At 34.4% G+C, this 71,474-nt stretch overlaps 1 protein-coding gene and 1 pseudogene across 13 annotated transcripts; both read right to left on the minus strand.

The window, feature by feature from the left end:
• Positions 1–15,472: 15,472 nt before the first annotated feature.
• LOC149578668 (protein NRT1/ PTR FAMILY 5.6-like) lies at positions 15,473–26,440 on the minus strand (annotated as a pseudogene).
• A 1,993-nt stretch (positions 26,441–28,433) lies between these two features.
• LOC149578669 (uncharacterized) lies at positions 28,434–56,566 on the minus strand. Of its 13 annotated transcripts, none has more exons than XM_089830956.1 (6): positions 56,408–56,528; positions 35,547–35,569; positions 33,781–34,601; positions 33,422–33,622; positions 33,038–33,233; positions 28,434–29,015 (listed from the first exon to the last, which is right to left on the minus strand). In XM_089830956.1, exons 3-6 carry the CDS (start codon positions 34,540–34,542, stop codon positions 28,813–28,815), a joined length of 1,362 nt encoding a protein of 453 aa, XP_089687082.1. In that variant the 5' UTR covers positions 34,543–34,601; positions 35,547–35,569; positions 56,408–56,528; the 3' UTR covers positions 28,434–28,812. The 13 variants fall into 13 exon arrangements, 10 of the variants coding, with proteins under 10 accessions (XP_089687082.1, XP_089687066.1, XP_089687074.1 ...); XM_089830929.1 differs by lacking the exon at positions 28,434–29,015 and adding an exon at positions 29,134–29,404 and having other exon boundaries at positions 56,408–56,495; XR_016364722.1 differs by lacking the exons at positions 28,434–29,015; positions 35,547–35,569 and adding exons at positions 32,178–32,569; positions 32,748–32,867 and having other exon boundaries at positions 56,408–56,565.
• Between the last annotated feature and the right edge of the window lie 14,908 nt (positions 56,567–71,474).

Genomic DNA, 71,474 nt, shown 5'->3' on the forward strand with positions numbered 1-71,474 from the left:
ATGAAATGGTACCACAACTATATGTGTTTGGTCTTAGAATGCAGAGCTGAATTCTTTGCAAGATGAATAGCACTCTGACTATCTGTGAACAAATAAATATCCTTCTGAGGATGTCCCAATTCTTCCAAGAAGAACTAAAGCCATATCATCTCCTTGGTTGCCTCTGTAGCAGCAACATACTCTACCTCTATAGTGGATAGAGCATTAATCTTCTGTAACCTAGAAACCCAGCTCACGACTGCCCCATCAATAGTAAAGACATAACCTGTAGTACTCTGCCTGGTATCAATATCCCCTACCAAATCTAAGTCAACATAGCCCTATAAATTAGTAGTAGAGCCCCTAAAGTGTAAATAGTTATTGGATGTTCCTCTCAAATATCTGGGAATCCACTTGACAGCATTCCAGTGCTCAAATCTTGGATGACTCATATATCTGCTAACAACTCCCACTGCATGTGAAATATCTAGCCTAGTGCATACAATAGCATACATCAAGCTTCCTAAAACTGAAGCATAGGGTACCTCGGACATCTTATCCTCCTCTTCTTGTGTCTTGGGACACATCTCCTTAGTCAACTTCAAATGACTAGGTAAAGGTGTGCTGACAGCTTTAGCATTCTCCATAGAGAAACATTGCAACACCTTCTCAACATAATCAGCTTGAGATAGCGTCAATGTTTTGTTCTTCTTATCTCTTCAAATCTTCATACCAAGGATTTGTTTTGCTGCCACCAAATCCTTCATAGAAAATGCATGTGCTAACTAGCATTTTAGCCCCTTAAAATGATCCATGTTAGACCCAGCTACAAGCATATCATCAACATATAAACATGAAATAGTGTAGCTATCATCATCCAACCTCTTAAAATAAACACAGTAATCTGAATGAGACCTATTATATCCATGCTTATGCATAAAATTGTCAAATTTTAGATACCATTGCCGAGGTGCTTGCTTCAAGCCATATAAACTTTTCTTCAATTCGCACACTAAGTTCTCCTTACCTTTGACCTCAAAACCCTGTGGTTGAGCCATATATATTTCTTCATCTAAATCACCATGAAGAAATGCTATTTTAACATCCAACTCCTCTAAATACAAATCTTCAGTAGCCACAAGACTTAAAATAGTACAAATAGAAGTCATTTTAACAACAGGAGAAAATATCTCATTAAAATCAATTCCCTTTTTTCTGTGCAAATCCTTTTACAACTAACCTAGCCTTAAATCTTTTCTGACCTCCTTCCTCTTATTTCAAGTTGTAAACCCACTTATTCTATAAAGCCTTTTTACCTGTAGGCAACTTGTGCAAATCCCATGTTTTATTCTTTAGCAAAGAGTCCATTTCATCTTTCATTGCAGACTCCCACTAAATCTTAGTATCCACCTGCACAGCTCCATCATAACTTTTAGGTTCACCAACATCAATAAGTAAAATAGAATACAAAGAGGGAGAAAATCTTTGTGGAGGTCTAATTTACCTCATTGACCGTCTAACATTCACTGGTGTGTGTGGTATTTTTTGTTGTAGTTGTTGCACGTCATGAGAAATGGCTAGAAACATCAACTTTTGGAGTATCATTCAGCACTACATAATCATCTTCTTTCTTCTCATGTTGCTGCAACAGATCTTTGTACAACACTTTCTCATTGAATATGACATCCCAGCTTCTAACAATTTTATGATTTTCAAAATCTCAAAGCCTATAACCAAATTCATTAATGCCATATCCAAAAAGGACACATTTATTTGATTTAGCTTCTAGCTTGGTTCTATTTTCAAAGTCTATATGAGCAAAAGCTTCACAACCGAAGGTACACATTTTAGACCTGGTAAAACTTTCTTTGAATGAATTAATTTCATACCTTTCTCACTCATGTGTCCAAGTCTATTATGTCATAGCATTGTATCAGAATCTATAGCAACTATTTGTTCTCCCTGCTCAACTATAGCAATTGTCCCTGAACATTCATTTTTCTCTGAAATAATCAAAGTACAAGGAATAATATGACTTGTACAAAGATATAAGGTGCCTACTTTCACACCTTTTGCTACTACAAGGGAACCTTTTGAAACCTTCCAATTTTTATCATTAAAAGTAACTACATAATCCTCATCACCGAGTTGCCCTGCTGAAATTAAATTCCTACTTAGCCTTGGAACATGTCTTACCTCATGTAGTAGCCAATAATTCCCATTCTACAACTTAATCTTAATTTTTCCCTTTCCAACAATTTGACAGGGTTCATTATCCCCCAAATAAACAAGCCCAAAATCCCCTTGGACATAATCAATGAAATAACCTCTATCAGGTGTAGCATGAAATGAAGCACCAGAATCTAAAACCCATGAATCATCAACACTTTCTAAAGACAGAAGCAAAGCATCCTTCTTGGATTTGTTACTTACCACATTTTCCTCCTTGTCTCCATCTAATTTATCTCCTTCATTTTTCTTTTGATTCCAGCAATCTTTCTTTTTATCACCTAGTTTGCCACAATACCAAAAGTCGTTTGGTCCTCTTGATTGAGACCTCTTCCCCTTTGACTTTCCTCTTGATTTCCCACAATTTCCAGAGTCATTTCCTCTCTTAGTCGTTCTGCCCCTGCTTTGTGCATTCAAAGCACTTCCTGATGTAGATCCACCTGAGGATTTCCTACGAGTTTCCTCACTCAAAACAACACTGATCACATCTTCACACTTTAGGGTACTAGATCCGGGAATAGAATTACTCATAGCCATTACCAAGCCATTCCATCTTTCATGCAAAGAACACAAAATCAAGAGAGCCTTAATTTCTTCATCAAAATTGATACCCACAGAAGATAATTGACTAGTAATAGCATTAAACTCATTTAAATGATCTACAACAGATCCACCTTCTGCCATTTTCAAATTAAATAAACGCTTCATGAGAAATACCTTGTTTGAAGCGAAGCACTTTTCATACAGTGTCGCTAGGGTTTTCATCAACTCTTCTATCATCTTTTCTTTTATAATATTAAATGTCACCGATGGTGCCAAGCATAACCGAATGCTTCCAAGTGCCTTTCTATCCAAAAGATCCCATTCATCATTTGACATATTTCCCTGATTCTTGGCTTTGCCTTCCAATGGCTTCCATAAATCCTTCTAATATAGATAGTCTTCCATTTGCATCTTCCATAACTGGAAGTTTTGCAAATAAAAACTACATGCAAATATAACCAATAACAAAAAATAATAGATCACATAGAAATGAACACAAGGCACCAAGATTTAATGTGGTTCACCCAATCCCTAGGCTACATCCACCAAACTGCAAGTCCAATATTATTACAATCCAGTGATTACAACCTGATTACAATCTGTAATCCCTTACAGCTCAATACCACTGCAAGAAGTAATTTCGCATCACAACATAATGAAAATACCTAACCCTAAACCCTTTTATACAAGTATTTTATGTTGTTTTAGGGTTACAACATGTCGGCCATATGTCGGCTACAACTTCAGCTACAACGTCGGCCACAACCCAAAAAAAAAGAATTTATGAAGTATGTACAGTACTTTCCTGATCAATCACCACAATCTAACCAAAAATATATTTTTTTGTAAAGACCTACATAAATCATTAGTAATAAGGTTTTGAAATTAAATCAAAAAAAGGAGGAATACATACAGATGCCTCTCTTTAATTAATTTTACCCTTAAAAACACAAACTACAACTTGTAGGTAGACTTACTTTCCTACACCCAGGTGCTAAAATGAGATGAACTAATAAGGAACAATAATAGCTCACAAATTACTTCATCAAATCATTTTGATACACACACAAAACTGAAAGAAGAAAGAAGGCTTAACAACTAACACCAAAATAACATGAACACAAATGTTGTCATCTGTATTGAATTTCCCAAGATGAATTACAAATTCTGCAAAAAAGGTTAAGGACTCAAAAAAATAGTCACATCCACTTCTCTGCATAATTAGAACTACTAAAAAATGAGTTGCAAAACTCATTAAGTACAATCTCAACCCCTTGGGTTGAATGCAGAAAGATAGCCCTGAAAAAAGAACTTAGAAACTTCTAAAATAATGACATGTCCTTAAAAAAATTCCACTAAGTCATTAGGAACCCTATGACTCACATAAAACCACCTCCAAAAGTCTCCAACAGTCAATAAAGACCTCTCAACTGCCTTAGCAAAATCAAATTTGACCCCAAACAAACCTATGTTCCATCCACATGTTTCTAAACCAATTTCTCCCATAAAGACCATGACATATGAATAGAATGACTCATTGTCTTTTTGAATTTTAAAATAGGAAAATACTTTAAATGATTTATAGTTTCACCATTTAAAGATCCCTTTTACAATGTTAGACTATTGCAAAAAGAAAATAAAACAAAAAACCTTCTTATATTTGCATTTAAATTAACAAAACATTAAAATAGTTAATCATTTCAATATTTTTTTTTTTAAATAAAACCATATGAAAATAATACAAAACCCTTAAAAGAACCTAGAATCCAATCATAAAACTCCATCCACTCCATATTCATTACAGAACAAATGAAAAGGATTAAAATCTCATTATGTGACCCACAAACTCTAAATTTTATACAATATGGAAAAGGGCATACAAAGGCTTGAATAACCTAAAGTTCTTTTATTTTATCATTTTACATTTACAATTTGTGGTGGAGGAAAATGAGGGTTTGGGATCTTTGCAGCCGCCACTATGAAAGATTCACTGGTTTTGCCATGAAATACATTTGTTGGAGCTTCAAAATCAAGGATTTCTCTAGCTTTTTGATTTGGTCACCATGAATATGGAAGGTATTTCAAAAGATTTGGTTTGCCATTTTTGTGTTTTCCATACATGCCGCCATGAAATTATTTGCTGAATTTGTTGGCATTGTTTTTTTATTTCGCTACTATTGTATTATTTGTTGGAAGTTCTTGTGAATGGCACTTGCATTTGAAAGGAAATATGTCACTGTTGTGAATATGAAGCTTAATCTATTGTTCATGATAATGAAGTTTGAAACAAACAAAAAACTAGTTATTTTTCCTTTGAAAACTAAAACTTCATAAATTCAATTGCTCAAGGATTTTCTATTAAGCATTAACCATTTCCTTTCTTCCATTCTCACATTCTTTTGTTGAGCCGCCATGAGGATTTGCTATATGTATACCCCATATGTTTTAGCATTTACCATTTTTCATAAAGGTTGTGTTGAAAGATCGATTCTAAAAGTGATATCTTTGTTCCCATAAAAAAAAAATGGGGTTTCTCCTGTATATTCCACAAAGTATTTCTTTTCAAAGCTTCAGCTAGATTAATACTTTCCTCACTTTTTTTCTTCTTTCTCTTCCATATTCAGCAATGTAGTTGGCTGGAAAATTTAACAACACATAAAGACTTATCCATCTTTTACAGCATCAAATAGTCCTTCAAATTCTTTTGCATCATCTTTTTAAAAAGAAATTGCCACTCCATATTCTACCATTTGAATGAATATCTACCGCTGATTTTGAATTTGCAAGTTTCTTTTTTTCTTTTGAAAATTTCTTGAAGTGGGATTACTATGAAGGCAAGAGGGTCATTGAAAAAGCTTTACTTGACATATTTCCAAGTAAAGAGATGTTACTCTAAGGCATCAATAGCAGTTAGTTGACTTCTCAGGGTGTTGTAAAATTTATTACAGCAAGATTGATTATCATATGTGAAAAATTCTTGGAAAATTCATTTACCCAAGCTTTATCAAGCTCATGTTGATGCAAATTGTAAGCATCTTGCCTATAGCGTTTGAAGTTAAGTCTGTGCTGGAAAGTCAGTTTTGCTTAACTTGTGGTGCTAAACCTTGACACATTTCTTTGGTTTATTGTCTTGAAATGTTGAACTGAATCTTTATATGTTCCACTAATATGATAATAAAACTATTCAGCCCAAAATTAGAAATCTTACAAAACTATAATCCCCCTATTTCCAAACTGTACATGACCTTTGCAAAGCATGTGTATCTCTTCACTAGTTGTTGATGAATCTTACAGATTTCTTTGTTCATAAGAGGTTTTACATTGGTCCAATGCTCCATCTGTATAGTAATTCATTGAGATATTTTTTTGGTCATTTTCAAACTTGCTTTTCTTTCACTATTCACATCTCTATGCTCTGTATAAGGTACATGATTAGATGAGTCAGATTTTAGTTACCTGGGTGGAGATAACCAATCTTGAATAATCAAAAATCCACTATCATTTAAACTTTTTGGTTAACCAACTCATATTGTAATGCAGCTAATGAATCGGTAAAATGATTTCTTTGCAAGAATTCAAAAATATCTGGAGTAAATTCTACCATTGATAGAACCCAATGATCATAACAAAGTCAAATTCTTGAGCCCATATATCCTTCAGCAATTGTCCAGAGGGAATGAATCATGTAGGAATTTCACACCATAGAGCTTCCATTGTCAATTGATTTTAAGAGAGTGTTTTCTTGCCAAATTTAAAACAGTTGATGGTAGCCTATTTTGTAGACTTTTTCTACAAAACTTACAACATCTATAAGAAGATTTTGTACAAAAGACCCCCCCCCCCCCCCCCCCTCTTTCATTTCTCTTTGCTCTATTTGAATGCATTGTGAGCTATAGCAGTGATAATGATGATTATTTCATCAGATTCGAGCATGGGCTCGTGACACTTATGAAACTTCCTTTATTTCTTTGAAAAGCTTACTGCAAAATATCTTTCAGCATTGTCTTTAATATAGCTTACTTTCTTTTGTAACAAAATGCATCAACAGATGGAATATGTGTAGTAGTAGAGACATACAATCATTGCTTAGATCCTTCGGGATCTAATATCATCTCTCTTTCATTTTTGGCAGTTGCTGAAGAATTCAGAGCTTGGAGCTAGATGAAGAATGCCATGGAATCCATAACCAATCAAAGCAAAAGGCAATGATTGGTTATCTCTACCCTCACTTCTTTCTTTTATATATATCTTATGTGTTTATGTATTCCTTTATGCATATGAAAGTTAGTAAGCTATACTCACAGCTTGTGTAAGATATTTTCCTTTCAGCATATCAATTCATTTCACTTTCTTGTAAATATCAGTTGATTATTTGGAAATGAATAATACAAGGACATTTTTATTTTTTGTGAAATAAATGGAATTCGTGTACTTTCCTTGTTTGAATACTTAAATTTTACACGTGCAAAATTGTAGTAACATTTTTGGTGACCTCTACTATATGTCTGCCTACTTGACATTTGACTAGTTTGCTCTTATTCATTGGGCATAGAGTTTGAATTATGCATTCCTAGCACCTAGACCTGACACAAAGTGACCTCTAAAGTTGTTGGTTCAGTTTTGGATGCATGCACATGAGTTTAGTAAGACTTGAAACTCTTATTAGATTGACAGGTATGTAGGGTCAGAACTCAAATATCAACTTTAGGAGTCAAAACCATCATAGATGACCATTTTATTTATGTATGGATGAATGTATGGGCTTGAATGGATGTATGTATGCAGTGGATGCATGAATATGCGTATATGTAAGGTTAGCAGTTGGACATTTTTTTTGCAATGGTATGTATATGCATATGTATGTGTGTACTGGATATGAATATGTGTTCAATCACATAAATTTATGCATGCATGAATGAAATGAGCAAAAATGACTACTTAACAACATAAACCAGCAACTTGACTAACCTAGACTATCAAACAAAATAGAAAACTAACCTAGAATAGAAAACAAAACTAACATGTGCTTGGACAGCACTTAGGTAAAAACTAAGCTAAACTCAAAAGCAGACGCACTTATGGAAAACCTAACCTAGTATATAAAAGTAGGATTGAAACTCATACCTCAAAACAAGGTTTGAGATGGATCCCATTCATAGGGATCAGTAGTATATCTCCTTCCATTGTGGCTAGTTGGTAAGCATTATGTTGTTTGCATTCAACAATTTGAAATGGCCCAACCCACATATGATCAAACTTATTGTGATGGCTTGGCCTACTCTTGAGAACATCCCACTTCAACACCATGTCACCTATGCTAAATTCTCTTGCTCGTGCTTTTCTATCTAAGCTCTTTTTAATATACATTTTTTGAAACTCCATAGTTTGTATAGCCTTTTTCCTATTTTCTTCCAACTCCATCAACTGGGCACACCGCACTAAAATAGGATCACCTTCCTCAAATAGAACTAGCTAAGTAGTAAGATCAAGAGCTGGCAACTCTATTTCAATTTATAACCGAGCTTCTGTACCATAGACGAGCCAGTAAGGTGGGTTTCCAATAACATATTTTGGGGTGATTCGATCAACCCATAAGGTAGCCTTCAATTTTGAATGCTAATCTCTCTGGTTTTCTTGCAAATTTTTCTTGATGATTCTTATTAGATTCTTGTTGGAAGATTCTACTAAACTATTACCATGTGGGTAATAATTAGAACTAGTGCTGAGCTATGTGTCATGTTTGAATTCCTAGTTAGTTACTTTGATCCCAATGAAAGCAAGTGCGTTATCAAAAATAATTGAATCAAGTATCCCAAACCTATTCACAATATCATCAAAGAAATTGATGACTGCTATTTCATTTGCATCCTTTAATGTTGTTGCCTCAGTCTAGCACATGAAATAATCTATAGCAGTGATTATCCACTTGTAACCTGCACTTGATGGAGGGTTAATAGGCCCTATAAAATCAACACTTCATTTTTGAAAAGGTTGTACTATCTTAATTGGTTGCAAAGGCATAGCTGGCAGCCTTTCTTTCCCGACAAACATAGCACATTTAACACATTTCCTAACATATGCATGACTTTCCTTCAAAATATTAGGCCAATAGTATCCAACTCAAAGAATCTTGTATGTTGTTGTTCTAAGAGAGAAGTTTCCTCCTAAATGACAATCATGAAATTCATGCAAGATATTTGCAACCTGATTTGAATCAACACATCTAAGAAGTACTCCATTGTAGGCTTTCCAACACAAAACATCATTAATCAGAACAAAGGGAATAGATTGCAAACAATAATACCTTTGTTTTTCTTTGTCCAAGGTGGTTGGACACTCACTAGTCCTCAAAAAGTGAACCATATCTTGTAACCAGCTTGTTGCTCCATCATTATTTCTTGTAGCACCAATCAGCAAAACGGTATTTGATTGTCCTTCAAGTTCTGAAATCTCTTTGTCTACAATCTGTTCACACAAGCCCTTTACCCTAACCAACTTGGTAACTTGGATTTCCACGTCATACTCCATGACTCGTGTTATCCAACCAGCTCGCTTCTCATTTAGATCCTTACTCAGGAGGAATTATTTGACACTTGGATGCACCACACGCAAAATCACCTTGTTATGTGTCAACAAGTGCCTAAACTTCTTAAGGCTTTTGACAACTGAAAGGACATGTTTCTCAACAAAACTATCCCTTTGCTCATATTCTTCAAGTCCTTTACTGAAAAATGTGATTGGTTGTTCCAATCCTTCTAAAAAAATTTGTACCAACATGGTTGAAATGACATCAAAACCACCATATGCATAAAGGATAAAATCCTACTAAAATTAGAATTTATTAGTACCGGGGCTGCTACTAATGCATCTTTGATGGCTTGAAATTTCTCATTTGCCTCTTTTGTCCATGCAAAGACTGTATTTTTCTTCAACATAGTCATTAATGGCTTAAGTAAGGCTGCAATATCAGGCAAAAATCTCCTCACAAAATTAATGCGGCCAATGAAACTTTCAAGACCTTTTTTGTGTTGTGGTAATGGCAGCTCCAGAATTGTTGCAACTCGCTCAGGATCTACTGTAATTCCTTCTTTTGATACAATATACCAAATTATTTTACCTTCATGTATGGAAAAAATACACTTCTTTGGGTTTAATGAGATGCCAAATTCTCTACAATGCTCAAAAATTTGCCTTAAATGATCAATATGATCGATTATTTTTTACGAATAAATAGTGACATCATCCAAATATACTAGAACAAACTTATACATTAGATTGTTGAAAGCCATTTTCATCGCTTTCTGAAAAGTTACTCTAGTGTTTGATAGTCCAAATGGCACTATTTTGTATGCCATTATTCCCCACTTCATTGTAAAGGTTGTCTTGAACTAATCTTCTTCCTTCACTAAAATTTGATTGTAACCCGAACATCCATCCAGCAAAGAGAACCATTTAGCTCCTGCCACACTCTATAATATTTGCTCCATGGATGGAAGTGGGTGTCTATCTTTTAATAAGAATCTATTCAAGTCTCTAAAATCCAAGCACAACCATAGCTCTCCATTTTTCTTTCTTACAGGGACCAAATTAGCAACCCAACTTGTGTGTTTGATAGGAAAAATTATCTTGCTCTCAATCAGCCTGAGAACTTCCTTTTGCATCAAAGGCTCCAACTTAGAATTAATTGGCCTTTGTTTTTGTCAAACTAGTTTAGCTATTGGTTCCAGTTCTATTGTGTGTTGTGCAAGCTTTGGGTCAAAATCTTTTAGATCACTATATTGCCATGCAAAAACATCAATAAATTCTTGAAATAAATGAAGAAAAGACTATTTTTCTTCAATAGAGTTCACTTTACCAAATTTAAGGTATTTACCAAGTGCAATTTCCAGATCTTCATACTGGTTTTCTTTGACCAGCAAGTTAGCTTTACCAAGTTTTAGCTAATCATCATAGTTAAAAACACTTTCTAGCATTGCTAACCCTTTAGGTAACTTGTTATTTTTTAGCTGTAACACCTGATATCCATACTGATCTTTGTTTCTTTGCTAGTTTGAATTGGTAAAAATGTCTTCTTCAAACAGAAATTGCAAAATATGTTCATCACTCTCAAAAACTTGCCAATTAACATTATTATTAGGTACTAAAGGCCTAGTAATAATCTTTATATGTTGCTGATAAGTTTGTGTTGTAATGTTGTTCAGAATATCATACTGAGCTCCTACAGTTGCTTATTTATCAGCATGTTGGTTCTTATTTCTAGTAACAGCAAGTATATTGAAAGCATCAAAATTTTCAAGGAGATCCCACATTGGATGTCTATAAGACTTAAGAATGTCATTTTTAATAGCATTCAAGCCTCTTACTTGATTTACTATCAGCTCACTATCACCAAATACCTTCAAACACTTGATACCACGTTTTCTTGCCCATTCTAATCCATGAATCAAACCTTCATATTCAGTTGTATTATTTGTGTAGGAAAAGATGAATCTAAAAGCGGCATAGTACTTTTCATTCTCAGGTGAAACTAACATAACACCCCCACCAGCACCTTGTTTACCCCTTGAACCATCAAAAAACATACTCCATATCTGATTTTGTAACTCTTTCAACTGATTGGCTAGCTTGACCAAATTAGGAATAACTACATCTTGCTTATGTATGATATAAGTCCTTAAATTAGCATTCTTCAAATCATAGAAATGATTTTCATAAGTTTGACTTAATGCCCATTCATCAAGAAGGATATCTAGAATGTTATCTAATTGGGTTCTAGCTTCAACAGGTATACCATGCTCTTCTTCATCAAATGCAAGCAAATTTGCATTCATAGCACTAGGTATATATGGCTCTATATGGTTTCTTGCAAGCAATTCTGACTTAATTGTTACTTTAGTACCATATCTAGTCCTAAAAAGCATGTGAGACCACTCAGATGATAAATAACCCCCAATTTTTGCAGTAAAATCTCTAAACAAACAGATGGCAAAATATGGAGGTAAGTCTATTGCATAGATATCTTGTTGAATGGAAAAGTTAGGATAGGCATAAAGAGTAGCACTTGCATCTTTAATCACACCTATAGTACCAACAGACATTCCATCAAGCTGAACAACACCTCTTTCCATGGGTTGATATTTTAATCCTAACTAGTCAGCTATATTTTTGGGCATGACTGTGCTTGTAGCTCCACTATCAACCATACAGTTGTGAACTAATTTGTCACCAATAATCAATGAAAGATAGAAAGGAGGAGGTTTAACTATCTTACTTGATTCCTTGGCAATCTTATCACTGTCCTCTTTCTTCTCATCAACATTTGTCAATACAGTTGTTGTTGGTTCCTCCACTACTTTCTTAGGATTTGCTTCATCAAGTAAAGCTTTCTTCAAAATATCCATTTGGCCAGGAATAGCCAACGTCTCCTACATTGACATAGACACATTCATCTTCTTCATATTTTCCACAATATTGAAAGGTGCAGCAATATGTGATTTCTGATGTACTTTAGTAGTAGCATGCTCTACTTGCTTGTGAATTTTTTTCTTGGTGACAGGGACATGAGTATCTTTCACACTATTTGTGGAACATGATGGTTTAGCAATATTGGGTGCTTTACTTTGCTCTGTTTCGAGAGCTCTCTTTTTGGCTCGAGTATTGGCTGATATTGGGGTATCATTATTTACTGCACAAAACTCATCTTTCTGCTAGTTGAGGAAGGTGATTTCAGGAGTATGTGAATCATGCTACTATTCAGGTGTGTCATTTGTTACATTTTGCTATCCCACAACTATATTCTATACCATTAATGCCTGATTAATCACCCGATTAGTACAAGTAGCCTGATTATGTGTTCATTGCAGGAATAACACCACTCAAAATCTGCTACAAGATTATTTTGCATGAGCACAATATCTCTTACTGGATTAGCAGCATTGAGAGGGGTCGAGTTATAAGGCCAAAAAGGTCTTTGGTTGATATTTTACGTATAACCCATTGCATTACCTTGATATGGTTGTCTATTCATTTGGGCTTGACTTTGGTTTTGTTGCTAATAAGGTGGATTTACAGCTGGATTTTATTGTTGGTAAGGTGGCCTAGCTTGAAATTGTTGCTTTTTAAGATTAACCAGCTCATTACTAAAAATTTGCATCATATTTTCAATCTTGAGCTGACTATTTTTTATCTCCTGCAGCTCTTGTGGAGGGCTTGAAGGGCCTACTATAGCAGCTTCTTGACTAGAAACAATAGGTAAAGGGTTAAAAGGTGGGATTGTCAAATTCATATTTGGTTCTATGTCTAGAAAAATAGGCATTGCCTAGGGGCTATTTTACCGACTTGGATAAGGCCATTTATGCTCATGAGAGATGGATTCATGTTGAATCACTACTCATGAAACATGGGCCAATGAGTTTGACTAAAAAATCACACGGTTAAATCCTGATAGCAATATCACAATTTGACTTGCTGTGGAAATTATCTCCTACTTATCAATTGATGATCTCAAGGGGCTTTCTAACGAATGGTTAAGAAGACACAACACTTGGTGAAGGTTTTGCAAATGGGGTTGCAAGCTTTGGGTTTAACAATGGAGGAAATTTTGTAGTTAAGCATGCTCAAGCTGGAGTAGTACTGAGATGGGTGACCTCTCAGGAAGTCTTGGTGCTTCACCCCTGTGAGCATCACCTAGATCCAATGAGTGCTAAGTGTTCCATTTATTCTCATGAGAGATGGATTCATATTGAATCACTACTCATGAAACATGGGTCAATGAGTTTGACTCAAAAATCACATGGTTAAATCTTGATAGCAATATCACAATTTGACTTGCTATGGAAATTATCTCCTACTTATCAAGTGATGAGCTCAAGGGGCTTTCTAATGAATGGTTCATAAGGCACAACACTTGGTGAAGGTTTTGCAAATGGGGTTGCAAGCTTTGGGTTTAACAATGGAAGAAACTTTGTAGTTAAGTGTGCTCAAGTTGGAGTAGTACTGGGATGGGTGACCTCCCGGGAAGCCTTGGTGCTTCACCCCTGTGAGCATCACCTAGATCCAATGAGTACTAAGTTAAGTGCACTCAAGCTAGAGTAGTACTGGGATGGGTGACCTCCCGGGAAGTCTTGGTGCTTCACCCCTATGAGCATCACCTAGATCCAATGAGTGCTAAGTGTTCCATTTATTCTCATGAGAGATGGATTCATGTTGAATCACTACTCATGAAACATGGGTCAATGAGTTTGACTCAAAAATCACACGGTTAAATCCTGATAGCAATATCACAATTTGACTTGCTGTGGAAATTATCTCCTACTTATCAATTGATGAGCTCAAGGGGCTTTCTAATGAATGGTTCATAAGGCACAACACTTGGTGAAGGTTTTGCAAATTGGTTTGCAAGCTTTGGGTTTAACAATGGAGAAAACTTTGTAGTTAAGCACGCTCAAGCTGGAGTAGTACTGGGATGGGTGACCTCCCGAGAAGTCCCAGTGCTTCACCCCTGTGAGCATCACCTAGATCCAATGAGTGTTAAGTGTTCCATTTATTCTCATGAGAGATGGATTCATTTTGAATCACTACTCATGAAACATGGGTCAATGAGTTTGACTAAAAAATCACACGGTTAAATCCTGATAGCAATATCACAATTTGACTTGTTGTGGAAATTATCTCCTACTTATCAACTGATGAGCTCAAAGGGCTTTCTAATGAATGGTTCATAAGGCACAACACTTGGTGAGGGTTTTTCACATGGGGTTGCAAGCTTTGGGTTTAACAATGGAGGAAACTCTATAGTTAAGCGCGCTCAGGCTAGAGTAGTACTGGGATGGGTGACCTCCCGGGAAGTCCTGGTGCTTCACCCCTATGAGCATCACCTAGATCCAATGAGTGCTAAGTGTTCCATTTATTCTCATGAGAGATGGATTCATGTTGAATCACTACTCATGAAACATGGGTCAATGAGTTTGACTCAAAAATCACACGGTTAAATCCTGATAGCAATATCACAATTTGACTTGTTGTGGAAATTATCTCCTACTTATCAATTGATGAGCTCAAGGGGTTTTCTAATGAATGGTTCATAAGGCACAACACTTGGTGAAGGTTTTGCACATGGGGTTGCAAGCTTTAGGTTTAACAATGGAGGAAACTCTATAGTTAAGTGCACTCAGGCTGGAGTAGTATTGGGATGGGTGACCTCCCGGGAAGTCTCGATGCTTCACCCCTGTGAGCATCACCTAGATCCAATGAGTGCTAAGTGTTCCATTTATTCTCATGAGAGATGGATTCATGTTGAATTGCTACTCATGAAACATGGGTCAATGATTTTGACTAAAAAATCACACAATTAAATCCTGATAGCAATATCACAATTTGACTTGCTGTGGAAATTATCTCCTACTTATCAATTGATGAGCTCAAGGAGCTTTCTAATGAATAGTTCATAAGGCACAACACTTGGTGAAGTTTTTTTCAATGTGGTTGCAAGCTTTGTGTTTAACAATGGAGGAAACTCTGTAGTTAAGCGCACTTAGGCTAGAGTAGTACTGGGATGGATGACTTCCCGGGAAGTCCCAGTGCTTCACCCTTGTGAGCATCACCTAGATCCAATGAGTGCTAAGTGTTCCATTTATTCTCATGAGAGATGGATTCATGTTGAATCACTACTCATGAAACATGGGTCACAATTTGACTCGCTGTGGAAATTATCTCCTACTTATCAACTGCACAATGTAGCAATGTCTCTCATGTGTTCATAAGCTATAGTTTGATTATCTCCAATGAAATCTAGTAAACTTTTTAAAGCAGCAAGGGGTATATCATGATGTTGGGCAAAATTTAAAGGACTCCCCTGATCAAATGGCACAAAAGTAAATGCTCTCGCCATTGGAGATGGTAATGGTACTTGTTGTTGTGCTGAAATCTGGACAGGAACAAGTTGTTGTAGAAAACCTGTATATACTGTAGTTGCTGGTATAAAACTGACACTTGCAGTAGAAGTAGTAGAAATATCGATTTCAAATGATTTAGTCCTCACTTTTGGACTTGCTGAATGCCTAACTTTTCTTTGACGTCTTCTACTATACACATGAATACCAGGGGCTGAAAGCTGCCTCCTTGATGATGGCTTTGTTCTTGCAAGAGTTCTTCCATGCCTTTTTGGAGTTTCTAACTGTAGATATTCAAAAGAAGTGGAACTCCTTGTTTGAACTTTTCTCATAAAATTAGTGTTGGTTGAAACATAACTATTTGTAGTACCAGCACAGTTGAAAAATGTGCTTGTGTCCCACCAGGCGTGTCAAAACTGTTAAGTATCAAAATTTGCACCCAATAATGAATTTTGAAAGTTCAGTAATTCTAACTTGACATGGGAATCACTTCACTTCATGGGACATGCAAATGAAATGAAACCTCCAGATTCTAGGCCGGCTCCTATTAGATATTCAGTGATATTTCCAAGATCCCTACTTAAACTCAAGGAGAAGGGAAGAAATTTTTGAAAATGAACTTAAATCTATAGCCTAAACTAGGAGATGGTGATACACCAAAATGATGATGAAAACTCCATGACATTTAACAGAGAAGGATGAGATAGCTACTTGGAGTACATGCAAAAAACACATCTTTTTGTAAAGACCTACATAAATAATTTGTAATAAGGTTTTGAAAATAAATCAACAAAAGGAGGAATACATACAAATGCCTCTCTTTAACTAATTTTACCCTTAAAAACACAAACTACAACCTACAAGTAGACTTACTTTCCTACGCCAAGGTGTTGAAATGAGACGAACTAATAAGGAACAATAAGAGCTCACAAATTACTTTATCAAATCATTCTAATACACACAGAGAACTACAAGAAGAAAGAAGGCTTAACAATTAACGCCAAAATAATATGAACACAAATGTTGTCATTTGTATTGAATTTCCCAAGATGAATTACAAATTCTGCAAAAAAGGTTAAGGACTCAAAACAGTAGTCAAATCCACCTTTTTGTATAATCAGAACTGTTGAAAAATGAGTTGCAAAACTCATTAAGTACAATCTCAACCCCTTGGGTCAAATGCAAAAAGATAGCCCCGAAAAGAGGACTTAGAAACTTCTAAAATAATGACCTATCCCTAGAAAAGTTCCACTAAGTCATTAGGAACCCTATAACTCACATAAAACCACCCCCAAAAGCCTCCAACAGTCAATAAAGACCTCTCAACTACCTTAGCAAAATCAAATTTGACCCCAAACAAGCCTATATTCCCTCCACATGTTTCTAAACTGGTTTCTCCCATAAAGATCATGACATTTGAATAGAATGACTCATTTTCTTTTTACATTTTAAAATAGGAAAATACTTTAAATGATTTATAGTTTCACCATTTAAAGATCTCTTTTACAATGTTAGACTATTGCAAAAAGAAAATAAAACAAAAAACCTTCTTATATTTGCATTTAAATTAACAAAACATTAAAATGGTTAATCATTTCAATATTTTATTTTTTTAAATAAAACCATATGCAAATAATATAAAACCCATAAAAGAACCTTAAAAGAACCTAGAATGCAAACATAAAACTCCCCCCACTCCATATTCATTATAGAACAAATGAAAAGGATTAAAATCTCATTATGTGACCCACGGACTCTAAATTTTATACAATATGAAAAAGGGCTTACAAAGGCTCGAATACCCTAAAGTTCTTTTATTTTATCATTTTGCATTTAGAATCTGTGGTGGAAGAAAATGAGGGTTTGGGTTCTCTACGGCCACCACTATGAAAGATTCACTAGTTTTGCCATGAAATACATCTACTGGAGCTTCGAAATCAAGGATTTCTCTAGTTTTTTGAGTTGGCCACCATGAATATGGAAGGTATTTCAAAAGATTTGGTTTGCCATTTCTGTGTTTTCCATACATGCCACCATGAAATTATTTGCTGAATTTTCTGGCATTTTTTTTTCATTTCGCTACTATTGTATTATTTGCTAGAAGTTTTTGTTGATGGCACTTTCATTTGGAAGGAAATATGTCGTTGTTGTGAATATGAAGCTTAATCTATTATGCATGATAATGAAGTTTGAAACAAACAGCAAACTAGTTATTTTTCCTTTGAAAACTTAAACTTCATAAATTCAATTGCTGAAGGATTTTCTATTAAGCATTAACTATTTCCTTTCTTCCATTCTCACATTCTTTTGTTGAGTTGCCATGAGGGTTTTCTGTACGTATACCCCATATGTTTCAGCATTTACCATTTTTCATAAAGGTTGTGTTGAAAGATCAATTCTAAAAGTGATATCTTTGTTCCCATAAAAAAAACCAAATGGGTTTTCTCCTGTATATTCCACGAAGTATTTCTTTTCAAAGCTTCAGCTAGATTAATATTTTCCTCACGTTTTTTTATTCTTTCTCTTCCATATTCGGCAATGTAGTTGGCTGAAAAATTTAACAGCATATAAAGACTTATCCATCTTTTACAGCCTCAAATAGTTCTTCAAATTATTTTGCATCATCTTTTTAAAAAGAAATTGCCACTCCATATTCTACCATTTGAATGAATATCTACCACTAATTTTGACTTTGCAGGTTTCTTTTTTTCTTTTGCAAATTTCTTGAAGCAGGATTACTATGAAGGCAAGAGGGCCACTGAAAAAGCTTTACTTGACATATTTCCAAGTAAAGAGATGTTCCTCCAAGGCATCAATAGCAGTTAGTTGACTTCTCAGGGTGTTGTAAAATTTATTACAGCAAGATTGATTATCATATGTGAAAAAATCTTGGAAAATTCATTTACTCAGGCTTAATCAAGCTCCTGTTGATGCAAATTGTAAGCATCTTGCCTATAGCATTTGAAGTTAAGTATGTGCCAGAAAATTTGTTTTGCTTAACTTGTGGTGCTAAACCTTGACACATTTCTTTGGTTTATTGTCTTGAATTGTTGAACTGAATCTTTATATGTTCCATTAATATGATAATAAAATTATTTAGCCCAAATTTGGAAATCTTACAAAACTATAATCAGCCCTATTTCTAAATTGTACATGACCTTTGCAAAGCATGTGTATCTCTTCACTGGTTGCTAATGAATCTTATAGATTTCTTTATTCATAAGAGGTTTTACATTGGTCCAATGCTCCATTTGTATAGTCATTCATTGAGATAGTTTTTTGGTCATTTTCAAACTTGCTATTCTTTCACTATCACATCTCTATGCTCTGTATAAGGTACATGATTAGATGAGTCAAATTTCAGTTCCCTGGGTGGAGATAACCAATCTTGAATAATCAAAAATCCACTATCATTTAAACTTTTTGGTTAACCAACTCATATCGTAATGCAGCTAATGAATCGGTAAAATGATTTCTTTCCATGAATTCCAAAATTATCTTGAGTAAATTCTACAATTGATAGAACCCAATGATCATAACAAAGTCAAATTCTTGAGCCCATATATCCTTCAGCAATTGTCTAGAGGGAATGAATCATGTAGGAATTTCACACCACAAAGCTTCTATTGTCAATTGATTTTAAGAGAGTGTTTTCTTGCCAAATTTTAAACAGCTAATGGTAGCCTATTTTGTAGACCTTTTTTACAAAACTTGCAACATCTATAAGAAGAGTCTGCACAAAAGACCCCCCTTCTTTCTTTTCTCTTTGTTCTGTGTGAATGCATTGTGAGCTATAGCAGTGATAATGATGATTATTTCATAAGGTTCAAGCACGGGCTCGTGACACTCATGAAACTACCTTTATTTCTTTGAAAAAATTACTGCAAAATATCTTTCAAAATTGTATTTAATATAGCTTACTTTCTTTTGCAACGAAATGCATCAACAGATAGAATATATGTAGTGGTAGAGACATTCAGTCATTGCTTAGATCCTTCGAGATCTAATATCATCTCTCTTTCATTTTTTGCAATTGTTGAAAAATTCAGAGCTTGGAGTTGGATGAAGAACGCCATGAAATCCATAACCAGTCAAAGCAAAAGAAAATGACCGGTTATCTCTACCCTCGCTTCTTTCTTTCATACATATCTTATCTAATTATGTATTCCTTTATACATATGAAAGTTAGTAAGCTATACTTACAGCTTGTGTGGATCTTTTCCTTTTAGCATATCAATTCATTTCACTCTCTTGTAAATATCAGTTGTATATTTGAAAATGAATAATACAAGGACATTTCTATTTTTTGTGAAATAAATGGCATTCATGTGCTTTCCTTGTTTGAATACAAATTTTACACATGTGCAAAATTTTAGTAATAGAATCTTTAAATATTTCTAAGTTTTCTCTTGAGGGAAGAGGCTCTATGGTGTGGAATACCCTCAAGATTGGTGGTCCCCTGGTGAAGAGAAGCTTATTTTGGATTTGTAACAAAGGCATTGAGTCTCTATTTTGGAGTGATTCTTGGAATGGGCATCCTTCTCTCTTATCCTCTCATCCACACTTGCAGTCTCTTTGTGATTTTTTCCTTTCTATTGGATGGAATAACATGGCTCATTATAAGGAGGCTTATAACCTAAGCCTTGTTGTGGGTTACAGATGGAAGAATTCTTCTAATTGGCCACTAGGTGGTTCTCTTGGGGATTGGGTGGAACTATCTCAAATATTGGCTTCTAGGGAGTGCAACTCTCTATAAGAACCTGATGTTTTGGCTTGGGGAGGTGCTTCTTCTAGCAAGTATTCTATTTCTTTAGGGTACTTTGCACTGATGAAGCAACTCTTTGGCGAGGTGGAGGTCTCTTGATGGAAGAAATTTTGGAATAGTTTTTCATGGCCTAAGTGTAACTTTTTCCTTTGGATTCTGGTTTACAATCATTGTCTTACTTGGGAGAATCTCTGCAAGCAAGGCTTTCAGGGACCTTCCATCTATTTTTTTATGCCACAATAGTGAAGAGATTGTTTCTCACCTTTTTTTCCAGTGCCTCTTTGCCAAACAGATTTGGCACTTTTGGTGGAGTGTGTGGGGATGCACGTGCTAGCATGTTTCCTCTTTGTCTAAATTTTGGAATTGTTTGGGCCATCCCCTTTCCAAGACTTATTTTCTTCAGGTTGCTTGGACTATTGGCCCTTCCCTTATTTTATGGCATGTTTAGCTTGATAGGAATAGAAGGATCTTTCATGATGTGCAGTTTGAAATCAGACACCTATGGGGGAAAATTGTTAATTCTCTTTATGAAACACTCCTAGTTAAATGTGACATTGGTGGAGGTTTGGATTCTAGAGATGCTGGTATTTACTTAGGCCTTTCCTTTCCTCTTTAGGGCAGCACTCCCTTGGTCCCCCATAGCCACCTTGGAAATAGAGCTAAGCAACACTCTCAGTGTTAATCATAAGGAGCATTGGACTCCTCCCGAGGCTGAAATTCTTAAAATCAACACTGATGGTTCTTCTCGGGGAAATCTTGGTCTGGCTGGTATAGGGAGAGTTGGGCGTGACAGTTCTGGTGATATTCAATTTATGTTTTCTATATACAAGGGTTACCATTCTAATAACCTCATAGAAGCCCTAGCTATCTTGGTTGCAGTGGAATAGTGCTGCCAACGTGGCTGGAAAAAAATTATCTGTGAGACTGACTCGCAGGTGGTTGTGAATTTATTGAATAGAATGAACCTTGTGCATGTGGATTGGCATTTTGCTCTGGTCATTTAGTAGATCACTCAGTTATGCAATTCTCTGGATTCTTTCTTTTATGCATATCCCTTGTAAGTGGAACAGTGTGGCTGATTGTTTGGCCGAATGGGCCTTTAAGCATGGGCCAGCTTGGAACATTATTGACGATAAGATGTTTCCCCTTGATTTATCTTAGATGTTGGTTCAACTTGTGGACTAGGATAAAGCTCTGTAGTTCTCTTTGTTTCTTGTATTGGTCTGCTCTTTTTGATATTCAATAAAAAATTTACCCCTGTTTTAGTTTAAGAGTTGTGTGGCTTTGAAAATTACTTGCAGGTTTGTTTGGGCAGCCTTTGGAACCTACAATGGTTCTTTGTGATAATCAAAGTGTGAAGCTTTCGATTAATCCATTTTTTCATGATAGATTCAAACATGTAGGAATTAAATACCATTGTTTGAGTGATATGGTTCAAAGGTTGAACTCAAGTACATTTCTACAAATGAGCAGATTGTGGGCATTCTCTCCAAATTGCTTCCAAGAGTTAAGTTATATTACTTCCTGGATAAGCTAAGTATCATAGAGAGTGATGCTCTTTCTGAGAGTGTTAGCTTTCATGGTTCCTTGTATATGGCTAATGAATTCTTCTGTTAAAAAAAAATTGAGGTGCAATCCCTTTTCAATGATTTTTTTTGTGAGAGAAGTTCAAAATGAAATCTTATGTTAATGAGTTTTTTTCTATGGTAGAAGTTCGAGGTGCAATCCTTTGTTATTTTTTTCTTCTTTACAAGAGAAATTTAAGACAAAATCCACCATTCCACATTTGGGTGTATCTATGATAGATTTACCCTTTTGGAATAGCCATGGTGAAAGTCATGGGTGTGACTCTGTGACTTTATTTTCTATCTTTTTATTCCCCTTCTAAGAATAGCTATGGTAAATATTGTCATGCTGAGAGAACAATTTTATTGAGAAAATCTATGATGAGATTTTTGTTGACATTTCAGTTTGGTTGCAGCTTTGTGCACTTGGCATGAAATTGCATACTAAAGATCTCTTGCTAAAGAGTGTTGATTTCTGTAGTAGCAACAGAGATCATCCTACCTCTAATGATGGCTAGATATTCATCAATTGTGATGCCTCATCAAATTTTGATTTGTTGTTGTGCACTTTGTGCTGGTCTTCTTGTGTTTACAGTCTTAGATTACGAAAGAGGTTCATATAGTAAAGGCTTCATCGTATCTTTCTTATTTATTTTGGTGCCTACTATATGTTATTGATATGCTTCATGGCGGAGCTTTTTGGTATTATCTAGCGGTTTTCTATGTCGTTGGGGACCTCCTTTTGGTGTATGTGGCGCTAACTGTGCTCTATATGTTGGTGGTGGTTCTTAAGGTGTAATATGCAGCATCAGGAGTTGATGCTTAGTACCAGTTTGAATTTGTAGTGTCACCGACGTTGGGAGTTAATGCTAGCACTGTTCTGGTATTTGTATTGTCGACATTCCCATCATGGTGACTATGACTATGACTGTGATGTGTCACTCACGACACTATGATTTGTAAACTTGTTGCGCATGTTAACTCTTTCTACTTTAGTTGTGATTTTTGTATTCTCTTCAGCGAACATTTTTCTTCTTGCGTGAAGCTTGATTACCACTTCTCTCTTTTTATATTGTATTGAGCAATTTGTTATAGTATTCGCAAGTGTATTTTCTTCAGTTTTATTATTACTGCAGCAAGCAGCTATAATGCTCGATGTATGAACAGAATTCAAAAGTTTTTTCAGTATATTGTTTTGTATGCAATCACATTTTTTATATCTCAGACTGTGATTGATTGCAGTTTACTTCTGCGGTTTGTTATATATGACCATTGTATGATCATTGAACATTTTTGGTTGCTAAGTTGATTCAAAGACTTGTTGACTATCATGTTGAGACATCAATTAAGTAAAAAGATTTCGTATTTTTTCAATCCTGAATAAAGGTATCATCAATTTTGTGGTCTAGATTGTTTCCTTAAGAGAGAAGGGTTCTTACCAGGATAACTTCTTGTGTTATTTGTTTGTTTTGAATTGTGATTTTCATTTGTTTCTTCCTTGTATTTATGGGTTATGAATTCAACAATAAGAGTTACTAACGTAATATAAAAACAAAAAAACACTCTCATGTGAAAATATATTTAATGTATATGATTAAGTCAAAAGACTTTCTACAATCACATTAATCATGGTTGTAAACATTTTGACAATTTTTTTTAAAAAAATGACATTCATTTTGTTGGTAAACAGATTTGTCACTGTAAAAATGACCCAACAGAGTGTATGTGGCAAATTGTTCACAACAGTTGGATAGGCCCTTGATATGTGGTCTTCCTTGATGTTTGGAGGGGCAGCTCCCTCGTATAATATAATTTTGAGGTTTTCCAAATAAAGATGAAATCAAACTTTAAAAGATAAATAGAAAGCCATTGACGGCGAATGCTCCACATGACTTCAAAGCTTCCCTGGACTAACTTAAAATCGCTAATAACAACAATCAAGATCTACACTTGAGAACTATTACTAGCACAATGTTGATCCAAAAATTTATAAACATCTACACAATAACGTGAGAATGCTCACTACAAAGAGAATCAATATTTCTAACAATTTAGATTCAAAATAAGAGAACTCAAATTGCACATTCCTTTATTTTCTTGCACCAAGAACCTAAGAGGAAATTTTTTATCACAAAGAAAAAATTTGTACGCACTTTCCAAATATCATCTTCTGTCAAAGTTTTAGCATAGTGTTCCCTTTTTTCCAAAGTTCAAAAAGTTTCTTACAAATAGGATAAACTTTAAGAAAGTTGCTTCCAGAAAAAGATATAAAATATTAGAGAATCTTTCATATTTTTGAAAAACACAAAATTATTTCTGTTGGCGAATCTCTCAATGTTTTATTTTAAATATTGTTAATATTGGTGATTATTTTCGAATCATAATTTTTTTGTATAAAATATTAACAAATCTCAATAATAATATGAAGTTATTAATCACCATGGAATATTACAAATCAAAATTGAACTTTTTTTATTTCGTGGAATATTATGAGGATCGTTACATATACTTTAAATCAATAGTGAAGACTAAATATTGGTGATATATCCCTAAAGTAACTAATAATTATGATAATTATTGGTCAGTTCAATTTAATTTATCCAATAATATTATATTTAAGTGACTCAAATCTAATCATGTAACGAATATTATGGCGAATATTTTAGTTTAAATTTTTTAATAAAATAAATTATTGAGCGATTTTAAATATTCTAGAACTAAATTTTATAAAAACCATGGCGATTTAGGTTGTATCAAATCTTACATTATTAGCCAAATCACAACCAAAAAAATTTAAAATTGGCCAATTTACGAATATTAGCCACTAAAAAATACCTTGCTTACAAAACCAAAAATGACTCCTTATATAGATATGGAGGTTAAGAACTACTTTTTCGTGGTTAATAACTACCTCCAAAATATTTTTTTTGGAGAAGTTAAATCTCTATAAAATTAACTCCAAAATGGAAAAACTTGTTCTTTACAAAGTTATACTCAAAAGACATGATATTTGACAGAACTATCAAATAGGTAGCTTTGTGGCCATGAGAGTTTAGATTTCCTATAATCCTTCCATGGCCAACTTACTAACAATTTAGTCTTGAAATCTGTGCACGTTTAAACCACATATGCTTAGTGCCTTTCCTTAGAGACATGTCTTCTTAAGGGATTTGATTTGAACAATTTGGTGTTCACTATCTTATTACAATTTATAGGCATGCTCTCTCTATATTGCACTTCTGATTTCTGAATTTTACATGGTTTGAAGGAGTCACAGTAGAAATACTCCAACTCACATCTATTGAGATTGTTTTGATACCAACCATGATCATTACCTCTTCTACTAGTGATCTTATCAACAATGGTGGTCAAAAGACTATTGAGGAAACTAGCAACTCCAATGACAAATAGATAGAAAGAAATCCCTAAGCTTCTCATATCGTCAGGCACTTGATCACAGAAGTAATCCTGTAACCCAACTAGGGTAAAAACATCTACAATTCCAATCAAGACAAACTATGGAACCAGCCAAAATATATTGAGAGGAATTGTAGTTCTAGGGCTATCAAGGAGGCTATGGGCTTTTGCACTTTGGATCCTCTCGTGTTCTGTCAAAGCAGCACTTATGATGCAAAGTATGGAAGACAACATGTCTATGCCAATCCTTTGTAGAATACTTATGCCTCTTTCATTGCCAGTGATTCTTTCTGTTGTGGGCACAAGCTGAGTGTCATATATGGTGATTAAGATAAGTATGGGTATAGTGGAAAAGGCTATGAGGGAAGCTAATGGGATCTAAAAGTGAGGTCCCATGCTCCTGTCCACAGTGTTGACCTGCTTTATGAAGAATGTTGTGGTTTGTGATACTATGATTCCAAAGATTATGCAACATAACCAGATCTGAACCATCCTAAAAATGAGCTTGGTTTTCTCTACTTGAGTTACAGTGCAGAGCTTCCATGGGTTTGACTGCTTGTTTTCTTGTGAATGGTTGTTAGGTTCATAGACTTCCTCCAGGAATCTTGTTTCTATAGAATGGTGTCTCATTCAAAAACAAGCCAATTGCTATAGCCATGACAACTGTAGGGATCGCATACCCAATTCCCTAGCTTTTATTGTCTTGAACATATACAACAACTGTCACAGCTAGTAGTGTGCCAGTGCAGAGCCCAAAATACCACCAATTGAAGAACGACGCCTTCTTGATCTTTTCATTTTAGTCTTCCTCATTGAACTAGTCTGCACCAAATGTTTGCAAAGAAGGCTTGTGCCGACTAGTGCCAAAAGCTGTCAAATACAAAGCCAAGAAGAAAATAGACTTTTTCCCTGTTGTTGCCTTGCCGCAAATTTCTACATACTTTTCAGGCTTCGGAGCTGAGAGGGATGTTGAGTGTCAATAAAATCAATCCCTGAAATGCCAGATAAAGTGTTGAGGATGCCAGGACCATCCAGTATCTACTGTTATGCATTCGACCTGAGAATCACCATGTTCTGAGCTCGTACTAGATCTTCATATGGATACCGACAAAGATCATTTATTCACACCCACAAGTTGTATGGGATTCGGTTCACATTCCAATTGCGCATTTCTTCAAACAAGTCAAGTCCAATCCCATTTATTTGTCTATGCTTCCAATACATGTCATGGATTAGGAACTACGCATGGAGTTTGAGAGATTGTTCTTGATGCATCCACAATGAGTGTTGCGGGTCGGGAGATGCAAGAAATCCACAGGAGAATAGAGACATCTTGCTAAACAATTCATGTCCTTTGTCATGGTCTGATGAAGGATGAGAAACTCGGATCACACAGCTCCCGTGCCTTGTTTATGTTTCCACGGTGCAGTCTTTGCTCTACTCCAAGACTTTCACTAGTTTCAGATAACACCAATGAAGTTCCCCTATTGTGCACCTGCTCTTACTATCCACAAATTCATTTAAACATTCTAACTTGAACATGGCATTTTGTAGAATGTTATCACAAACCTGATTTGCAGTTTCATGTTCTCATGCTCCAGGTTGGGGGGTTGTCTAATAACATTCTGTAAAACAATTAACATGTCGCTTTCTTTGTTGTATTCTCCACCATTTTGAATACTTGGGCTGCAAATTTCATTGTTTCATTAAACACAATGTTTCATGAATCCCGTGTATGGCATTGGACTCATTGAACACTAACCATGAGAAGGGACTGTGAACCAGATGAAATAACTAATTACATTCAAAATGTCTTTGCCCACGCAATTCATCATTCACCAACCAATCTTTCTACGCCCGAGCTGGATTGAGGAAATGGCAAAGATTAATTTATCAAGAAAGTTACATGCTTAGATTACTGACAACCATCTAAGACTTACAGTTAAGTTCCCTTGTTTGATATTTATCATGCTCGATCTATCTGCCCTATATCTCTTGCCAAATACTTGTAAAGATTTTCATGATTGACATTTGCAGTTGTATCTATCCCACGTTTGGCATTCTATCAACCGATAGTCATGATGACTTTGATAGTTTTTTGTTCTATGGAAAATCTTGATTACAAAAAACAATGTCAACGAAAGCATCTTATATCTGATCGACCATGGTTTAGCAAAGATGTGGTGGAGATAAAATTGTAGAGGCTTTTTTCTAGTGAAGGAGAGCACAAGAGAACGAGAGTATTGGGGGAGCATAGCAAATAATTATAGCTTTCTTTTATTTTCTTTTCTGTTGATATTTTGTTTTGATCATATCCTAAGAACATAATATTGTCAGATGTTTCTTCAATAATTATTGTAAATTTGGAAATCACTTTGTGATGGTAGTTGTGATTGTGTTGCTTTTCACACGATTGGCATGACCATACTTTCACAATTGGTATTTAGAGCATTCCATCATATTTTTGGGTCTCTGCCTTTTCTGCCATACTCTTTCCGTTATCAGGCATCTATTAGCAAGAGATATCCTTTTCAGGCACCTACTATACTGAGATAATTTATGAAAATAGGCGCCTTGAAAAGGATCTCTCGACTTATTTTATATATATATATATATATATATATATATATATATATATATATATATATATATATGTTCTAGTTTCTGCCCTTTCAAAAAACACCTTTCCCCATATAATATCATAAACAAAAATGTACCTTCAAGAAAAGTCACCAAACATTAACTGTCTTTAATGATGTTTTCCACAATATTTTGTTAATTTACCATATTTTCATAGAGCATATTTTCCACAATATTTTGTTAATTTACCATATTTTCATAGAGCATAGGTTGCATACATGTGCTTCTATAAATGTTCATTATTGGCTAAAGCCAACAGCTGTCTACAGTTGTCTTACGTAGCATACAGATGACTGGTTATTCAGGTCATAATTCATAGGTACCCCTTGTACGTTGGACAATTAAATAATGTAAATTTGTTGATAATTGCAAGATATAGTATTGTAAACCAAAATTGGATAGAGCTTGTTTGCAAAACGCTTCTCAACAAATCTTATTTAGGTAACATCCTTCACCATAGTTAAATTTGGAGCAAAGACACATGAGATTTATTGCTCAGCAGAATCGATTTCCTTCACTTAAGAGTACAGTGGCCAGGTACTTATCAGAGTCTTAATTGCATTTTAAAGTCATAGTACCTCAACATTTTACCTAGTCTGGGAAGACATTACAAGACACTAATATACAAGTGAACATAATCCTGTATGCCTGATAGGCATCTCTAGTTTACATTTATTTCCCTTCACAAATATTGCTTAAAATTAAACCAATCACATCTCAAAGAGGTGCCACATTCTTTGAAAAATGAAATATGTTTTTGACAATGTAAAAAACTACAGGGGTATTATAATAATGTGGATTCCATTTCCTCAAGTTTACCAAACAAAGTATTCAATGCATCATATAAACAGCTTGCTGCTCTTGGCTGTGGCACCGACCCGAGAAGAATATCCCACGATGAAATGTAAGGATCTCCATAAAAGCGGTGATTTGTATCAGAGCGAGTTGTCATGATATTGCCTTCCAAAGATGCTCCAAGAAAAGCACCTAAATCCAAAATTAGTAGATAATGTCAAATCCAAATCCATGAAGCCTTTGAAGTTGCGAACAGATTAAACTAGTTCCACAGTTAAAATCACTACGAAATCCACGGTAAATATTCTCCTTTGTAAAAAAATTGCTTCATATGAGTCCATTTCAAATCTCCAAAACCTGCCCGAAATTCAAGATCCTATTATAATGTGATGCTTTCAGAAGTATGACAATGTGAGAGTGATTTCTATACCTTGAATTGCTCAAACAACTACAAACTTCAGCAAGGAAAGCATTTGATTGGATGAGGAGGCCTTGTTTTATTAGTATATTTGTAAAGTTTCTGCAAATTCTTTGGACTGAATATAGACTGGATTCTATCTTCTTCATCTCCTTATAGCTTGCTGTGAATAACTTTAGATTATTGCCTTTAACTGGATTAGAAATGTAAATAAGAATTCTGTGTTTTACTTCTGCAATTCATATGAGGGCAGTAATGACTAAGAAGCAGACTTGTATTTGTTCTTGTGTGCTCTTAGATTTCATTCTTACCCTCTATAAGTATAGGAGTCAAGGGACATGTCCTTAGAAGGGACATGTCTCTTCCAAAATCATTTGCCTAACCTCTAGAAGTCGGCAACTTTCTATGGGTAATTAAATATTAATTACAAACACAAACAATGTTGTTAGATTAATATTAATACAAACTCCTAAGGATAGACGCTGATCTTGCAAGGGAAATAATGCAAAGACTTGGTCCTTTACTTATGCTATATCAGATCTGATCGATCTGTTATCAGATCAGTATGCCTAACAAGTTACAGATTTAACAATATTTACTGCTGAGAATAATACATTATTGCAATGGCCATGAAAGGAAGCAATGTGACTGAAAGTAGAATTCCCATTTTCATATGGAAAGAAAAGTGTATATGTCATCTTGTTGTAGCATTGAAACTCCTAGGAGGCATATATCCTCCAAGAAAGAATGGGGTCAGCTCTACTAGCTTTTTGAATTTGGAACCAGTGGCAGTAGAACAATTTTTTGAATCACACAAATATAACAGTGAATCAATCTTAATGAGAATTCAGTTATCACATTATATTATCAAGAGACTAAACTCCCAGTAGGAACAATAGCATGAGTTCTATGGTACACATTAAGTTTGAGAGGTACTTTATTGAATCAAAGAGAGTGTCATGAGAGCAATAGACTACTCTAGCTTACTCTTGGTAATCAATTAGAGATCTTAAGAAATGCAATAAATGAATGACTAATGAACAAAAGATACAAATAGAGACACAAATGGCATCAAGACAATTTCAAAATTAGTATTTTTGGAAAGCTCAAACCAATATTTTCTAGAAAAGTATGATGTTTACAATTGAAGTCCCCAAGATAAAGTTACGGATCATGATGGTGATCTATACTGTTTTTGCGACTTATATTATGCAGAATCAATTCCTGAGGCTGGGGAATCTTAGCCTAGCACCAAGAGCGATCCACTGAAACACATGACTAGGCAACAGATGGTTCAATACATACCCTTAAGGTAGGGTAACCCTTCTTCATTTAAGGCTATGATAGGCCTGGGGATGGGGGTGCATGGGAGGCTGGGGTCAATCCCTCAACTCCCAGTAATAGGATTTATACTAACATTCCCAGGCCTTAGGGATTGAGTTTGACTCTAGGGGTAGTGAAAAAGTGGTTTAAATCACCAACAGGTCAAATGTGATATACAAATCAACATGGGTGGGTGCCATCATCTACGATTAAATAGCACTGAAGCAAGAGGCTGTCTAGTCCAATCAGATGATTGGGTCACCTTATGCACATAAAAAGTATTAATACTCCTCACTTGTAATGATTGTAATATTTTCTCTATTATTGAGATCCATAACACAAATAAGAGGCTTATTGACTTGAAAAATAATGGAAATTTAACCAACTAGATACGTGTAATCCCTAGGTTTACACTAGTATGTGTTTCCCCCTCTAAATTACCTGTCTCTGTCCCTGTCTCCCTACCTATTCCCATAGATAGTGAATGTCAGGAAATGTCCTTTGGCTGCCCCCATCTTTCTGAATTCCCAAGAATGTCCAGGTATGCCCTCCATACAGGCAGGACATTGTTGGGGACAGAAATGATGTCCCTCAACCATCTCGAGGACATCGAAGCTTCCCCAAGATCATTTATTTTCAAATGTTAGAAAAAACTCTTTTTCTATGGATGAATAGAAGTGGTTTGGGAGGGGCAAGCATAAGTGCTCCCATTTTTCTTGTGCAACCCTAAGACTCCCAAGAATTGTTTGCAAGATGTCCTCTATTGAGGTGGATATCACTGGGGCAGTATAAGAAGCCCTTCAACGATCTCAAGGATGTCCAAGTGTCCCCAACATTGTTTTTAAATGTTCAAAGAATACAGTTCTGTTTTTCAAGGATGAAATCATAAGGGATTTCAGAAGGGGGAGCACAAGCCCTCCTACACCCCTTATGCAACTCTTAAGATTCAAAAGAACATTTGTGAGATGTCCACAGAGCTAGGTAACATGCTGAAATCATTGGACTACACTGAATAGCGGTGACCTGGATCTAGGTACCACTAGACATCCCACCAAAGGCTGAATGCAAGTCAAAAAACACTAGACCTAAGTACAACACTGAAATCATTAACCTTGTTGATGTTAGCTGTAAAAAGATCTTATTCAGGTTAAAACAGTTGAGAATTAGTTGCTGCCTCACTAAGGAACTGACTGATGCCATGCTCAAGTTTCAAGACAGATCATCTTCACCTCATTGCACGTATTGATCTCACAATCAATTAATTCTGCATTTAAATAACCTCGACTAAAGTTTAAAAATGAACCTAAGTTATAACATAAAACACGAACAAAAGACATAAAAAAAGACAAAAATAGACCTTCACCATGGTAAATATTTATCCTAAAGAGTTTATAAGTTTACAACATTGCTACATGAATGATCAGGAGTTGCCTCTATTACAAGATTAGCAGTAAAACAAAACATCCATGGCAGCAGAATGATACTTACATGATGTTCAATGGCAAAACAGAACAGTAATGAATATGTAAATATTTCAAAGATGTTAGATGACAGAACGAAAGGAGGTTGTGAACCAGAAAGATTTCAAACATTGATTGGAAAATGGGATGATATTTGTGAATACTGCTCTATATCCATACATATATGACATCTTACGGGTTTTCTATACATTTTAGGATTAAAATGTTTTACATAAAATTCATACAGATGATCACATCGCTGAGTTCAGATGTATCTGGCACCACAGAAAGTTTTTCCTAGTTGTGGGTACAAGTGAGTACAGTATTTTAAACATACCCAAGCCATTTCATACCTTCATTGTTACCAGGCACACTGATATGCGCACAGGGTAGAGGATGGCATATCCAGTTACTGTGATTATAAATATTAACAAAATTTGTGGTTTTAAAAATCTGTGTTTCAGATGACACAGTTTGTCCAAAAACAGCTATATTCCAAGAAAGATATTTGTAGTAGTCTTGTGCATTGGATGATGGTGACCTGGCTGCCACATTCACCCAGTCAGTAATAGATATTTGTTTCAAATTTTATTCCAAGTCAGCCCCAGCCAAGAAAATAGTAATTACCATGAATTTACAATGTTCAATGTAAAGCCAGATATGGATCTCACTAATAAGCCAACGTCATAAATTGATGAAAATGTGATTATAATGAGGCCATACTGATATTATGATGATGCGAATACACATAGATCTCCTTCATCTTCTTTGTGTACTCTGTTTTATAGTTGCTTGACAGTGGCCTCTATGCTCTCAAAAATGCATTTCTGTTAAGTGTAGGCCCTGTCTGGGCCATGGCATTATAATGCATAATCAATGAGACATCTAGTAAGGCCTTCTTTTTATCTCATGTGAAGGAGATTATATCAACACAACTAACATGCAATTCACAAAATAGATGTCAATAATATACATACTACAAAATAAAACCAAAGCTGTTTTTAGACACTAACCTTTGCTATAGCTATACGTATAACAAGCAGCAGCGCCCCCATCTCCTGCACAAATATCTGCTTCAGCAACTCTACCAACAGGTCCAGCAGTTGCACTCAATCCAGCTCCAATTGAAATGTTTAGACGACCACTAAAAGCTTTTATTGCCTTAGAATTTCGAAGGACAATAATAAAATCGGTGAGTTCTCCTCCTGCCTATTAAAAGTCAATGTCGGATAGCCGCCTCAGAGGATACAATCATGTTTCTAAATAGATTTAATAACTTTTTTGGACTAATGTATAAATTGATCATATACAAATCATACGTCCAACCTTCTAAAAGATGCACAGAGAAATAATCCCTTAAAGAAAAGAAAAGGTGTCCTATTGGAAGGATAGCTTACTTGTGCACCCCAGCCCATACCACAACAAGCAATAGCTGATGGTGCAGACCAGGTACCGTCCATTCGCCGAGCAAGGACCAGTCCAGTCCCTACCTTATATGTCACTACCATTCCTACTTTAACAGCTGTTAGAATAACAAGACCTCTTGCACCTTTAAGTACAGCATTAGGAATCAACTTGTCTGCACTAATACCTCCAATCTGCACATCAAGCACTATTCAATCAACATTAAAAAGAAGTTACAATGTTAACTTTCAATATTCATTTATAAAAGACTAAAGTGCAAGTTGAATTTATTCTTGTGGAAAGTAACATAGGAGGAAAATATTCTACAATTTACAATTTATCACCATGCTACCTGGTAATAGCTCCGTATTGTATTAGATGCTTTATAAATTTCCTGCTCCATGGTGAAACCCAGTGGACTGTTCAGCCAACCTCTCATACATGTCATATCTGTAACATCATGGGTTGCAATCTGTGATGCATTACTCACCCTATCTGCTAAGATTCTCTGAATTGATTCAAGCCTCTGATAACATATATCACAAACCCTTTGTGGATTCCTCTCCTGAAACTTAACAGGAAGTAAACACCTTCCAGTGGAACAGTTACGACAGAATATGCCCCCACAGAGACGGCAATGATGACGGCCACATATTACAGGTTTGAAAAGAGTTTGACACTGTAAGCAACAACTTGCAGAGCTATCTGGCATCCACTGTGGAGGCTCAGCTTCTAATGTAGCTCTGACAACTCCTATGTCCACACCACAAGGTGTTGATAAATGTGGAACACTTAGGTATTTCTCCTTGCACAATGGAAACGCATTAATTGTTGAGCTTATTCTTTCAACACTAGAAGATGCTCCAGGCCATACTAAGCCCTGCTCAAAAGACCTGGACCTGACAAGTGAATCATTTTCTGTTCTGATGTAAGGACCAATTGCATTACCAACGCTATTCCAGGCACAGAAATCTGCAGACATGTGCTCCCGAGACACTAAGGCTTCCTTTAGATCAGCAACAATATTTTCAGGATTCTTGGGAGCTGACACATGAATCCAAGTCCCAGATTCTTCAGAAGGTTGAACCCCACATGGCAATGCCTCAATATTCATCTAAACAATTGATTACAGTGTTGTCTGTGATCCGTGTATTGTATGATATTGTTTTCTGTCTTCGGATCAAAATACAAGTTTACATAAGTGTTAAATTCAACCTTGTATTCGTTAGAGAAATGGTCATTACAGCCAAAATGTTGTAAATACGAAAAACAAAAATAAATAGTCAAGTAGACTTGTGCACACATAACCATGATTACAAAATTATGACAATAGAAAGCATTTTCAAAAAAAATGAATGAATAGAGATGCAGAAGTGCACTGACAACAAAGTTAGATTATTAATTTATTTCTAACTTAACCCTCCAGTGAAGGAAATTGGAAAGGAGCATCCATTAGCATTAACGAAGATGACTCTTTGTTTTGGAGAGAATCATTTTGGGCACCCTATTTGATGGCTCTTATATTTCTGAGGGAGAATCCAAGAGACAGGGGGTTTAGTTTTAACTTTTTGCAAGAAGGCTGCCCCTCTTTTGGGGAACTAACTAATGGTTTCCATCCTCCAATAACTCTATAAGTTGGAGCCTAAGGATGAAGATTTCATGTTGACTTCTCACAAGTTGGCAAGAGCTGTCAGGTTGAATACGGAGGAAGGAGAAAGGAAGTGTGCTGTATTGTAATGTCTTCTTGTGGGAGAAATTTTTCTGCAAGGGTCTCTCTACATTAAATCTGTATTGTGATGTTTTCATATGGTTTGCTGCTTTGTTTCATTAAAACCCATATGGTATTCTACAATTAAAATTGAACGGTTTTCATGACTAAAAGAACTTAAATTCAGATTTACAAAACTGATTTTTCAGATTTCTATCTAGTAGTCGTTTCACATTGATTCCCAACAATAAGTTTTCTATGGCAAACTAGAGCAGGAAGGAAAATAACAAAGATGCACAGATATGGATACAAATCCTGACATGATATCAAATATGGATCTGCCCATTTTGTAAGACACCCAAAATGGTGCAATTGGTTACAACATTCTTAAAATAAGTTGGAAAACTCACCAAAGCCAAAAACTCACCAATGTCTGAAAATAAATCCAGGGAAAACTTAGTCAGTTTTCAGCAAAAACTCGGCAACGTAAAAAATTGCTTAAATTTAATTAGAAATGTATTTTTTTGCAAAATTTAAAGAGAAGATACATCCAATAAATCAATAAATGAGAACACAAAACAAACAAGCTTGGTCTGGATATATTTAAACGCAAAGTGGGTACAAAATCGCATTCTCCTGAATAAGACTCATGGCATCAAACCGGGTAACTGCTAGAATAAAAATTAAGGGAGAGGTAAAACATCTTTAAATCTTTAAATATTTTTTTGCAAAATTTAAAGAGAAGATACATCCAATAAATCAATAAATGAGAACACAAAACAAACAAGCTTGGTCTAGATATATTTAAACGCAAAGTGGGTACAAAATTGCATTCTCCTGATTAAGACTCATGACATCAAACCAGGTAACTGCTAAAATAGTGAAGTGATAGACAGTAAACAATTTGAATGTCGTTTCAGATTGGTGATATATTTGTTGGAGTGGTCATAGGATATGATTGTTAACAATGTTCAGACAATGTGGTTATGATCGCAACTTATAATGTGGACAGGTAAAGGTAGTTTAATGGACTGGATGTGGTTTTAACAGTATGAAGAAGTAAACAACAACAAGTGATGAAGATTTGGAGATTGGTGAAGAGATTCAAAGTGGTATTAAGATCGGTGAAATTTTTTGCAAAGAAGAAAGGCATTTCCGTGATCTATGAAAAGGATTTGACATCACATTGCCCGAGGTATGTGTTTGAGGAGGATTTTCAAGAAGCTTCTCTTTGGTCAAAACAGCTTAGAAGATGGTTCAATTTCCAAGGTGAAATTCAAAAGTGAGTCAGCGCAGTCAAAGCAAAAGGTTTGAGTGGTTAGATACACTATATCTTACCTAATTCGATTTGGAGTATTCGATCTAGGGATTATTCTAAGTCGATGGAAGAAATTCTACATATTGGAAAGTTCATAAAGAATTTGATTGCTGATTGCGAGTTGCAGAAGGATACAGTTACAGAGCAAGTGAAGGAATCAAGTGCAATAAACCAAGGAAGAGTATATGGTATGAAGAAGAGTTCCAGATCTTAATAGGATCTGATCATCCAAAGGTAGTGTGATTCCACACATCATTTTATATGTTGTTTTCTAACCATTGTAACAGTGAAATCCCTTAGCAAGGTGAATCCTAACAGATTCTTACAATAAATCCTCTAACGAGGTGGCATTCGAATAGAATATTTAAAGACCTCTAACCAGGCTGCTCCTGACAGGGCAAAGATCCTAACAGACCTAAAGGCAAATCCTTTAACTAGGTAGCACCTAACAGTGCTCTTGTAACCCTTAACTGAGCATGCTCCTCAGAGGGCACATTCTAGAAGACTACAGATTTCGTAAGTACAATCTCACACCGTGGTTTTTACCCAAATTGGGTTTTCCACGAGATAAATATGGTGCTTATTTTGTGTGGTTGATTACTTGTGGATGCATGTTTTGAAAGCTTTATTTACATTAGTTGTTGATTGAATGCTTCAGTGCATTAAGTTTAAGGAAGTTGAAATCATTGATTTACCCCTTCCCTCTTAGTATTGGGCCTCTATTAACAATTGGTATCAAAGCTTTGGTTCCTTCACTAAGAAAGCCCAACAGCTTGGGGGAAAAATCTGAAGATGCATAGAAAGGATGCACCTAAGTTCACTGAGGACAATTTCTCTACATGGGTAAGCAAGATGAAGCTGCACCTGCCGAATATTGGAGAGCAAGCATTGGATCATCTCATAACTAAGTACACTCAACCTATTGGAACCTTAATTGCCAAACAAAATGTTACATCCCAATTTTTAGCTCAATTTTAAAATGTTCCTTTGTAGTCGTTAAGGCTTCATGCGAAGTTGAGTAATTGGTTAAATTAGTAATTTGTTATGGTATCATGTGAAAATGAAGTTTTGGTTATTCGTTATGATTTCATGGGAAAATGAAATATTGGTCAATCGTTATGGTGATATTTGAATTGGAAATGGATGGTTACTATGATCGTATGCTTTGATTAATTCGACTTTGTAAAATGATGAGCAATATGTTGTTACCATGATAAATTTTCACTTGCAGGAACGTGACGAAGGGGGGAAAACATTGCCAAAGAAGGAATTGGGCACGAGGTCACCACCTATCATTGGGCAAATAGGTATGATTCCTAAACCACCATGGCTAAGGGTAAACAGATAGGCAACCAAGAGTGTACTATGGAAAACCATGAGCTAACCCGATCAATATATGTGTATCATTATTATAATAAAAGAATATCACTAAGCATTAATTAAAGCTAAAAACTAATGTTTTAGTTCATAAAATGAATTGATCTCAGAGCTTCCTGTGATATCTATCATGTCTTAATATTACAGTACCATAGTATCTAGATATCCTTGCATATGAGTATGCACCAAGGTCACCGGGAGATGGGGAGACTTTGAGGTCTCTGGTACTGGTACCGGTACCGCTACGGTAATTTTTCAAATAGGAGACGGGGGTACTTGGAGACGGCAATTTTTTTATTTTTATTTTTTTAATAGTTTAAAGAGTCTAATACTAAAAGTAAATACAAAATTTGAAAATAGTAATACTGTAAGACTAAAAGACTAAAGTAAATAATAAAAGTAATGTCACATTAAAAATTAAAATAGACTCATAGAGTCAAAGATTTCAAAACTCACATGATCACAATATTGTATCTCATAGACATTTGTTTTTCGAATATTGCATATGATCACCATCATATCAGATTGATAATCGCTGAGATTATCATTACATATTCAAATTTTAAATTCAAAAAAGTATAGTTTGATGCTGAATTGTCGAGATATGCAAACAAAAATGAATACTTTGTACAATAAACAAAAAACAGAAATATATCTAGTATTAGTATGTTGATGGTACTATCATCTACTCCACAAGGTTGTGATCATCCATCTCAAGGTCTTCAGCTACCATGCTCTCCAAAAAATCATCTCTCCAAAAATATTTTAAATGATTTAATCATTTAAATTGTCGAATAAAAATAATTTTTTTAAAGTGTTTCTAATGTTTTTAAAGTTATTAATTTATTAAATAAAATATTTTAAATGATTTAATCATTTAAATTATCAGTAGTCTTAATTTTTGCATTAAAAACATTAAAATGAGGGTTAAAATATATAAAATTATTTAATATTATATTTTACATTTATATTTTATCAAGAGACTTCGGGGAGACTTCACTTTTTGGATTAGGAGACGGGGAGACTTTAGGAGACTTCGTCATGAAGTGTCCAACCTTTTTTGAGGTCTCCGAAGACGCGAAAAGTCTCTGAGACGCAAATTTTAGGGGGGAGACGAATCTCCCGGTAACCATGGTATGCACATATATGTACGTATGCATAAATTTGAATGAGACATACTTATACGCCCACTTAAAACATGACATATACGCTAGATACATCTGTTAAAATATCATGCATATATTTATGTGTACGTGCGTACACAAGTATAGGTAGGTATAGTATGATATTTTTATATTAAGACATTTAGTGTGAAGTTATTATTTTCCAACCTTGGCAATGGTTATAATATTCTATCATGAGTGGCCATATTTCTTTTATTCTTCATCAGGCATTTATATTTCCAAGTGGCCTATTTTTAATATTATGAAGTTGCCATATGTTTAATCAGCCTTTTATTGGCTCATTTGTGTAACTCATTTTGTTGCCACCTTTACTCATCTTTCTCATAACCAAGCATGCATGGAAGCAAAGAGATGAGCTCTTTATATGTGAATTGCATAAGTTACCAAGCGATTACATTACATATTGGAGAATCCTCTGCTTTTGCTATCGGCAATTAATACCTAAAGATGCATTCCATATCAAGATTGCATTCGCATTTTCCTTTGCAAATTCCCTTATCATCTACAACTGCATTTTATAAGTGTCGTGATTCATATTGAAATTGCCATTCATATTGGCTTGCCCTTATCTGTGTAAGTGCAGCGAATCAATGCCTAGAGTTGCATCCATATTGTGTCGTGAATCAATAACTGAAGTTGCATTGATATTGTGCCATAAGTCATCACCTGAAGATGGCACTTCCTAGTCCTTTTGTTCATTCTGCAATTGCACCTACAGTGTTGTGGGTTATCGTTGTGTTTGCATTCTCAACTGTGACTTACCAGTGAGTGCTAGAAGCTATCGACAAGGAGTCGTACCAAGCATCTCTGCTTTCCACTGGTACAAGGAAGTGATAATACCTTAACTAGGTTGTGCATTCTTTCTGCATTTTATTCTCATTTGTTATTTGTTAAGGCTCTGAATTTGTAGCTTGGAAATCTGAAAGAAACATTGATATTATAGACAGAGCCTAGCTTCAAATGGACTGCCTTATTTACATAAATCTTATTGTATAACAGCTAGCATGAGAATCTGAATTATTTGTGACATACTGTTTGAAAATTCTTTTCAGAACTTTTGTTTTAAATTGGAAGGATATCCAATCCAGTGCAATACTTATACAGGGGCATCCTCCATATGTCTCAAGATACGAGATGGAACTCTCATAGATTTAAGTAAACTGTTATGTAAATACAATGAACTCCCTTTATAAATCTGTTAAAAGCCCAAGTTGGGCAGAGAACTCATATCTGTAATAACAGAGTTTAATCTAGAACCATGGACAACAATGCTAGGATTCATCAAGAATGACCAGTATGGTTGAAATGAGGGGTGTGGGCTGATAATTCAATGAATATGTGACATAAGCTGAAAAACGAAGATGAATAATCTGTACTAAACTAAAGCATATAGACAAAACCAAGTCAGCTCATGGTGATCAATGGTACCAGTCATGTTGTCTAGTCAAGCGGTGGGTTGACACTCTAGCACCAAGACGCTCAGTGGCGGGATAGGGATGTCCTATGCCTGAGGGCCTTTCTTAATTGACATTGTGTGGGGATACTTTAAGGGTCTGTGGTTGGGAGGTTAAGCTCCTAATAATGCATCTCTTCTCCACCAAACGCCAAGGCTTGTACAAGACAGAGATATTATCTGCATTCAAGTTATCTTCTTTTAATGAGTGTTATTCCTTTTATGTACTTGCAATTTCAGTTAAGTTACGTTTAGATGGTTAATACAGTTTAAGAAGTTACTCTCTTTTCAATTGACTAGGATTCAGTTAATCTGTTATAACCATTGATCCCTTTCATTTCAATCTATAAAGTAGTTATAATTGTTGTTCAAGTGAACAGGAAATGTAATTGATTATATTTAATTGTTTTTATATTTAATTGTTTTAAGTGTTTTAAGAGGAAAGGGAAAATAGCTTGTTACATAGGGAGGTCAAGATATGCATTCTTAAGCCTTTATGAATAACGGTATTACTCTTTATATGTTATTCAAGTTCAATTAATTATGAAATTATTAGGTGATGGTTGTAGATATTTTCTTCAATATTGATCAATTAAACATAGTAGAAAGAGATATCTCTTTCCATTAAGTAATAGTTAGTTACAATGGCAATTATATATATTGCATTTGTTGGCAAAATGCCCCTTTAATTGTTAGCTAAGATTTTCCAATTATTTGGTTATAATTGTTAATCTCTTTCATATGAACATGTTATATAGCTGGTATAACTGTCTTCTCATGCTCATGAATATGAAATAGTAATTGTGTTCAATGATATGATAGTTGTTAGCTAAAACTAGGAAAAATTGGATGTTACACAAAAGAAGAAGATGTTGGAGCATAACTCTGTAATGGTAGAGATAGCAAGTGCTTTATCTGATGTTGAGTTAGTGGATATCAAGGATATGGACAATGCTAAAGATTGTGGGATAAGTTGATAACAGTTTATGGCAGTGATGTTCATGTTCAAAAAGCAAAGATGGACAATCTCAAAGGAAAGTATGATGAAATGAGAATGCAAGAAGGTGAGAACATTGCTCAATACAGCTATAGGATTAAAGAGGTTGTTGCTGCAATCAAAGGAGTTGGCGGTCAACTTCAAGAAGATGAAGTGGTCAGTAAAATCTTGAGAACCCTACTACCACAGTATGCTATTAGAGTCTTTGTTATACATGAGTTGAGGTCTATTGATCCTACAAATGTAACTTCAGATTCCTTGGTTGGCAAGCTTGCTGCTTTTGAGTTAAGTGATTTTGACAATAGTATGCCTAGAATAGATCTGCTTTCGAAGCTTCCCTAACCATCGGTTCATCAAAGAAAGAAAAAGAAGTTTCTTACGATTATGAAGGATGTCATGATTATGATTCTATCTCGTCTGAGGAAAGAGAACAAGAAGAGTTTGAGGCACTGCTAGCACAGATATTACTTAGAAAAAAAGTAAAGTACAAACGTAAAATTCCCTTAGTTTTCTTTACATGTAAACAAATTGTTCATATTTCAGCTAGATGTCCTAACGATGATAAGAAAGATAAACACGAGATTTAAGAACTTCAAAGACAAGAGTAAGGATGCATGTTATCTAGCAGAAGAAAGAATGAGTGATGAAGAATCAGATGGAAAAGATAATGGGAAGAGATATGTCATTTTTGCAGCCAAAGAACCCTCTACCGGTGAAGGAGGAATAAGTGAAGAAAAAGAATTGATTTCAAGCATGAATAGCAATGATGATTGGATAATAGAAAGTCGATGTACTCATCACATGACCGGTGACAAAAACAAATTTATTTCAATAAAGGAATGTGATGAAGGTGCAGTCAGATTCGGTAATGGTTCTCCATGTGTGATAAGAGGTAAAGGATCAATAGCACTTAATGGAAACATTACTTGTAATGAATGTTTATTGGGTCGATGGATTAAAGTATAACCTATACGTGTTTCTCAGTGGAGTAACAAAGGTTTCAGATTTGAATTCAGTAATGGTATTTGCAAGTTCTCAGGAACGTTTGGAGAATTGATTGCTACTAGTGAACAGACTAGATGTAACCTATTCCGACTGAACTCTATTAACAGATATTGCTTGACTGCTAAAGTGGAAGACTGTTGACTGTGGCACAAAATATTTTGTCATGTCAATTTTGATAATCTGGTCCAGGATGCAAAGATGTGTTAGAAGTTTGCCTGCTTTAGCTAAGCCTAATAATGCTATGTGCAAGGAGTGTCAGTTGGGAAAGATGCCTAGTCCTAGTTTTACTAGTAAAGTCAATTCATCACAAAACATTCTTGACCTTGTACACACTAACCTGTGTGCACCTATTAAAACTGAGAGCTACTATGGGGTTAAGTACCTCATCTTGTTTGTCAATGATTACTCAAAGATGATGTATGTTATGTTTTGAAATGTTAAATTTGATGCATTCTACATGTTTAAATTGTATAAAGAAAGAGTTGAAAAAGAAACAGGTAAATCATTTAAGTGTCTTAGATCCAATAGAGGAGGTAAGTTCGCTTCACATGAGTTCACACCATTTTCTGAAGAGCATGGAATCAAAAGACCAATGTCAACATCAAGGACACTCCATAAAAATGGAGTTGCAGAGAGAAGGAACAGATCCACAGTTGAATGTGCAAGAACACTTTTGAGACTAAAGGGAGTGGCTCAAATCTTTTGGAAAGAAGTTGTAAGTACTTTTGTTTATACTTTGAATAGGGTACAACTTAAGAACGGTACAAACAAAACACCCTATAAGCTATGGTATGGTCATACTCCTAGTGTCAGTTATTTCAATTTTTTTGGAAGCAAATGCTACATGAAGTACGAATAAAATGGTAAATTTGACTTTAAAAGTGATGAAGGAATATTTCTTGGCTATTCCGCTAGGAATAAAGCTATAAGTGTCAAAACAAGCATACTAACAAGATGATTGAAAGTGTCAATGTTAGAATTGATGAATTTTATGAGAAAAATGAGGAAGATTGCAAGAAGGAACCAGAAGACTACAACAAGTTTGTTTATGTTGAACCGATTGAACTAGACATGGTACCTTAGATGAATGAAGAGGTGAATGATCGAAATCAATGAATGATGATGTAAGTAATCAAAGAATAGATCAGGTACTTCCAAGGTATGTAAAACTTAATCACTCTCCAAATGAGATTATTGGAGATAAAAATGTTAGAGTGATGACAAGGAGTAAGGTAAGGGAAAACACGTGTTTACTATTTGAATTTAAACCCAAAATTGTTAAAGATGCTTTGAAAGATGATGACTGTGTTAAGGCTATGAAAGAGGAACTAGACCAGATTGAGAAGAATAATACATGGACTTTGGTACCCAGGCCTACTAACAAGAATTTTATAGGTAAGAACTAGATTTTCAAGAACAAGCTGAATGAGAAAGGAGAAATGATTAGGAACAAGGGAAAGCTGGTATGCAAAGGATGTGCACAAGAACGACTGGACTATGGTGAGACCTTTGCACCTATTGCTAGACTTGAAAGTGTCAGCATACTTTTGGCATATGCTGCTTATAAAGGTTTAAGATCTATCAAATGGATCTAAAATCTGCATTTTTAAAATAGAGTGTTAGAAGAAGTATACATTGAAAAGCCTGAAGGTTTTGCTACTAAAAAGGTAAAGACGTGGTATGTGAATTGCATAAAGCATTGTATGGACTGAAACAAGCACCAAGAGTGTGGTATGAAAGGCTACGTGCTTATCATAGGTTTCATAAGAACTAGTCATAATAGCAATGTATATTGATTGCTGAATTTTTTGTTGACAACATAATATTTGGTGGAAATGAAGCATTAAGCAGGTCATTTGCAAAAGAGGATGAGGAAGAATTTGAAACGTCAATGATAGGTGAGATTAAATTCTTTTTTGGTCTTCAAGTACAACAGATGAAGAAAGGAATATACATCAATCAATCCAAGTATGTAAAGGAGATTCTAAAAACTTTTGGCATAGAGGATTCAAAACCGGTGGGAACACCTATGGTCACAGGCTGCAAATTGTCTAAGGATGAATCCAAAGAGGTAAATTAAACTCTATATAGATCCATGATTGGTAGATGGCAGTATGTTGTTCACAGTATACCGGATATTGCACATGCTATTTCGTATTGTTGCAAGGTTTTCTTCAAATCCAAAGGAATCTCCCATGGTTGCACTGAAGAGGATCTTTAAATATTTCAGAGGGACAAAAGATTATGGACTATGATATGGAAAGGATGGAGATTTCTCTTTGTATGTATTTACTGATGCAGATTGGAGAGGTAATATTGATGATAGGAAGTGCACAAGTGGTAGAGCATTCAATCTTGCTGCTGCTATCACCTGTCAGCAAGCGATATGGATAAAACAGATTCTCGAAGGAATTCATGAGAAGGTCACAAAACCAGTTGTTATCTTTTGTAATCACACTAGTGCAATAAACAATTCCAAGAAGCCAATGATGCACTCAAAGACAAGGCACATTGCAATAAAATATCATTTTCTAAGAGAACAAGTACAGGAGAAGGAGGTAAGGCTTGACTATGTGTCTACTAAATAACAAGTTGCTGATATATTCACCAAGCCATTACCAAAGGATGCCTTGGAGTATCCCAAAGGTAGATTAGGGGTAATTCCACTATCTGTGGTTAGCTAAAGAATGATGATGGTTGCTTAGTTCATATGTGTTTAATTAGAATATCATGCGTATGAATTGATGAGCCGTGGAATACTCCATTTGGGAAGAAGTCTTACTACGATGTTGTAATGCAATGATGAGGAAAGAACGAGAAAGGAATAGTCAAGTATAATCAGGTGACTGACTGATTAGACACCTTTAGCATTACTGTCGTAGGGGGAGATATGCAGTTGTCAAAGGCAGAGTATATGCAGTATGAATTTCATGAAGGAGTATATGCAAAGGGGGAGAACATGTATGGAAACAAGAAATGAATCAGTATGACAGAGTGAGCAGATGTTAAGTCACTAATCAGAAATCAGAAGTTAAAAGAAGATGCAGTTTTAAACTGGTAGAAATCAGAAGATAATTGTTGTCATCAGTGCCAAAGGGGGAGATTGTTGGCATAACTGATGCAGTGTTGCTACATGTTGCATTAATGAAGATTGCCATAGATTTGATGACAAGTGAATCAGTTATTAGGTTGTCATTGATGTCAACTAATTGACTTAATGTTTTCAGCATGTTATCAGATATTGATTGAATAAAGTATGAGTTGTAGTATGTCTTAGAAGTTGCTATTCTACAGGAAGACTATGTTATGTGTCATGATGTTATGTTTGTGTGAGGCCTCACCCAATTCATCATAGTACCAATGAGATAATTGCATTATGGTGATTTTAATCCTATGTTTGATACACTTTTAAGACTATAGGGTTATGTCATTTTAATATCTGCATTTTGATGATCCGCAATTACCTCTGCATATTATGACCTAATTGATGCATTTAATGATTCTATTTCATGTTGTAAGCTATTGACATTGCTTTAATAGAAATTGAATGGTAGAAAAGCTTGTAATATAAGAAGGTAATGTTGAAGTGGAAATTAGAGTTAAAAGATAAATTTTGTTATACATTGAGACCTAACTCGCATACCTAGGGATTCAATAGTTATGGATTCAGCATCTTGTCATAGAATATGAAGTTATTTAGAATATTAATTGACCATTTTATGTTGATAAGTAAAGTTTAGTTTTATAGTATTTTGAACATTTTACATGGAAATTGTTAAAAGAAGTAATGTAATTATAAGGAATGAAGTATGGAACTCAAATGTCGAATGTGATATGTAAGTTTTGATATTTTAATATTTTAAAGGTTATATTTGAAATGATTAAGAAAGGGAAAGTTAATTTGAGACGATGAAATATATGCAAGTCTAATGTTGAATGAGATAATGATTTATTTTACATATGCTTATATGATTTTCTTGGACTACTGATGCTCGAGTTTAGTGTGCAGGAATTTGACCATGGGTTAAAGGGGAATTAAGGCTCAAACTACTACAAACATGACATAACCAAGGTTGAATCAGTGGAAAAGATTCAAACCTAATTGTAATGTGTTTTATTTCGTATATGTGAATTGTATGTGTGCATAGTAGCCTAGTTCATGTATTATTGTAAAACAAGTCATTTTTTTTATTATAATGTGTGTGTCACTTGACACTTGTGCTTGTTATGTGATATGACATGTTATTCGTCATTGGATCATGTGGCCACCTTATTTCGTGATAAATGCCTCAATTGAGGAATTTGATTATTGCCTTAGTCAGTAAAAGGACGAGGTCATCACCTTGGGGAATTTGAAGTTTGAATCACCTAGCTTTGGGAGGGTCATAAAGTAACTTTAAGGTAAGTTGGGATTAAAATTAACCCCACCCATGTTAGTACTATAGGCTAGGGAGCTATTAATGACCTCTAGGGTGTCTAGTGGACCTAGGAGACCCCATGAAAATGGCATTCTTTATGGAATCCGAAAATGAGAAGGATATATATATAGAGGTATGGCTAAATGAGAAACCACTTGGCCACTCTCTAATTTTAGAGACAGTTAGGTTTTGGAGGGAGAGGAGGGGAAAGCTCTACTACAACCATCCTTACCCTAGCTTGGACCAAGGTTGGTATCTCAAACTTGCTTCCTTTCCTTTTTCTTTCTTTTAGCATGGTTAAGCCAATCTGCAAGTGTGGAGTTTATCAATGAGGTATGCATTGCATTGCATTGTGGAGTAGCATTCATGTGAGTGTTTGAATGGTGTTCATTCCATGTAGATTAGTGTGACACCATTGTGCATCTTGTTGTATTGTGTGGAGTATTGTGAGTATGAGGTTTGGATTTTCTCTATTTCCTTGTTGCATTATGGGTGTTGATATTGTGTTGTGATAATGTAATGTGCTCTTGAAAATCTGTTGTTTTATTGCTACTTGGTTTTGTTTTCTTGTTGTGATTGAGTGTTCTTATGGGTGTGGGACTTTCACTCACCCTTGTGGGAAGGGAAGAGAAGTCCAGGGTGAACGAGCAGCAGTTGGATTGCATAGTTGAGGACCTTGGAGTATGGGCTCCATTGTATGCCATTGTCATATTCATATTTTGCCTTGGGGGAGGATAAGAACAAAAAAAAAGAAATGGTGAGGAAGGAGGTAACTGAAGTATGGGTTTGTAGGAAGCTAAAGCTGTTGTTTGTATGTGGTGGAGGATGTTGTATTGGTAGTGTGTGTGGTGGAAGATATTTATGAAGCCCCGAAAGGGCATGATATTATGAAGCCCCGAAAGGGCCTTGTATTTTGTTGATTTAACCCCGAAACGGTATGAAATGGTAAACCTCCTTGTGTTTCCACCTTCACCCTATGTTCAAGGTTCCAATGGTGAGCCTTTGTAAAATACCCTTGGGATGGGATTTGTTGCAGTTTTGTTATGTGGTGTATATGTTTCTTACAAGTGTGTATGTGGATTTTGTTTGAGCCTTGTTCCCCTAGCGCGGGGGTGGTCTCTTTGAGGCCTATGGTTGGGTGGAAAGCACCCATGGTCCTTGTTGTTTTGTTGTGATGCATTTGCAGGTTCTTAGAGAAAGATCTTGGAAACTAGAGTCCTTTTTATCTTCCATGTGCTTAGGAGGAGGAAACAATATTGTATTGAGATGAGATAGGGAGAAAACTCCATCTTGTTATGTGAGCCTAAATGTATTGTAAGAGAAAGCTACTATCTTAGTTTGATTGTCTATGGAAAGGTTGTGAGTGCTCATGTGTAGTAAAATTATTTCCATTGTGTATATTGTGATGTGTCAATTTCACCACCTTTTGTGTATCATGAGAGTATCACTGAAGATAAATTCATTGTAATAATATTGTGGATTTATGGATAGTAACACCAATCAGGGACTCAAAATACTTGATGCTCGTAAGTGGAATGCAAAAGAAATTTGATATCATAGAAGAGATATATTGATAGGAAGATTATTCTTGTCAAGTGTTATTATCATCTCAAGTTCTATAGCATATTAATTGAGTTCTAGTTAAATCTTGCATGAGAATACTCTAGTTGCTTGAAGTCTAGTGTTGAAATAGAGTAGTTATAAAGTTACAATTGGTAGAAATAGTTTTGAAGATAGCTTACTATCATGGAGATTGATGACATGAAGTATTTGATTAGTTGATACAATAAAATTCTAGAGATCCATTTTGAAATATGATTTCATTAGCAATATGGTGGTTTGATTTATGAAAGATTATTTATTAGATTTGGAAATGTTAATGTATGGTGCATTTATAAACCAACACCAATTCAATTTTTTAACAGTGATTGAGAATGCATGGAAAAAGCTAGTCAAATAGAAAAGTTTAAATGGAACCTGTAGGTGCATGTTTACATTCTGGAAAATGTATGGGCAACTTATGAAAAGACTCTTTTGATTACAGACAATAAAAAAAATAGACTTGAAATAAAATAATAAATTTGAATTGGCAAGCTAAAGAAAGGAAATCAATTTTTAAATCTTTCATAATAAATGAATGTCAGACTGGGTCCTGGTCCATGATATGACCCTATGTAAGAAATATATGCATATAATAATCAAGCAAAGAAAAAACAAAGTTACAAACTTCTAAATTAACCTAACCCAATAAATGGAAAAGAATTATATTTTATCCAAGCTATTACCTATTATCTAAGCTTTGGAGCTAATGAATAGAATAAATTCATTATTTAACCCACCTAGCCGTTCACTCCTTTCATCTACCACCAAGCAAGAAATGACTAAGACAAGAATATAATAATAAAATAAAAAAACACCTAGGCGATTATATGCCTTAGAAAACATATATAAACTATACCTATGCAAATCTCATCATGATTCAGACAAGTGTCAGAAAATACCCACCATGTACTATAGGCGCCTTGTCCTCATGCAATTTTCAACATGGTATTATTTATACTCTTTTTTTTTTACCCATGATATCTCGCCTAGGCAAGAGCCCCAACTGCAGCAATTTATGAGTTTTGCTGGAAGTTGACTTGGATGGGAATTGGTGCAGTGTCTAAGTTGTACGAAATATCTATTTGTGTTGACTTGAGAGGCTTGCGTGGATTTGAAAGGGTTGCTTGATGTCTCATCAACTCCAATCTGCACGTAACCCCAAACATGAAGTAATTCGAATGGCAGGGAGGGCAGACATGTTGCAAGGGGTTTTGTAATAAAGACTTTAATAAGTTAAGTCTTGTCATCACCTACATCTTTATAGGCACCTAGTATGAGCTAGGAATATATATAGCATATTTGATAGATTTTCCCAACCATGCCTAGATATGTGTATAGGAATTAAGATAACATTTAGTGGAGTTCAGGTTTAAGTTTAGTATAGGATTAGATTGGATAGGATGTGGCAGTTATAATAATTGTGATAAGCAAAATGTTTAGCATTTGTATAGGATATAGAAAGTAGAAGATACCTTTGTATATTGATTAAATATAGAATGGGTTTTGCCCCTTAGATATACCTATTGTAGATTAAATTCAATATTGAGTAATTTTAGAAGATAACATGTTCATGAGTGTGCCCTAGTATGGATTGTTATGCATAGGAATAATATGTATATATAAATATATTTGTCTTAGTAAATGCTTAAAAAGGTAATAACTATGGCTTAGGCTATGAGTCACATTTGATATTAATGTTAAGTGGTGAATATTTCTATGGAATATGTCCAACTCATAATATTAGACGATTGAAGTTATATTAGAATATAGGTAGTTTTGCCAATGGAATTAAGATGGTTAGTTAGGATTTAACACACTTAAATGATAGGTAGTCAAAAAAAAATTTTAAAAAATTGCGCGTTTTTGTCCATATATTTTGGGCATGACAGTTTGCAAGTGCATCTTTTGATATGAAGAATTGAGTGAGTTGTGTTTGACGAGATCAAACCAGGTAATCACTAAAACAGTGAGGTGATAGCCAGTAAGTGATTTGAATGTTATTTATGATCAGTAATATATTTGTTGGAGCGGTCATAGGACATGATTGTTAACAATGTTCAGACAATGTGGTTACGATCGCAACTTATAATATGGACAGGTAATGGTAGTTTAATGGACTAGAAGTGATGTTAAGAGTATGAATAGGTAAACAAGAACAAGTTCTTGAACAAGCAATGAAGATTTGTAGATTGGTGAAGAGCTTCAAAGTGGTATTAAGATCAGTGATGTTTTCCTGAAGAAGAAAGGTATTTCCGTGATTTGTGAAAAAGATGACATCACATTGCTTGAGGTATGCATTTGAGGAGGATTCTTCGAGAAGTTTCCTTTTGGTCAAAACAGTTTAGAAGATGGTTCGATTTCCAAGGTGAAATTCAAATGTGAACCAATGCGGTTAGAGTAAAATGGTTTATGAGTGGTTGGATACACTGTATCTTACCTAATTTCATTTAGATTGTTAGATGTAGGGTTTATTCTAAGGCGATGGAAGAAATTATACATATTGGAAAGTCGATGAAGAGTTGATTGCTGATTGCGCGTTGCAGAAGGATACAGTGACAGAGAAAGTGAAGGAATCAAGTGCAATCAAGCCAAGGAAGAGTATATAGTATGAAGAAAAGTTCCAGAGCTTAATAGGATCTGATCATGCAAAGGTATTGCAATTCCACAGATCACTTTATCTATTGCTTTCTAACCATTGTAACAATGAAATCCCTTAGCGGGGTGAATCCTAACAGATTCTTATTGTAAATCCTTTAACAAGGTGACAATCAAATAAGATGTTTAAAGTTGTCTAACCAGGTTGCTCCTGACAGGGGAAAGATCCTAATAGATCTAAAGACAAAAGCCTTTACCAGGTAGAACCTAGCAGTGCTTTTGTAACTCTTAATCAGGCAAGCTCCTAACAGGGCATATTCTAGAAGAGTACATATTTCGTGAGTACCATCTCACATCGTTGTTTTCACTCAAATTGGGTTTCCATGAGATAAATATGATGCTTATTTTGTGTGGTTGATTACTTGTGGATGCCTGTTTTGAAAGCTTTATTTACATTAATTTCTGATTGAACCTTTTGATGCATAAAGTTTAAGGAAGTTGAAACCAGTGAATTTGTTGATTACTGATTCACCCCTCCCCATTCAGTAATCGGGCCTTTATTAACACTAACTTATATTCAGAGGGGAATATTTATCATTTCATATTCTAGTGTTATGATGGCAAGTTTATTATTCCTCCAAGGACGGTGAATGTAACTCCTTGCCATCCAAGTGACAAGAAGTTGCTCTTCTTGTTACAGGAGAAGCCACTCCTAGCAAAGTGTAGTCCTTATGGCATTCAATCTTCATTTTAGCTGGAGGTTTCATGCATCACTAAGATGAAAATCACAATGCTAAGTCTTGGATCTGAAGTTCATCATTCAGTAATTGATACACCGAGCCAATAAGATTCTGATCGGAATCAATAGAGATTACATTATCGAGCTGCTCATAATGTTGCTGAACCTTTCAACATCACCATTGTTCCAAGCCACGAAAGTGCTTCAGCTCAATATATCAAGCTCTCTCAGATCAGAAAGTGTTCTTCGATTTCATAAAGCAAATAAGGCAAGCCTTCATGAAGGATTGTCATTGATGAAATATTGTGATTGATGTCAATGGTGCAGAGACAAAAAGGGAGATTGATGAGATATCATCACTGATGCAAAAAGGCATGGTACATAAAAGTTGTGTCTTTTGCCTAAGAGACACCAATTAATTGGAGTAAGACAATATAAATAGAAGATATATTATTTGCAAAGAAGTCAGCAGAATGAGTGTAGAAGAGTAATAAGAAATTAATAAGAAATATATATATATCAGAGATATAAATGTGAATTGTGAAAAAAGCGAAGAAATATTAAGTTGAAGATTGGCTGGCTTCAAACTAGAGAGTAAATTGCATCCATCATCGAGTTGAGTAAGTAATTATATAAAGATGGAATTTCAGATCTATATTCAGAAGTGAAGTAGGTGGTGCCTTCAGATAGTGGGAATTGTAGCTTTCGATGAGTTGGTGCTCATAAATTAGAGGTTGGAGCCTCTAGTAGGTCAGTGCCTACAAAACATTGTAAAAGAACAAATTAATATAAAAAGCATTTATTTGTCATGGTTTTCTCCTACATTGGGTTTCCACGTAAAATTGTGAGTCACTATGTTCATAATTGTTTATTTCAGCATTTAAAGTTATTGTTATACTGATCGCAACCCCCCCCACCCCTTCAATCTCTTGTATAATTGTGTGCTCTTCAAGTCTATCTTGCATCATAGATTCTTATCATTGTTTATGAACAGTGAAATATCATATTATCGGTCATATTGATTGAACATACCCTTAGTGCATTTGAATTATCATTATCATTCATATTGAATGATCATATCCTTAGTGCATTTCATTTCTCATTTTCATTCATCGGGTTGAACATACTCTCAGTGCATTTGAATAGCTATGATTTCATGAGTTCGTGTCTCAAAGAAATAGATTGTTGCTTTCAAAAGGAATAGTACTTGCTGTTATCATTATCCTTGTACACAATAAGGAATCCATACCATTCTAATTCCTATGAATTTCTAGCTACTTATTATTTTTTGGTAGTCAGGTTTAGCATATTACACCCCCCTACAATTTGGTTAAGATGAGCTGCCTAAATTGAGATTAATAATGCATGGTAAAAATGTTACAATATCTGATAAAATAGGCACAATCTTATAATTAGATGCATAAATAAATTCCTTGCAAAATTTTGATACACATCTAAAATAGTGTGCAAAATTTCAATAATCGAGATGAAAGTTATGCCTCGTAAATATTTTCTTATAAATTATGACTTCAGAGGCCAAAATTTGTAAAACATTTATACAATTGTGGAAAGATGACTACACCTCAACATTCACAACAGAAACCAACTTTTCGTCAACGATTTTTTTTAGTATCTCTGTGGGTATCTCCACAACCCAGCCCAATGCCCAACCTGCCTTGCCTTGGTCTTTCTTACTTTTCATCAATTATTTGAACATAAAAATTTGACTCCTAGATTGCAAGATATTGCAAAATATATGTTGGACTCATTAGAATCTCAATGCAACAAAATGACCTTCCATTAGAGAAAAAATACTCTTTCATTAGAGAAACATATAAAACACAAAAACATGTCTATCAACATATTAAGAGTGTATAAATTTATGATGAGAGTCTTTCACATATAGGCAACTTCAAGGTAGAGGAGGTATGAAGGTAGGACTGAATGACTGACTAATCCAAAAGTGCAACACTTGTATGCTCAAAAGGTGTCTCAAAAGGTTAGTACATGTGTCTCAATCAGATAACCAAAAATCACCATGATTCATGCGATTTAGGTGATTCAGCAATTTGAGCAAGCCTGGGCAATTTTTTCTAACTCAGTAACTCATCTTGGCAATTTTTTTCTCAAAAATCGCCTAACTCGGCGATTTTGTCAAAAATCAGCCTCAAAAAATATCAACTTGGTAAAAAATCACCAAAAAGCACCAAAATTTTATGTATGTGATGGATTTATTGTTTATTAATTATGTATGTTAGGCTTTAGCTTCTATTTGATGATGTTATAGTGTGTTTTAAGTTATATTCAATAAAGGGTGCATGAAATAAGCTATATATTGTTAAAATCTCAAGGGTTTGTTCACTTTGCCGATTCATAGCCGATTCACGAGTTGAGTCAGCCTTGCCGATTCCAATCCGATTCCAAGTTTTGGTTCTTTGTTCTCAACTATATGAAGTAACACAACCAGTTACAGTGCCCAAGTGGAGACTTAACTAGTGTAAATAAGACTCTAGGCTGGAAGCTAATTAGCCTGATAATGTCAAAATTTACACTAGCATTTATTACACAAATCTGATTGGACAAGTAAAGATTATATTTCATTAGTGTGCTCTTTCACAGTTTTTTTTTCTTTGGTACTTGCTGTACTAATCCTCATAGAACTTCAAATTGTAGAGCTTTTGTGCATAGCTGCCACAAACTTGCTTCACTATCCCTGTGGCAGTGTTTGCTAATTTAATCCTGCACCAGAAAAAGATTGAAGATGACTTTTTGCTTATCAAAGAAGTGATTAATAGAGTTAGAAATTAATGATTGCAGGCAATCGTCAAGTACCTCACAATTGTTCCTTCCTTGGAAAAATGGTATGTCATTGTTGACTTGCACTTTGAACAAGGATTTCACTATTATGTACAATAACGAGATAAGCAGCTAATGCAGACATTGGGTTGCATTCCTGTCACAGCCTCACCTTTAAATGAAACTATTAGCGATTCTAGGCCAAGGTAACAAGGGCAGGTTCCAAACATATGGAAGCCTTTTGTCCTGTTGCAGCATTCATTTATTAATGTTGGTTCGATAATAAAATAATTGGATATTAGAATCTTTAGAAGAATGTGGTGATCTAATAATCTTTCCATATGATGTCTTTTGAACTTAAGCTTGCAGCAAGAAGAAAACCTAACTGGAAAGGCCAAAACCGAATATATTGAACAGACTCTGAAATTGGGCTGCAAAAATGCATGGGCCATTGCTGATTAACCTGTCTAAGAAAGAGAACGGGATGAATTCTAATTGCAAATAAAAAGTCTTCTTCAGAGATATAGAATATATGGACTATCTCCACGCTGCTTTATTGACCTTATCATTTAGCTATTAAATGCAATATCGTATGAAATGCAGTTGCAGCCTATTCCATGAACATGTAATAGTTATACAAAAAAGGAGAAATAGGATCCCATTGATCAAGTTCAAAGATGATAATGGTGTAAGCACTTGCGCTACTAGATTTCAATTGTTTTAATTCCAAAGAAAAAGTTTTATCCAATATTTTCACAGCGCTAAGGCACCCTATATCCAATTTCTCTAGAAAACATTAAAAAATTAAGTATTTGTTACCATAGCTTAACAATGAACAGGATCTATCGGACCTGTCTGAAACATCAATTCTGGCTTAAAACAAGACTTATATGATTGAACATATCTTAAATTAAACCATCTCCTTCCTGATTTTCATAAGCTTGAAGGTTCAAAAGGATGCTACAATGCAATTTCAAAATGGATGGAGGTAGGACACCTGAAAGCCACTCAATTTGATAGAACAGCATAATGAGAGAGGAACCCTTCATCCGCCTGGTCTCCTATACGTTACCTATTTTCTAATCGTTCCAAAACCTTGTTGACCTTGAGTCGGGCAAACCCTCTTCATCGGTGAGACTGTCGAACTTTTCCCTTTTGCGACAGAAATGTAATTTCGGGTATTTTGATTCCCCTAGATCTTACAAGCGGTTTGTATCCATTGTTGGATTATTTCTTTCCTGCCAAAGCTCAAACTCAGGTGTCTTAATAAATATGAGCTCGCATTTGAGCCTTGAGCCTTTCAAGCTCAATACTTGAAAATATCTTACGGGGCCATTAAATAGTCCTGCAATTCTTACCACAAGGTATTCACTTTTATTTGCATTATAAGAAGAGAAATCCAGCTATCTTCTTTCTTTGCAGGTCAATCAACCCAGAAGACCAGGGCTTAGTTCGAGTCTTATTTATACTGGCAATCCAACCTATAGACTCGATTTAAAACCTCGATGAGCAAGACATAGGTTAATGCTGACCATTGTCTAAATGCTAAAAACTCTACAAAAAGACACAGAGATCAAACGTATTGAATTACAAAACCATCTTTGCAAGCGTGCAACAATATGATATATCTACATGAAAGGATAAATTTATTTTGAAGATCAGAGATTATCTGAACGACATAATGTGAGCCTCACGCGATAAAACTTAAACATAATTTTAACTCTGAATCAACATAGTTTTAACTCTGAAACAAGTACTAAGCTGAAGGGCGTAATTCGATGGCATACCTTGAAATGAATGTGGTTGTTTATCAGGCGCCACCGTTGTTCCGGTTCTTTTTCCATCAAATGATTATAAATGTTCTTCCGTCGTTTGAAAGTAAGGCATCGTTTGCGCCAAAAGTAGGACATCTTGAGCCAGCTTTATCTTTCACGTTTTCTTTTATTTCCTTTGCATGTAAATTTTTTCCCTTTAGCTAACTTTGTGTAATTCTTTCATTTATTTATTTTTTTGTGCTTTTTTGGTTTTTCAAGTGGTGTATTGTAAAAGAGATGTTATGTACAAAAGGATTAACAAGTTTCGCAAATGACTTAGTACTTGTCTTTAGTTTTTATATAAACGTATTTTTAATTTAATAAATCTATTGTAGTATATAAAATATTTTAATTAATAAAAATGTTATATAATTATAGTTTGTATAATGATATTAATTTAAATTTTATTTATAAATTTAACTATTGATCTATATATTCTATTACATATTTATCATATGATACTACTAGCAGTCGCATGCTTTTGTACATGCAATGAGTGCGTCGATAGGAGATAAGATTTAAGAAAAAAATGTAGAATGAACATTAAATAATGTAAATATAAGATTTTTTTAAATTGAAAAAAAAAAAAAAAAAGTTGGAGATTAAAATATAGATATAAAATTTACAATATTTAGGAAATTTGAATATTGCTTAAGAAACGTGTTCAATAATTTCAAGATTTTACAATTAAATACAATTTATCAAATATGGAAAAAAATCATTTAAAAAAAAATCCATGAAAATTTTTATTACAAAAAATTAACAAGAGAAATACAAAAAAAAATATGAAAAATAATGACATCTCTAACAAATATTCTATTGACTAAATAAATTATAGAAATGAAAAAACAATATTTAAAGAAAAACTAAACTAATTTTTTTTAAAAAATTAAAGTAATTTAAAAACTAAAACCTAAATCAATTTAAAAAATCAAAAGTTTAATAAATAAAGATCACAACATAATCTAATGTAGAGATCACAAGTAATTATTTTTTAAATAAGTAAGAAAAGAAAAACAATAGTTAAAAGTGGATATTTAAAATATAATCTTATATGAACAAATTAGATTATTAATAATTTTTAATTTAAAAATAACATAATATTTACTAAAATCTTTTAAATAGATTAATAAATATTATTTATTTAAATTAAATTTATCAAATATGAAAAAAAAATCATTTTAAAAACCCATCAAAAAATCTAATATGAAAAATTAATAAGAGAAATACAAAAAAATAATGTCCAATAAATATTCTATTGACTAAATAAATTAAAGAAACTAAGAAATAATATTTAAGGAAAAAATCAAACTAATATAAAAATAATTGAAATAATTATAAAATCTAAATCTAAATCAATTTTAAAAATCAAAAGTTAAATGAATTGAGCTAATGTGGAGATCACAACTAATAAATATAAAATAAAAAAAAGTTAAAAATGGAGATAACAACTAATAAATATCAAAGTGGAGGGAAATAAAAACTCGTCGGTAAATAATTAACGGGAAGGATTTTCAATTTTTTGGCCAAATTGACAACTTTTCCGGCTTGCAAATTTTTCGTCAAAAATTTAATTTTCGGGAACAAAGTTTCCATAAATAGCCTATCGACTATATTATATTATAAATAAATAAATTATAATATGAAAATAACTAGCAATCGCATGCTTTTGTACATGCAACGAGTGCGCCGATAAGAGATGAGATTTAAGAGAAAAATATAGAATAAACATTAAATAATGTAAATATAAGTTTTTCAAAAATAAAAATACAAAAATAAAAAAGTTGAAGATTAAAACATAGATATAAAATTTACAATATTTAAGAAATTTGAATATTGCTTAAGAAACGTGTTTAATAATTTCAATATTTTACAATAAAATTCAATTTATCAAATATGAAAAAAAAAATCATCAAAAAATTTATTACGAAAAATTAATAAGAGAATTTTTATTTTGTTAAATGAAAAAGAGCGACATCTCTAACAAATATTTTATTGACTAAATAAATTATAGAAAATGAAAAAATAATATTTAAAGAAAAAACTAAACTAATAAAAAAAAATTAAGTAATTTAAAAACTAAAACCTAAATCAATTTGAAAAATCAAAAGTTTAATAAATAGATATCACAACATAATCTAATGTGGAGATCACAAGTAATTTTTTTTAAATAAATAAGAAAAGAAAAATAATAGTTAAAAGTAAATATTTAAATTATAATCTTACGTGAACAAATTAGATTATTAATAATTTTTAATTTAAATAACATAATATTTACTAAAATCTTTTAAATAGATTAATAAATATTGTTTATTTAAGTTAAATTTATCAAATATGAAAAAAAATCATTTTAAAAAATCTATCAAAAATTCTATTATGAAAAATTAATAAGAGAAATACAAAAAAATAATATGTCAAATAAATATTCTATTGACTAAATAAATTATAGAAACTAAAAATTAATATTTAAAGAAAAAATAAAACTAATATAAAAAATAAATTAAATAATTTAAAAACTAAAATCTAAATCAATTTTAAAAATCAAAAATTAATAATAGATCACAACATGACCTAATGTGGAGATCGCAACTAATAAATAGAAAAAAAAAAATAGTAGATAAAAATGGAGATAACAACTAATAAATATCAACACAAGAGTTAAAAGTGGAGTGAGATAAAAACTGGCCAGTAAATAATTAATGGGAAGGATTTTCAATTTTTCAGCCAAACTCTTGCAAATTTTCTGTCAAAAATTTAATTTTCGAGAACAAAGTTCCCACAAATAGCCTATCGGCTAAATAATATTTTTTATATTAACATTTCTTAAACGATTATATAATATAAGTAATATTATTTTTAATTGAATGACAAAAATTATATTATAAAAAATACAGTATAAAACCTTAAAAATTTAAACTAATGCACTTACATTTAAAATAATATTAAACACTAATGAATCACATTCATCTTAATAAAAAACAACACCTAAAAAGTATTAGTTTCAAAGTCTATAAAATTCGGCTAATATAATAGCTAAATCAATTTACCCAATCAAATCTTAGGAAAATATTATGTAAAAATTGTAAAGTTAAAAATATTGCATCTATGCTATGCAACGTATTAATTTGATAAGAAAATTTATAAATGATTAATTCTAACTCGTAGACACCAAAAACATTTAATCAATAATTAAATCATAAAATTCAAAAAGCATCACAACTAGCAAGTACCAAAAAGCTATCTAAACAAGTTTTCATCAATATATAATTTTAATTGTACTAATAATTATTCATCCAATCACCAATAGTGGTTCATAAAATTTCCATCAATGCTTCACAAATCTCCACTAGTTGTTCACAAATAATGAAGAGTAGTCCACAAATGAACGAATCATGAATCAAAAAAGGCAAAACATAACCAAATATTGATATATAAATGATCCACCAGTGGTATATTAATGATTAAAATTGAGTGAACCACTATTAGAGCCCAACTGACTATTGGGTATCTTCCCCTAGCATCATTTTAAAAGTTGTTTGGGAGTTAGAAAAGGACCTATTAGAGAAAAAGATTAATTTCATTTCATTTATTAAATACCTTTTCTCCTTTCTTAAGATTTCACTTTATGCATTTATGCATTCACATGTAATAATTAATTAGTAATTATTAAATGGCATTTACCTTTTAGGTTACCCTTTTTCGGGTTTGGACTTTCTTCTATAAGGATTGATCTTTTGTAATTATCTCTAATCTTATTCATTGCTGAGAATACAATTTGCATATTTTCAGAGCAAACCCTTGCCTCTTCTTGTCTTTTTCTTCTTTGTGATAGGTTTTGACATGCAAGTATTCATCGGGCTTTGTGGATTTCTACTACTCAAATCTTTCATGGTATCAGAGCCAGATTTGTTGTAGCTTGTTCAGTATTTGGAGAAAAAAGAGAACGGGGATTTGATAGAACATATCTAACATTTTTTGGGCATTTTCTTTGATTTTTGGAGGTGTGACGACAATAATTCAAAAAAAATAGTTACAAAGGTGATCTTCAAACAATGATATATCAGTCATATAGACTCCTTTTTCCATACAATGTTTTTTGTTTTGGGGTAGAATTTTATGATCTACACATTGGTGCAGGTTGTTTATAATTTGTTTTCTAGATTTTTTTCTGAAAATTGCAAATATTGATTTTTGCAATTTCAAAGGCTTTGTTCGAGCTCATATGGACACATATTCATGTGCTATTTTTTTTTAAGTGCATAATTTTTTGTCTATTTTCTAGATTTGGTATCAGTTTGGAGTAATATTGAGTGGACATGGTACTTTAAGCATTTGGTCATTTTTTTGTCTACAAAAAACAATCCAACACTTTCTAAAACAATGACTGAGACCTCTTCTTGTCTAGAACTTCTGACCCTTCATAAATATCACATATGGAAGACTTTGATGACACAGTTTCTCCAGTCAAAAGGCTTTTGGTATTGTTTAGATGTCACGTGATTAGTTTTACAAAGGCCTTTTAAGGTCATGCAACATAGGAAAAAGATGGATGAGGCAATGGGGTTGATTATTTTATAGGTATCTGACAATCTACAATTTCATCTTGATGGGTGCAATACCCCTCTCGCTATGTGGACCAACCTTGAAGGCTTGTTTGGTACAGTGAATGAGTTCAAGGCACATCAAATTGAGGTAGAGCTTACCTCTCTTATACCAGATTCTTCTTGATGAAGTTCAATCAACGAAGATCTTTGTTGCAGGTTTGTGGGAAGACTAAGACTGATACTGAGTGCATCTAACTGATTCTTTCTAAGCTTCATAGAAACTTTTAGATTTTTACTTCTACCTTCTATTCCATCAAAGATGCTTTGGGTAATAGATTTACCATGCCATTCTTTGAGATTTGTTGTGATCATTTGACTCGAGAGCAAGCTAAGTTCTCTCAATTGGATTCTCTCAAAGGCTCACAAACTTATGCATTGGTAGCTCGACCATCTTCAGAGACAAAGGAGAAGACACATAAATCTCATTCTACAGAGTCTTAGATTGATTCTAGCACTCACAGTTCATCAAGGCCATCTCCTCCTAAAGAGGGTAAACCAAAGCTAGAAACATTGAAGTGTGCTTATTGTAATAAGCCTAATCATGATGAGTCACATTGCTATGTCAAATGGGTATTGGATTTGACAACTCTCCTTCACAAGAGCAACATTGATATAGGAAAGGGTCATGCACTCTGTGCAAATACTATTCCTCATTCTTCTAGATGGTTACTGGATTTAGGTGCTTCACACAATATGGCATCTTCTCAGGAATTGTTCTCTTCTTTTGAGGCTTCTCCTACTCTACACATTTTGATGGGGAAAAACATTGTTATGGTTATACGTGGGAAGGTTCTATTGACATTGATGATGGTGCATTTCATGATGTACTTTGTATTTCATCTTTGTCCTCTAACCTTCTCTCTATTTATCAAATAACACACAGTGGGACAAGGAAGACAATTGAGTTTGCACAAGATTTAGTGCACATAAGAGATAGTGAAACAGGCAATATTATTGCTATAGGGATTGTTGATCATGCTTCCTACATATATTCCTTCTCACATTTTGGTCCACCATCTCCACTATCAGATAATCACTCTCTATTTTCACAAGAGTCTACTTAGGTGAAGTCAGGTCACTTGAACTTATATGTTGTTCCTGAGACCAATGTTGTGACTTGTACACCTCCACCTCCTATTCAAATTCCATCTCTTGCACAGGATTACTCTTTAGCATTGTCTACTATTGTAGCTCTAGTGATTGAGCCGCCTACTATAGTTGTTGAGGATATATCAAAGGACACCCATCTCCTCTCAAATGATAGATTTAGCACACCTATTACCTCACCTCCATTGGAGATTCCATTGCAGGATTCTCGTGCTTTCTCCTTTGACCATCAACTAGGACTTCTAGTTGCACCTTATACACATGGGTTTTATCATCCTTGTCCATTGCATTTGTTTCCTTCAAATTGAAGCCACACTGGTATGTTCATCGACATAGGAGTTCTGTCATTTTGAGGGGGCTATGGATTCTCAAGCTTCTATCATGGAGGTTTTCATTGTACTTATGATCTTGAGAGATTCTCTTGAGATGTTTCATTTGTGCATCTTTTTTTATCTCTTTTTGGAGTAGGGTTTTTCCCACTGAGTTTTCTCTATTTCTTTGCTTCACAGAGATTTGATTGTGATTGGGTACCTCATCAGGCCTTGTTGCGAAGACCCAAGTTTTCTTTCAACATTGTAGTTTCCTTTCTCTTTCTATATTGTTTGTAGCTGCATTGTTGCTTCTTTTAAGGGTGGTGTTAGAGAAAAAGGTTAATTTCATTTCATTTATTAAATTACCTTTTCTCCCTTCTTAAGATTTCACTTTCTACACTTATGCATTTGCATTTAATAATTAATAAGTAATTATTAAATGGCATTTACCTTTTAGGTTACCCTTTTCCGGGTTTCAATTTCCTTTTATAAGGATTGGTCTTTTGTAATTATCTCTAATCTTATTCATTTCTAAGAATACAATTTTCATATTTTCATAGCAAACCCTTGCCTCTTCTTGTCTTTTTCTTCTTTTTGACAAGTTTTTACATGCAGGTATTCTTTGGGCTTTGTGGATTTGTATTGCTCAAATCCTTCAGGACCAAGTTGATGCAGAGGGCACAACAGAAGTGTGCTATATGGGCCTTCCAAAAAAATTTGAAATTATATGTGTGGATTCACATTTATAATCTTTTCCAACCATTGAAATGAATGCAAGAATGTTCCATCTTTTAAGAACAATTTCTCAACCAGGGCAGAATTTAAAACCCTTAATCAATCATTAATAACTTCCATAAATGAAAGAATGAGACCAATCCTTTTTGTGAAACTCAGTAACAGTGAGTTACCATAATTTTCTCCAAGTTATATCCAAATCTAAGCAAGGAAGTAAAAGTTATTGCAATTCTCTCAAAATTGTTCATATTATGACAGAATCTGACTAGTCTTCACCAAAACGGCCATAACTTCTTCTAAACTTTATGAAAATAATCCAAACCAAAACCAAATCAAATTTAACTCATATACCTTTCCAAAAATATAAGTTTCAGGTCTTTATCATTCAAATTGAGTTTGAACCAATCAAAACATCAGAGAAATTACAGAAAAAAATAACCAGAATACTGAAATATACAACATCAAAATAAGTTTTCTTTCATTCCAAATCCTTCCTCCAACTTCTCCAACTTAATCTCACTTATAATTTCATTTTTTTGAGACCAAATATATATAATTTATAAGCACATTAAACTTTCCAACCAACCTATAACTACCCATTAACAACTTTAAGCCAACTTTTAAAAAGTTGTCACCAAGTTGTAAAAGTTGTCATTACAATTTTGGCAACTTTTGAATAACTTTTACAATTATTATTCAAATGACTTGAAACTTTCCCTAAACACTTGAAATATGATTAAAATGACTTTAAGACTTAGATAATATAATTTCCACTCTATTTTTATACATTTTAGTGGTTTTACCATGCTTGAATAGGTGTCCCTGCACCATACTCCCCAACTTTGAAATTTTTCCATTTAATGTGTTTTTATAATTGAGAAGGTGCAATGTTAGTGTATTGAACTACGGGGTTCTCTTTCCTAGTTATTGGTATATGGGGATAAATTTTCTTTATGGGTTTTAATGGTATTACTTTAAGTTATACTAGTAAAAAAGTTTGAAATGAAAATGAGAAAAATTATTAATGTTATATATATATCCTTCAAGACCAAGTACTTAATGTGTTTTTATAATTGAGAAGATGCAATGTTAGTGTATTGAACTAGTGGGTTCTCTTTCCTGGTTATTGGTATATGGGGATAAATTTTCTTTATAGGTTTTAATGGTATTACTTTAAGTTATACTAGTAAAAAGTTTGAAATGAAAATGAGAAAGAAAAATTATTAATGTTTTATATATATACACATACAATGCAAGTTTTAAAAGTTATGGCAAAATGAACAACATTGGTGTCCCAAAGTTGCATAGAGTGTAATATGTAGAATTTTATTGGGAGGTTCAACTTAGAATCAAAACTCAAATAGACATTCCAAAGAGTTTTACGACTGAGATTATAATTAAACAAGGATACACTTTGTCTCTTAAACTTTTTATACTTCTTGTGCAATAAGAAAAAGTAAGACAGTGTTAGTGGGTTAAGAGATATGATTAATGGGTGGACCACCTTTTCTTAGTCACACGCTGTAATGATCCCATCTTTTAGCTCTCACGCTCTCCAAAGTCTAAGTGGACGATAAGAAGAAATTAAATTAATTTCTTATAAAGTCATTCAATTAAAGATTAAAAGGTGACTTTGTATTTAATTAATTTAATTATTTACAAGGGAGTAGCTTCTAGGGTATGTATTAATTATTGGAAGGACGAAAGCCTCTCGTGATTTAATTAATTATTGCTAGGGAAAAATTTCTAGAGAACACATTAATTATTGGAAGGAGGAAGTTTCTAGCTCTTGCAATTAATTAATGTTTTAGTTCCTTCCAGAAGGATGAAGAAAAGGATAAATAGGGCTGAAAGTTTCATTGCTGATTATCGGATGATTATGACTTGCATTTGATAAGAGCTTGGATGTGTGAATCATACTCCCTTCTTTTGGCAATAGAGGACATTCATTCTCTGTTGTAACATTCTAGACATCATTCCCTTAGGGTTTGGCCTTTTGAATACATCTCTTTGTAATTGATTGCAACATTCTCAACATTAATATAATTTCAGCCTTGGTTTAGCTTTTGGGCATTCCTAGGTGTCCATTACAATGGTATCAGAGCTATTAGTCCTGCCATCCTATGGAGTTCTTATAGGGAATTTAGAACAGCGAGATAAAGGGAAAAGAGTTTGACAAAATGTATACCAATCTAGATCAAGAAAGTGTAATGTTCAAGATACTAAATACATTATAGGAGGGGTAGTGGATGCAACAAGAGCATAATAGGCGAATGGATATGATGTTGCAGCTTATGGCTAGACAAATGGGCATCAATATTGACAATTTGTATGTTGCTCCAGTGCAGAAAGAAGTTGTTTCCTCAGGTGGGATCGAGACATGTATAGAGCCACCCATCTATGATGTTGGTGATATGAGTGTTTCAACAGAATCAATAGAAACATGTGTGCCAAGTCAGGAGACCACATATGAAGCTTTGTCGGGAGATGGTGCTACAGTAATAGTGGGATTAGGAGAACATGAGGATAATATCATATTAGCAGCCACTTCTGTGTCAGTTGAACCATCCAATGAGGAGTTTAATGGTATAAATGCAGTGGTTGATGTATTTTCTAATGAAGCCACACATGTTGATGATTATGAGTTTTCATCAACTACAAATTCAGTTTAGTTTTCTGTTTCAGCAGTTAATGTTGTTCTTATGTCCATATATTTTGATGCGACAACACCTATTGTTGATACAGTTAGCATGAGTACATATGGTTCACCTGCAACTACATCTTTTTCAATGCATGATGGTGGTAATATGCATTCCAGTCCAATATATATTATGTGGATGGATACAGGGAAGAAGACATTTCATAGATCTTCTATGGAGTTGCCTTATGGTGATATTTTGACTTCATCAGCACAAGTTTTGAATGCTAGGCTATAGGGGTTGGTCCTGATGATGTGGGTATGCAGTTGGTTTAACTTCCATATGGATATCACATATTACTTCAATTGGGATCCAAGTGGAGGTTGGAGTCCATTATGTTACTTAATTGCTTGAGGACAAGCAATTTCAAGGAGGGTAGATTTGTAATGATCTCATCTTTTAGCTCTCACGCTCTCCAAAGTCTAAGTGGAGGATAAGAAGAAATTAAATTAATTTCTTATAAAGTCATTCAATTAAAAATTAAAAGATGACTTTGTATTTAATTAATTTAATTATTTACAATGGAGTAGCTTCTAGGGTATGTATTAATTATTGGAAGGACGGAAGCCTCTCGTGATTTAATTAATTATTGCCATGGAGAAATTTCTAGAGAACACATTAATTATTGGAAGGAGGAAGTTTCTAGCTCTTGCAATTAATTAATATTTTAGTTCCTTCCAGAAGGATGAAGAAAAGGATAAATAGGGCTGAAAGTTTCATTGATGATTATCAAATGATTATGACTTGCATTTGATAAGAGCTTGGATGTGTGAATCACACTCCCTTCTTTTGGCAATAGAGGATGTTCATTCTCTGTTGTAACATTCTAGACATCATTCCTTTAGGGTTTGGCCTTTGGAATACATCTCTTTGTAATTGATTGCAACATTCTCAGCATTAATATAATTTCAGCCTTGGTTCAACTTTTGGGCATTCATGGGTGTCCATTACACACGCATGGAAGGAAGATGACTCAATAGGCTTGAATAGGAATTGGGTGCTAAGTGTGTGTAGTGATCCTTCATGATGGTGATAAGAATGAGTGGAATTTGAAGGAATATGCAAGATACAAGACTAGATAAGAAAAATTGACAAGGTCCAATAGACACGGAATAACAAAAATTAAATGATAACTTATATGGACCTAAAAAACTAACTAAAGAGAAGATATGATGTGTAGTATCAGTTTGATGCAAAATTGGAGGGTATAGAATACCTCCTTTTCCCTATACCTAGATAGAAGACATTGCACCTGTTGTATAACTTATATTTTCTAGATCTGGAAAGCTTTCTTCACTATTGTTGGTGTAAATTAGTATTCACTATTTACACTTACTTAAGTTTACTTAGGTTAATGCATTAGTTTAATATTTATTTATTAGTCACCTAGGAGTATGTGCACTCTTGTGAGTTGTCATGTTAACAACACAGGAGTTTGCACCTCATTTATGCACATGGTGTCTACAACACAGGAGTAAGCACGTCATTTGAGCACACGGTGTCTACAACATCTCCACACATGGGACACCTTGTCATGCTTATCCTCTCATTATTTTACCTACATTCATGCACAATGGAGGATGTGTGCTTAGTTGTCAAGCTTATCTCCTGGCACCTTCTAGAGACATTCTAGATGCATTTTAGAGGCCTTTATATACATGCACTTCTAGTGTGTACAATCATCTGAACACATAGTGATGTATCAAGAGATGCTATGATATATTGATCATACTCTTTTTTTGGTCTGCAGTTGTGCTTGTGTTCGAGTTGTTTGATCTTGGGTGATTTTTGCCCTAAGGCAAATTCTTACATGGTATCAAAGCTCTTAGAGAATCTCTCTTCATATAGCCATTCGAGACCATCTTCTTGCTTCAACACCTTGGCTTGAATCTGGAGTATCGCAATCATTGGGAGCATCTAGAGCTAGAACAAACCTCACCATTATGTCTGGAACATTGATTCAGTGTAAATCAGCTATAAATTTGGCTACCCTAGGCCAAAGTCGATCGTGAGGCAAATTTTTTTTGCAAATTAGCACTCAGAGGCCACAATTTGCAATTTTGGGTATGATCTTGTAGATCTATAATTTAATTTAATTTAGATCTTAGTATTTTCGTTAGTTATTTTCTTGCAGACTTTTTGAATTTTTTTGGCCAAGCGGCCCTGCAGAGAAATTTTTTTTTGTACAGGTACTGGGTAGTGACACCCCAACCTTGTATGGTCATACAAAATATTCCTTGGCATCTTCACATATTCCTTTAGCACATTTATTCGGGCACATAATAGATAGAATCTGGCAAGCCATGACCAAATATACTGGCGGTTAACTAAATTTGGTGACTAAATCAGCTCACCTAGCACCAATGTTAGCTCTTTGTTTTGCTTATGATTTGTCAGTTTTTTTAACTTGCATTTCACATTCCCATCGATGTGGGATATTTGAAGGTCTTTTGGCCACTGCGCTTCGATCTTCCAGTGCCCATCTTATATCATCAGTGGCAAAAAGTTTTGATTCCCAGCAACTATCTTGGACTTTGGTGACAATTTATTTTGTGGCACGTCTGTTGTAATTTGGCGTTGTGAACCCTGCATTTTCTGGCCCACATCATAGACTTCCAGCACCATGCGATAGTCACTGCCTTGATCGCTGACAGCTCCCCTCCTCTGTGGACACGTGTTTGTTACGTAGTTAGACACTCAATACCTCATCCAGTCAGCGATAACAGAATTGCCATCTCAGCGACAGCCCACCTTCCCTTACACGTCAGTAGTACGATCTATTGCCACATCACAAGGTGACTCAACTATCCACATGGAACTATACATTGACATGTAGACTACCACCTAAGCCTATGATACTGCCACGTGCACTTTTTCATACATCGTAGGGTCTAGTCAGCTTGCCACGTCAGCAAGGGATGTTATTGTTTGCTTGCGTTAGCTAAACATGAAGTTAAATTTGACAGTGTTCTGACTGTCATTTCCAAGCATTTTATAACAAGATGGTTGTTTGACTGTCAAAATTAAGCTAGAAATTTTCTACCCAGACCCCTCTTTAGATGTGTTTTTGATTTGGCAGCCCGACTTTGAGAGCCCATAACTCAGTCATCTGAACTCCAAATCAGGTGCAATTTTTTTTTTTTTTTTGGGTAAAATTTTTTGAACTCTTCATTGATGCTATTCTTTTTTGGTTTTGGTGCACGAAATTGTCAAAATTTGCATCTTTTGGTGACTATACCTATCCAATCCTGCATTTTGCAACTTGAAACACTCTGTACGGGCTCATTTGGACTCCTTTTCAGGTTTTTTTTTTTTGAAAGTGTGTTATTTTTCATCTATTTTCCAATTCTATAATCAAATTATAGGGTTGTGTGGAAAGAAATATCACTTTTAGCATTATGGCTTTTTTTGCATTATATTGCTTTAATTTCTTTTCAGAATTATTGTACATCTAAGCTACAGTGCTTAGTTCCAAATTTAGGCCTTAAAAAGTAGCTGTAATAGGCAAAATTAGAAGCCATCTTGTGCATTTTAACAAGTGGCCTATTGCACACACACCACTTTTAAAGCACCAAATCATTCATTAGGGGGGGTTCTTTCATTTTTCTTGCATCTTTGGGGGTACATTGATTAGTACATGATGAAAGAGGAAGATTTAATTACCTTGACACTAGCTAACTATCAGGAATGGAGTCAACTGGTTATCCCATATCTTAGTCAACATAATGCACTACCATATGCGAGAGGGATTTTATACGATGAGGACATGTGTTCCATCCTTTTCCATGCACTCTTTCTCTATATGGATATGGAGGTTATGGATTCACTTGATGACTTGAAGTCAAAAGATTTATATGATATTTGGATCCATCTTTGGGAGATGTATGGGGATCCACACATTCCTCCATTCTCGAAAGAACTTTTACCTCCAATTGTAGCTACATACTCTCCAAATGAAATCACACCTCCAGATGCTCTTCTTGCTCCTACTGGTCCTATTTTAGCCACAGATGCTTTGAACTCAGTGCAATAGGACCATTTATGTCTTCCTACTTTACCTTAATGCGATGACTTCCTTCTAGACATTGCAACTTTGTTCCTAGAGTCTCGCATTGAAGATGTGGGAGACATCCTTGATGATATTCATCATCTCTTTGAGGTGAATTCTTCATCTATTTCCATAGTGATCAATTCATGTACTTCAACACAGTAGGGTACACTTTGTCTTCCAGTTCCAGCCTCAGGTGATGATTTCTTGATTGACATTTTAGGTTTGTTCGTGGAGTCACACATTGCAGACTTGGGAGACTTCTTTGATGATATATCACTTCTCTTTGATGAGGACAATCCTTCTACAGTTGTTGCGAGGGCTCACTCTGACCCTCATGTCCATTCTCTACATGATCAATCTTTACAGGTTGATATGATTGTGGATCCTCATGTACAATAGTTATAGGAGGTATCTCTATCATTTGAGGAGACTATTGGTTCTTTGAAATAGGTTCTACAACAATCCTTGCTAGATCTACATTTCTTCTTAGTTGTTTTGGAAGGAGCCACCATTAGTATCGACATAGGGACACTTGAACAAGTTTCAAAGACACCTTTCATCATCAAGATTCTTTCCAAACATAGGGGAAGGATCTCACCAGTACCTCAACCATTGTTTCTTCCAAAGGGGAGGAACATCATTCAACGGTCATGGATTAGCTTCTACATTGGAGCATTTATCATTGGTCACCTTACTTTTGGGGGGGGGACTACCTTGTCTCCTTCTTCTTCTTCTTTATTGGGGGTACTTTTTCCTCTTAAGGGGTTTTGTCCTTCCACTTCTCTCTTGTATATACTTGATGTATGTTGTAATGGGGGGGGGGTTCTTCATTACTACATCCATCCATGCATCTTGTCTTTTTATCTCTCTTTTTGGGGGAGAGTTTTTCCCATGAGGTTTTCCCTCTTTCTCCACTTTATGAGAGATTTCATTTTATTATGTACATGGGTACCTAACATGGCCTAGTAGTCAAGACCGATTCTGCATTTCATCCTAGTTTTTGTAAGCTTAAGGGCATTCCCCTAAGTTACACTTAAGGGGGGGGGGGGGGGGGGGGGGTGTTGGTGTAAATTAGTATTCACTATTTACATTTACTTAAGTTTACTTAATTTAAGGCATTATTTTAATATTTATTGATTAGTCACCTAGGAGTATGTGCACTCTTGTGAGTTATCATGTTGACAACGTAGGAGTTTGCACCTCATTTATGCACATGGTGTCTACAACATCTCCATAGGTGGGACACCTTGTCATGCTTATCCTCTCATTGTTGCACCTACATTCATGTACAATGGAGGACATGTGCTTAGTTGTCAAGCTTATCTCCTGGCACCTTCTAGAGACATTCTAGATGCATCTTAGAGGCCTTTATATACAGGCACTTCTAGTGTGTATAATCATCTAAACACATAGTGATGTATTAGGACATGCTATGGTATATTGATCATACTATTTTTTTGGTCTACAGTGGTGCTTGTGTTTGAGTTCTTCGATCTTGGGTGATTTTTTCCCTAAGGCAAATTCTTACAACTA

This window comes from Cupressus sempervirens, chromosome 1 (assembly GCF_028749045.1).
Source record: "Cupressus sempervirens isolate cs-2001-9-10 chromosome 1, ASM2874904v1, whole genome shotgun sequence".
Taxonomy (NCBI): Eukaryota; Viridiplantae; Streptophyta; class Pinopsida; order Cupressales; family Cupressaceae; genus Cupressus; species Cupressus sempervirens.

Coding starts and splice junctions, on each gene's coding strand:
- LOC149578669 (XM_089830916.1), bottom strand. CDS start 34,542: ATGAATATTGAGGCATTGCCATGTGGGGTTCAACCTTCTGAAGAATCT. Junction 33,234..33,421: donor GTATGGGCTGGGGTGCACAA/GTAAGCTATCCT, acceptor GACTTTTAATAG/GCAGGAGGAGAACTCACCGA. Junction 29,405..33,037: donor TACGTATAGCTATAGCAAAG/GTTAGTGTCTAA, acceptor AGTTATTCACAG/CAAGCTATAAGGAGATGAAG.